Source organism: Leuciscus leuciscus (genome assembly GCF_965113295.1).
Source record: "Leuciscus leuciscus genome assembly, chromosome: 24".
NCBI lineage: Eukaryota > Metazoa > Chordata > Actinopteri > Cypriniformes > Leuciscidae > Leuciscus > Leuciscus leuciscus.
Window position 1 is genome coordinate 16,899,396 of NC_138723.1, and position 55,093 is coordinate 16,954,488.

At 36.9% G+C, this 55,093-nt stretch overlaps 4 protein-coding genes and 2 long non-coding RNA genes across 7 annotated transcripts in view; 3 read left to right on the forward strand and 3 right to left on the reverse strand.

Annotated features, from left to right (window-relative positions):
• The first annotated feature begins 11,560 nt into the window (after positions 1 to 11,560).
• LOC309488982 lies at positions 11,561 to 14,755 on the forward strand. The gene is made up of 2 exons (XR_014202312.1): positions 11,561 to 14,400; positions 14,433 to 14,755. It is a non-coding gene; the product is annotated as an uncharacterized lncRNA (long non-coding RNA).
• tmem135 (transmembrane protein 135) lies at positions 14,452 to 24,603 on the reverse strand. The gene is made up of 15 exons (XM_082157435.1): positions 24,416 to 24,603; positions 22,499 to 22,626; positions 22,000 to 22,092; positions 21,536 to 21,569; positions 21,257 to 21,322; positions 21,037 to 21,083; positions 20,208 to 20,249; positions 19,898 to 20,065; positions 17,465 to 17,534; positions 17,058 to 17,225; positions 16,837 to 16,900; positions 16,684 to 16,760; positions 16,063 to 16,161; positions 15,672 to 15,739; positions 14,452 to 15,593 (listed from the first exon to the last, which is right to left on the reverse strand). The coding sequence occupies exons 1-15, from the start codon at positions 24,554 to 24,556 to the stop codon at positions 15,461 to 15,463; spliced, it is 1,398 nt and encodes a 465-aa protein (XP_082013561.1). The 5' UTR covers positions 24,557 to 24,603; the 3' UTR covers positions 14,452 to 15,460.
• A 932-nt stretch (positions 24,604 to 25,535) lies between these two features.
• On the reverse strand, positions 25,536 to 35,495 carry cct8 (chaperonin containing TCP1, subunit 8 (theta)). Of its 2 annotated transcripts, XM_082157433.1 has the most exons (16): positions 35,336 to 35,495; positions 34,206 to 34,296; positions 34,026 to 34,105; positions 32,210 to 32,359; positions 29,407 to 29,587; positions 29,252 to 29,313; positions 29,013 to 29,150; positions 28,655 to 28,833; positions 28,470 to 28,536; positions 28,230 to 28,317; positions 27,851 to 27,966; positions 27,688 to 27,759; positions 27,446 to 27,610; positions 26,527 to 26,646; positions 26,268 to 26,399; positions 25,536 to 25,777 (listed from the first exon to the last, which is right to left on the reverse strand). In XM_082157433.1, exons 1-15 carry the CDS (start codon positions 35,393 to 35,395, stop codon positions 26,292 to 26,294), a joined length of 1,677 nt encoding a protein of 558 aa, XP_082013559.1. In that variant the 5' UTR covers positions 35,396 to 35,495; the 3' UTR covers positions 25,536 to 25,777; positions 26,268 to 26,291. The 2 variants fall into 2 exon arrangements, with proteins under 2 accessions (XP_082013559.1, XP_082013560.1); XM_082157434.1 differs by lacking the exon at positions 26,268 to 26,399.
• Positions 35,496 to 36,699: 1,204 nt separating this feature from the next.
• map3k7cl (map3k7 C-terminal like) lies at positions 36,700 to 45,656 on the forward strand. The gene is made up of 5 exons (XM_082157437.1): positions 36,700 to 36,983; positions 37,434 to 37,515; positions 39,437 to 39,495; positions 41,706 to 41,821; positions 44,491 to 45,656. The coding sequence occupies exons 2-5, from the start codon at positions 37,440 to 37,442 to the stop codon at positions 44,669 to 44,671; spliced, it is 432 nt and encodes a 143-aa protein (XP_082013563.1). The 5' UTR covers positions 36,700 to 36,983; positions 37,434 to 37,439; the 3' UTR covers positions 44,672 to 45,656.
• A 123-nt stretch (positions 45,657 to 45,779) lies between these two features.
• On the forward strand, positions 45,780 to 53,532 carry bach1b (BTB and CNC homology 1, basic leucine zipper transcription factor 1 b). Its single transcript, XM_082157432.1, has 5 exons — positions 45,780 to 45,910; positions 47,781 to 48,031; positions 48,204 to 49,295; positions 51,226 to 51,432; positions 52,370 to 53,532. The coding sequence occupies exons 2-5, from the start codon at positions 47,792 to 47,794 to the stop codon at positions 52,811 to 52,813; spliced, it is 1,983 nt and encodes a 660-aa protein (XP_082013558.1). The 5' UTR covers positions 45,780 to 45,910; positions 47,781 to 47,791; the 3' UTR covers positions 52,814 to 53,532.
• LOC309488983 overlaps positions 53,392 to 55,093 on the reverse strand; it is a 7,738-nt gene continuing 6,036 nt past the window's right edge. Inside the window, exon 2 of the long non-coding RNA XR_014202313.1 lies at positions 53,392 to 54,966. This is a non-coding gene — a long non-coding RNA (uncharacterized lncRNA). The remainder of the gene's footprint in view (positions 54,967 to 55,093) is intronic.

The window sequence follows — 55,093 nt, forward strand, 5'->3', positions numbered from 1 at the left end:
TGCGAGCACACTCTACGATGGGCATGGAAACGTTATGGGCATTCTCGTGCGGCTGCCAGTTGGGCTTCACCACACGTGGCACACATGGCCGGTTTACAGACTAGATGTCACTGTGGCAACTGTAGCTTAGTCCGAGCTCCCCGCAGGTACTTTTTACCACGGGCCGTCGTTCCCTTGAAAAGGGAAAAGGGGTATGTGGTTGTGCTGTTCCCTTATGTTTAGTTCAGCAACTTTGCGGGTAGGTAATATATGTCCCATGTCATGTGTTGTACCAAGTGAACCGACTGAATGAAAACGTTGAGTTTTGCATATAACTACTGTTCCCAGAAGGAGGGAAACGAGGTACAACACCTCTGAACCCTGCACAGTCGGAGGCTTGGTGAAGAGCTGGACTGAACAAAGGGAATGTCGCATGCGTCTGCATTTATATGCTGTGGACAGGTAACGTCGTCATTCGTCATTGGCCTTTAAGGCGTGAATAACGGTGTCTTCAGCAAATGGCTCATGAGCGTAATATCCCAAAGTCATGTGTTGTACCCCGTTTCCCTCCAGGAAACAGTATTTATATGCATAAATCAACATTCGTTGTTGCGTAAGTATGTGGGCAATGAGAGTGTGTCTTTTATGTGTAATGAACACAGAATGAGTCATTGAATCATTCGCTGAATGAATGACCATGCAGGCATTTTACACATTTACCATTTTTTTCACGTATCACCACTATTGGGAGTGTTGTCTCATGAGTGTTTATGTGATTATCAATTGTCTGCGAAAAAGAAAACACTTTGCTTTCCATAACATTTAGTAGTACATTTCTCCTAGAAAACAGATCAAATCAAATTAAATAATACAAAAGTGTAATAATTTGCATATAGCTCTTCTTAAGAAGATACTATTAAAGAAATCCTCATCTTCTAAACATGTAATTGTAATAATGATGGAACAATTTAAGTCATGGCAACATTTAAAAGGATAGTTCACCCAAAAATATCAGCATTTACTCACCCTCAAGTTATTGTTTTCATTATTTTAGCATGCTTATATTCTGCTGTTGAAAATGCAGTTTGCTTGGCTTTGTTTTTTGTTTTGTTTTGTATGGCTACTTAATTATTTTAAGTAGCCTACATGCCTTGAATGGACATAAAGATAAAGGTTAATATATTGTTGTTCCAAACCAAATTTCTTTCCTCTGCTAAACACAAAAGAATATATTTTGAAGAATAAGGCCCCATTGACTTCCATAGTATGGAGGGAAAAAATACCATGTAAGTCAATGGGGTTCATCAACTGTTTGGTCACTTACATTCTTCAAGATATCTTCTTTTGTGTTCAGCAGAAGAAAGAAATTCATACAGGTTTGGAACAACATGAGGGTGAATAAATGATGACAGAATTTACATTTTTGGGTGAACTATCCCTTTATCTTTATGTCCATTCAAGGCATGTAGGCTACTTAAAATAATTAAGTAGCCATACAAAACAAAACAAAAAACAAAGCCAAGCAAACTGCATTTTCAACAGCAGAATATAAGCATGCTAAAATAATTTATGCGCAGGAACTAGCTTTGGAGGCAGACTGCTCATAATAAGTCTCGAATTCCAGCGAGTGAGCGAGAGAGAACGAGTGAATGTGACGGAGAGAGTGAGGGTGTTACTCCTCTCTAACTGTGACAGATACCAGCTGCATCAGGAGCAAATTCCTCCTCAGCCCTTCATCAAAAAAAGTCTGATTAAACAGTCTTATTAATTTGCTGAAACATCCCCATGCCTTTGTCGTTTTCTGCAACTCTCGCAGATACGCAGAGATAAAGATGAAAGCAGAAAATTGAGTTGGAAGGGGAATTTTGCACATCCTGCGCAGGACGCCAGGAGGACGTTTTTAGATCCAACAAGATGCTTAATGACATAATTGCCGTTCAGGTGGTGCCATTGAAATAGAATAGAAGAGCCTTAAATGTGGCGTTTATGGGGGAGTGGACATTTGCATGGCTACCTATGTTTATTAAAAGCTCGATGCGCTTCTCTTGAGCTCTCCGAACACTTCACATTAGCTGTGCTGGAGAGAGCATCCCACACACAGACACCCACACAGCCTGACACACAGACACTAATTCTCTCTCTCATATAAAGACACACACACACATACACACACACAGAGTTACTCTCATATAGAGAGAGAGACACACACACACACACACACACACACACACACACACACACACACACACACACACACACACACACACACAGTTAGATGGAGATGAGCACACATAAACATCCTCCCACTCACATACTTTGCATTGTCCAGACTTATAGAGATAGAAATCGCTTTCTTATTTTCCTCATACTGTGGCAGTACCATGTACAGTACATGATGTACACTTCAAGGAATATGATGGTACTGCCATGATAAGTCCAAAAATATTGCACTGCTATGGTTTGTCCTAAAAAACATGGCATTGTGATGGCAAAACAAAACAACAACAACAGAAACCATGGCACTAGTGTTGTTGTTTGTGTTTTGCTTGTCTAATTTCTCTGCATTCAAATAGTATCACATAAGGAACAGTTTACTCTAGATCGAAGCAGATTACTGCATATTGGATCATACCAAATATCAGGGAAGATTAGCCATGTAGAAAATCATGAATTGCTTTAAAATGCAAGTTTTGTTTGTAAATAAATTAATATATATATAATAAATGAAATATCAAAAATGTCTCTCAATTCTTGAAAAAAATTTGATAAAACAATATTACTTATAATCAAATAATAAAAATGTGTACAAATATAGGAGAGATATCTAACATAATAATAATGATTTATCATTATTAAAAATATGTGGGAAATATACTGAAAATATATCTCAAATTTAAAAAAATTCTAAAATGTCTTTCTCACTTCTTGAGAGAAAAAAAATAACAACAACAATAATAAACATAATTGTTTTAATTTTTGTTAGTAGTATTAAACAATAAAATGTGTGTAAATATCCTAGAAATATCTTGCATATAATAATAATAATAATTATTATTATAATTATGTGTTCAAATATACTATGTGAGATATGTATTGCATATGAAAATGGCAATGTTCACAGACACTGCAGTTTCTAAAATGTCTTTCACGTCTTGAGGTACATTTATATCTGCAGTGCCGTACATCTGGTGGCCAGTAGTGCAATTTAAACCCTGATGCACACAGTCAGAGGAAATATTGTGACTGATGGAGAGATAATAATAATGTATACTGATTTGATAGATTCAAACTAACACGTATCCAGTAGTATACTGTATAACTATAGTTCATCTCGTGTCTTGATCTTATCAGTCAGTCACACCATATGTGAGAAAATGGCCAGTTTCACACTAAGTTTCATGGATAGAGATGTGTTTAGAATAGCATTCCATCACACTATTCATACTATTTTTGCAGCATGGAGTATGTACTATACAATAGGCAGTGTGTAGTATATACTGTCCAGTATGCAGTTCTCTTCTATTCTAAACACAATCAAGTTCTTAATAAGAAAATGATGATCACTGATGAACTTGCTGGATCTACTGGGTTTAAATCATAATAGACAGAAGAGCTCATTTACTTCTAATCAAATGCTTTTAGGATGTTTAAAAAGCCAGATATTGTCCATTATGATGTCCATTCCTTTCTTTTCTCAGACTGTTTCTCATGTAAGAGTGAATCACTTGACTGGTATTAGCAAGACAAAACACTGACCTAGTTAATGTGTGGATGTGAGCAGGGCTGATGCCTTGAAAATGCTGTTTTTTAATTCAGCTTGTCAGACTCCACTAATGTAAATACACTATCAGGGTCTATAACAGCATTTGTGATGATTAACATGATCAACATTATATTATAAATGTTATATTTTAAAATGTATTGTGTACTTGTTGTTGGGTAAAATAAAGATGATCTTCAAAAACTGATGACACATCGCTTTAAAATCTATATAAAAAAGAGTGGCGCCTTTAATGAGATTATTATTGCAAGATGCTTTTTTAAGCAATCAGACTAATGATTTTTGAACTGGCAGATGATCAAATGAAAAAAAATATTGAGACCAGAACCTCATCTTCTTGTACTTCATCTTGTTGTCAATAAGCAACAACCCTAGCAACCACATAGCAACCATTCAACTGGATAGCAATCCTAGCAACCACTCAGAACATCCTAGTTACCATATAGAAACCATAGCAACCACAAAGCAATCACTCAAAACACCCTAGCAACCACATAGCAAACCTAGCAACCATTCAAAACACCCTAGCAACTATCTTGTTGTCAATAAGCAACAACCCTAGCAACCACATAGCAACCATTCAACTGGATCGCAATCCTAGCAACCACATAGCAACCATTCAACTGGATAGCAATCCTAGCAACCTCTCTGAACACCCCAGCAAACGCATAGCAATCCTAGCATCCACTCAGAACATCCTAGTTACCATATAGAAACCATAGCAACCACAAAGCAATCACTCAAAACACCCTAGCAACCAGATAGCAAACCTAGCAACCATTCAAAACACCCTAGCAACTATCTTGTTGTCAATAAGCAACAACCCTAGCAACCACATAGCAACCATTCAACTGGATAGCAATCCTAGCAACCACTCTGAACACCCCAACAACCGCATGGCAATCCTAGCATCCACTCAGAACATCCTAGTAACCATATAGAAACCATAGCAACCACAAAGCAATCACTCAAAACACCCTAGCAACCACATAGCAAACCTAGCAACCGTTCAAAACACCCTAGCAACTGGATAGCAACCCAAGCATCCACCTAGAACATCCTAGCAACCATTCAAAACACCCTAGCAACTGCATAGCAACCCAAGCATCCACCTAGAACATCCTAGCAACCACCCAGAACACCTAGCAACTGCATAGCAACCCAAGCATCCACCTAGAACATCCTAGCAACCACCCAGAACACCTAGCAACTGCATAGCAACCCAAGCATCCACCTAGAACATCCTAGCAACCATTCAAAACACCCTAGCAACTGCATTGCAACCACTCAGAACATCCAAGGAACCGCATAGAAACCCTAGCAACTACTCAGAATACCCTAGCAACTGCAGAGCAACCCTAGCATCCACCCAGAACATCCTAACAACTCTAGCAACCACTTAAAACACCCAACTGCATTGTGACCCTAGCAACCACATAACCCTAGCAACCACTCAGAACACCCTAGCACTGCATTGCAACCCTAGCAACCACTCATAACACCCTAACAACCGCATAGCAACCCTAGCAACCATTCAAAACACCCTAGCAACAGTAGTAACCCTAGTAGCAACCACATTACAAGGTGCCCAAAAACACTCTCAAAACCTTAACAACCACATTGCATTTTCTTGGCAACCACCCACAACACCTTAGCATGTTGCAACAAGTTTTGCATGCATGGGCAAACGCTCTTCATAATTTCTTCAGAAAATGTCAAAATCTAGTCTTAAATGTACAATCTGCAAATGTGTCAATATTTTAAGGTTGGTGAGTCATCATATCTATTGTAGAAATTACAGTAGTTTAATTTCCTGTTTAAAGATGAGTAGAATGATGCTGATGGAGTCATGATGCTGAATATGCAAGTTCTCCCTGATATTGGATCAACTCTCAGGGCTATTTCAGGAATCAATAAACACATTTTGTCTCTTCTGTCTGAAGTGACAGATATTTGACAGCCTTCTAAATGTATGTCAGTCAAAACAGGCTGCGCTGGAGGAGGATGTGTGGTGACGACATCAGTCGAGCGCAAGACTGAATCTTTTACTGCTCAGGTGTGTGACGTACTTCTGTTTTCCTAAAACAGCCCTTCAAAATATGTTAGTCCAGTAATAAGACAGATTTGGTTTCGAAATGTTGCATTAATATTGTCATGTTTTGCATCCAATTGATCATTTTCAATTCACAAAGTTGCAGGGTTCATTGCATGCCATTTTGTTCAAATGACAGGTTTGTCATTGTCTTGAGGCAAGACTAGCTCACCTCCTTCCATCAATAAGTGGGACATTTGAAATAGACCCCGGAGTGGACTCTCAACGGACTAGAGTGAATCAAGAGCCGCCAGTGCTCAATATAGAATATAGATTCATGTTAAATGAGGTACAGACCATACAGTATATGCCTGCACATATCCCATCAGAGCTAGAGAGCACATCTGTCCAATACAGCTGCCTTTCAAGAATTACAACTGTACAGCTCTGAGGTCAGTTTGCTCTGCATTTAGTTCTAGAGTACGGTTAGAATATCAGGGGAGGAAATTATATATCTTGTCTCACATTGTTTTATAAAATGCAACCTGGAAGAATATAATTATATAGACCTCATGGCAGTGTTGTTTGATTAAAAAATCAGTAAAAATCATTTTCATTAGTTGAAATTAAGCTGGAATACGCTAAAAATGTAAATAACATTAAAAACTTAGAATAATTGAAAATGTAAATGTTGCCATGTGAAAGCTGAATATTTTATATTCTATATACTTTGACAAAGTTGGCAGTTAAAAGAGATACTAAAACTAAAAGCTTTTTTTACTGTTAGAAAAATGGACAAACTTAAATGTATGAATATCATTCATTTAAATAATAAAACATAAAACCAAGTGGCTAATTGTCATTTTAATCAAATGTTACAAGCAAGCAGACTTGAGAGTTGAAAATAGTAACAGATTAGTCTCTCTGTGTTTCTGAATGAATCAAGAATCTATGTTGTTGGACAAATCTTTTAATTGAACGAATAGCGCTTTTTTTTGCACTAGAGTCACGCATTTTGGAAAATATAAAAATAAAAGCCAATTCAAAATATTAATTAACACCACTTTTGATTAATACTATTGTACTTAAATAATACTAAAATAACACTGCCTGGAGAATCATTGGTCTATTCAGATAGCAGAAAAACTATTCTTAAATTAATTAAAAAATATATAAATATATATTGATTAGCTTATTTCAATCATTTTATTGTTATTTAATTTACATTTAATAGTGCTCACAAATCGATTAATTGCCATTAATCGCAGCAGATACAAACAATGGGTAAATTAATCAAATAAAATATTTTATATTGATTAGCTTATTTAAATCATTTTTTTTGTTTATTTATTATTATTTGTTATTTATATTAGATTTAATAGTGCTGTGAAATCGATTAATCACATCTAACATAAAAGTTTGTTAATATACACGCGTGTGTGTGTATGTGTGTATGTATGTATGTATTTATGTATGTATATGTATATATATATATATATATATATATATACACACACCGTGTACGTATACATGATGTATTTACAAACTTTTATGTAAGTTTAATATTTTTATACTTTGACAAAAAATTAAGCCACGTCCACAAAGTTTTTGTAAAAAACTGTAATGTTTGATATTTTTGGGATAACGTTTGTATGATTAAACAATTGTTGAACAGTGTTGAGTTGCCACTATTTAGTGTAAAATCTGCATCCTAAAGCAAAACCAGCCCAGGTCCACAATTGTGAAACAGAGACAGCGAGACTACAATCAGACCCAAGTGACCAAGAAAAAACCTGTTTTTCCCCATAAAACACAAGGACAGTGTCATGGCCGGAGATAATGTCCTATATCGGCTGGTCTAGTGACTCACTGGCTCCAGTAAGCTCATTTATGTCTGCCTTGGCCTCTCCATCCACTCTATGGCACCAGACAAAGTCAAAGGGGGTGACATTTTGTCCCAGATTTTATGGTTATGTTGCAGGTTTATGAGGACCACACAGCAGTAATGTGTAATGTTTAACTCCGTTTAGGTCGCAGAGGGATCAGAATACAGCTAAAAATGTCCTGACTCAGTCAGTCTGCTCCGCATCCAAACCATTATGAGAACAAAAACTGTCCACAGTTTGGTTTGCATTGCAGTGGATTCTGCAAATAGGCCATAGAGCAGAGGTGTATAATCAGCTCTTTCCTGTAATTAGACAGAGCACAAGTGAATGAGAGAGGACATAATGTGTCCCGTTCTGTTCTGTTTGGCACTCTTGGGCCTTGCCCTCCAGACATGTCTAATAGGAAGAGAGTTTAATTAAAAGAGAGAAAGAATGAATTTGGATGTCTCCATGATGAATGAGCTGTGGAGGGCGGTTCGAATATTTAGTGGTGATGAGGTGGGCAGCGATTGAAAGCTTTCGGCTTTTGATTCATTCACAATATTTTTCTCAGAGAAGGAAAAAGTTGTCAGTTTCTAATCGCATAAGAGAAACTAAAACCTAAGCTCAGGCTATAGTATAACCTAATAATCCTGACCAAATATTTTAGTTCACAATCACATTCTATGGAACTTGTCCACCCTGTTACATGACTTATTTACAATGCAGTGTAACAGGGTGGATGTTTTAAGCTAATAAAGGCCATTACTAGCTAAGAAAGACATGCTAGCAGAAGATTATCATTACAGAAGAATATATTTTCATGTCAAAAACATTTTCATGTCCAGTTTAATTTGACACAACAGGGTGGACATGTTATGTTTTAGGCTTGTTAAGGAAAAACTAAGCATATCGTTGCCGTGTAAACGATTCATCCCTCAATCTAATTAGAGCATAAGTGTTGGGACAATTGGGTTCGTTAAGGGTACGTTTACACGACAACGATATGCTTAAAACAGAGACGTTTTTCCATTGAGTTTTCCGCGCATAGACGACATCGTCAAAACGATCCCCATTCACACGGATCCGCAAAAACGACTAAAAAGGCTGTATTCTGCTGCCAGGCAATTAGATGGCAATGAAACACTATAGATTGAACACATAATACGCGTGTGCGTGACGTCATCGTCTTCAGAGATTCGTGTTTTCGTTGTTTACACAGAGACCGTTTTCAAAAACTTGCACTTTTAAAAACCCGTACCTTCATTTTCAGGTACCCAAATTGTCATTGCATGTAAATAAAACGGCCAAAACACGTAAAAAGTTGTACGTTTTTAGTTGAAAACGGTGTCATGTAAACTGCCCTGAAGTGATCAGCTGTGTCCTGTTGCATTAATTGTTCACATTAAACACAGGGAATAAGTAGTATCAGTTATATCCATTGCTTCTGCATTCTGAGTCTTGCGTTTGGGGACAAAACACATAAGCCAGGATGAAGATGAGGGAGCTGATTTGGATGCTAAAAGAAAAGAGGAACTCAATGAGAGATAGCCTATAGGACACACAATGGCCATAGCCAAATCAACAGTTTGGAATGTTCTGAAAAAGAAAGAAACCACTGGCATCTTCAGCAACCCACATCAACCAGGGGTGCATTTCCCAAAAGCAATGTTAGCCAACTTTCGTTGTATGTCCCATTGAACTCTATTGATAACGACGGAACTTTTGCAACCATGGTCATATTGGCTTTGGATAACACACCACAGGTCGGCTGAGGAAAAACAACAGCAGCTGATGACAGACAAATCATAAAAGCTGTGAAAAAGAACCCTAAAATAAGTGTCAGTAAAATCACCAATCTCCAGAAAGCTGAAATGGTCTCACAATCTACCGTTCACAGGAGACTTCGACAGAATAATTACAGAGGCTACACAGCAAGATACAAACCTCTGATCAGCACCGAACATAGAAAGGCCAGATTAGAGTTAGCAAGAAAGCACAGAGATGAGCCTGTAGAATTCTGGAACAGTTTAATGGACAGATGAGACAAAGACGAACTTTCATCAAAGTGATGGGAAAGCAAAAGTGTGGAGGAAAAAAAGGAACTGCAAATGATCTAAAGCCTCATCGGAGGTAGTGTCATGGCGTGGACATGCATGGCTGCCCTTGGAACAGGTTCACTCATCTTTATTGATGACTTAATAAATGATGACGGCAGCAGAATGAATTCAGAAGTGTACAAAACCATCTTGGCTACCAATGTTTAAGAAAATGCCACCAGACTCATTGGGAAGCTCTTTAATATTGCAAGAGGACAATGACCTAAAACACACTGCCAACTCAATCAAGGAGTTTAACAGGGGAAAGTAATGGAAGGTCTTACATTGGCCAAGTCAATCTCCAGATTTAAATCCTACCAAACATGCATTTCACCAGCTGAAGAGGAGACTAAAGGCAGAAACTCCCCCAAAAACAAGCACATGGCTGCATTATAGGCTTGGAAAAGCATTTCAGAGGATGAAACCAAGAGTCTGGTGATGTCTACGGGTCAAAGACTCACTGCTGTGATTGTTTGCAAGGGATTTGCAACTAAATACTAGCTTCTAACTTGTACATTTGCAATGGGTTGCAATACCCAATACTAAAATTTAAATAATATAATATAAAAATGAAATAATAATATAAAAATTTAACTAAAATGAGATAAAAGTCCTCTAAAAGGCTGTAATTGTTACTTGGTAAAACATGTATGTGTTGAAACAGCTAATAATGAAATGTGACATTCTGTACTTTTGACTCATATTCATGCTTTAATCATATTTAGAGATTTCTTGATTTCTTGACTTTCTAGTTCAACCAAAAATGAAAATTCTGTCATCATTTTCTCACCCTGATGTCGTTCCAAACCCATAAGACTTTTGTTCATCTTCGGAACACAAATGAAGATCTTTTTGATGAAATCTGAGATCTTTCTGTCCCTCGGTTGACACTTAGATGTTTCAAAAAGTAAATAAAGAGATTGTAAAACTAATCCATATGAATTGAGCGGTTTAGTCAAAATTTTCTGAAGAGACATGATCGCTTTATATGATGAACAGATTGAATTTAGGCTTTTATTCACAAATAAACATTCATCAACTCACACATCAGTTGTGGTAAACGAAAGCTCAAACATGTTCGCTTGACGTGTGAGAACCAATGAGGTTTGTTCTCGTGTTACGCAGCACATTTGAGCTTCAGCAAGAACCAATGAGGTTTGTTCTCGTGTTACGCAGCACGTTTGAGCTTCAGCAAGAACCAATGAGGTTTGTTCTCGTGTTACGCAGCACGTTTGAGCTTCAGCAAGAACCAATGAGGTTTGTTCTCGTGTTACGCAGCACGTTTGAGCTTCAGCAAGAACCAATGAGGTTTGTTCTCGTGTTACGCAGCACGTTTGAGCTTCAGCAAGAACCAATGAGGTTTGTTCTCGTGTTACGCAGCACATTTGAGCTTCAGCAAGAACCAATGAGGTTTGTTCTCGTGTTACGCAGCACGTTTGAGCTTCAGCAAGAACCAATGAGGTTTGTTCTCGTGTTACGCAGCACGTTTGAGCTTCAGCAAGAACCAATGAGGTTTGTTCTCGTGTTACGCAGCACATTTGAGCTTCAGCAAGAACCAATGAGGTTTGTTCTTGCACGTCAAGCATGTTCGGTTGAGCTTCTGTTTATGTTCACTGATCAATGTATATATATGTGAATAAAAGCCTAAATTCAATCTGTTCATCATATAAAGCGATCATGTCTCTTCAGAAAATTTGGACTAAACCATTCAATTTATATGGATGGATTCATATTGAAGGAAAAATTATTTGTCTTCTATTCTTCTGTGATCCGAAATGAAATCCTAATGGGTTTGGAACAACATGAGGGTGAGTAACCCTTTAACGTCCCAATACTTATGGAGGGCACTGTATAATAATCTCCAAATACTTCTATAATAACATTGGCTTTCCTCTGCCTGATTTTAAAATCAAATAAGCTGCCATGCAAAATGCCCCATTACTTTTTACAAAACAGACTTTCAATGAGGAGGGGATTATGAGTTAATGAATGTGGTGAGTAGTATTAATCTTCTCAGCAGTCTGCCTGGAGTATTCCTCACTCGATACCTGCCAGACTCATTAACATCCCGGGTCTCATTTAATAAATGTGTTAAAATAGGCTTAAGTAGATTAGATTTTATTATAGATTTTGTCTGCCGGTCCATATATTAAAATCCCTGCAGGTCAGCCAACCGCTCTTCTGCGACGGTTAAAGCTGGTAAAATATTCTCAAGCCAAATCAATCCAAAGTGTAGCGACGACACAAGACGACTTCTCTGACATCAATACAACAGCAAGCAGACATAACCGCATCACTTTGATCAGAGCATTTGTGTGGCCTCATTCTGCCATGGATCCTGACAACCTGGAGGCAGAGGCAAGAAAGGACATGCCATGATTAGGTGAGCATCTGAGGCTAACCACACACACACACACACACCTCTCGCCGGTTTCTAACAAACATGACAGCTTGACATTGCACCTGGGTTCGATTCATCTGGATCAGGTCCCAGACAAGTGTGAAGAAGAGAGACAGCACTGGAACTGAGACAAAGAGAGTTTGCAGCCCTCCTAGTAACCTTGTAGAAACGTTGCAGCTTTTGTACATTTTGAGGAATGCTCAGCTGCTGCATGTACAGTATATGGATGATGTTCAATAAATGCACACTCTGGCCGCACACATTCACACTCTCATCCTTCAGACTGTTTGATGAGATTCAGTTGCCATGGAGACAGCTGAAAGTGATTGATTGGCCAGCACCTGAAAAGTGCTCACCGAAACTTCTAGATCAACCAGTTATTTTTAAAGGGCCCTGTGGGAAATCTCAGCATGAAGGACGTGAATCAAGAGAAAGTTTGCTACATCTGTGCTGAAGGTCACTGCAAAAATACTGGCACAATTAAAGACGGCTCTCCCATTTGCGTCGCACATTAATGCGTAGATTTGCTCTAGAAGTTTGCGTTTGCATGGTTTTGAGACCACAGCATGGATATCTGTCCTTCAGCTCTTTCTCCGGTTAAGAAATAACCATGAAAATGAGAATCGTCACCAGAAATCGGAGAGCAAATTAATATTTCTCCTTGGAGACGCGGTAAGGACAGTCTTAAAAGCATCTCACATCCCTTTTCCATCAACAGAACGGAGATGAAAATGTTATTCATTTATCAAAAAAGAAGAATGCCATTTCATTTACATATAGTAGCATGACAACAGCAATGGCAAGGTCACTGGTTTGTACAGTGCATTCAGGGTGCACATTTTAACAGTGAGCTGCAGTATTGTCTGGCAAATATATAAATGTAGAAGTCAAATGTCTTTTTTGAGCGTTCTGAGTTTTCACTTATCCACCAGTTCAAATGGATCATTGTTCACGAACAGGCTTGAACCGATCCTCTCTCAGGACTAGACATGACTCTCACACTGGGCCACTCAGAGGGCCGGACACTGGACAGAAAGTCGAGAAGCATGGACACAAATGCTTGTCTGTAAATAAAGACAATGTGAAAGTGAGAGGACAAAACAAAGCAATTTGTAACCATTTCGAAGACAATTTCTGCTGCGTCAGGAGGATCATGTGAACTGAATACAAAGTGCAACACTGAGAAGATTCAGAGCCTCTCCTCGATGGACAAATACAGAATTTTGTCATCCAGGGCCATAATTTAAGATACAATGAAAATATATATTTTTTATAAGTCTATTTTGGATGCAAATAAACAAAGTTTCAGTATTAAGTTGGTCTACAACTAGAAATAAAAATACTACTATTATCATCTCTGTTTACAAATAAACACCTATGTTAGTCTTGCAAATGTTTTTAAATTAATGAGTGCGCTCATGGATTCAAATAGTGGATGATCTGCGATTTAAACGGAGTATAACATCGCCCTCCAGTGGACGTTTGAACAAATCGGTTATATATATATATTTTTTTTATGTATCACTCATCTAAATAGCATGTTAAACTATCAAACCAATCCAAATCAATCTCTAAGAAGACAACATTAAGAAAAAGTGATTATTAGTCATAATTATATATTTATTAGTCAGTCATATTGTGAAATAATATTACAATTTAAAAGAACTGATGTATATTTGAATACATTTTAAAATGTAATTTATTCCTGTGATCAAAGCTGAATTTTCAGCATCATTACTCCAGTCTTCAGTGTCACATGATCCTTCAGAAATCATTCGAATGTGCTGATTTGCTGCTCAAGAAACATTTATTATTATAAATGTTGAAAACAGTTCTTGTTCCTTAACATTTTTGTGGAAACAATGATACCATTCAAACATTTGTGATTAAATTACACAAAAAAAAGAGCGGGATTAATACTTTTAATTCATCAGGGATGCATTAAATTGATCAAAAGTGACAGTGAAGACATTTATAATGTCACAAAAGATTTTCTATTTTTTAATAAATGCAAAATTATTGTTATTCATTGAACTTTCTATTCATCAAAGAATCCTGAAAAAAGTATCACCATTTCCACAAAAATATATTCCACCGTTTCACAACCGTAAAAATATATTATTTTGAAATATTTCACTGTATTTTTGATTAAATAAAGCTGAGACTTTTCTGAAAACATAAAAAAAAAATTGTTGCCAAACTTTTGACAGGCACTGTGTGTGTGTGTGTGTGTGTGTGTGCATGTGCGTGGGTGCGCGTGTGTGTATATATATAGCTAAATAAAACACTAGACCTTATTTCATCTGAACATTTTTTAATATAAAAGCTTTTGCTTTTATACAAACATCAAAGACATAAGGCTTTCTTTTTTTCTTTTTACATAAATTACATTTCAAAAACACAGCAATACTGCGATTATATTGTCAGATTTTACACTATATTATTATTCATTCAAAAAAGAAAAGATTTGCTACTGAAAATGAAGGTGAAAGTCCATTAAGATGAGTTTTAATCTCCTTATCTCTCCTGAAAGAATATTTGCAAATAATAAATCTGCAATAAAAGGTGGGTAGTAAATGTGTAGTTCTGTACTAATAACATTCCATAAAAGCCTCTACTTACCAGAAGGTCTCAAATTATCTGTACAAGAATTAAGTGCACACTAAAGACAGAAGAGGTCATACACAACCCTGATGTCAGCAAGATCTTTTTTACATTGGCTGAACCCGCATTTCCTGACTATGGCAGACAGTTAATTACAGATTTGATCGTTTTTGGTAGGATTTGAAATGACAATGACCAAAAATAATCCAGCATCACCTTTTAAGATGGCCAACGTTGTGCTGTAAACAACAGTCTGAATTTTCCTAACTAAACAAAAAAATTAAAATCATTTTATATTCTCAAAGCCGATTAGTTAATGCTACAGACTAAAAAACACAGAGGTTGCAGGTCAAATCCCAAACAGTTCAGGAATTGCTGAGTTCGTGTGAACACATTCCTGGGCTGTCATTCTGCCCTTGAGAATCCAATAAGCCACCATTATCCTATAAACCTCAAATCATCTTCAAATGCTTATAATGTGCGTACAGAGAGGTCACATCTTGCCTGCGGTAATTACATTGCAAAATGTTTCAGATCCACATTAACGTAAACGTATAACTGCCTTTACACTTTCACTTCACATTTAATGAGCGCCAGGCCGAGAGAATGTAAGACAGAGAGATTGTGTGCAAGAGATTTCCGTGCCTTCGTGTCATTGTTGGTCTATGTGAAGACATCTCACAGGTATCCACGGGTCCGTCAGCCCAACTGCACGTCCGTGTCGATGGGACACAGCACGTATCTGGGGTCAAGTTTAGGCGTGTAGTCACCAAACTGTCTGGAAGCCTCGGTCCCGAAAACATCAAGCACTTTTCTGTTCATCAGAGCAAACCTGGACAAAGAAATCATAACTTTATGTGTTCAACAATTCATATGCATAAAATAAATCAGATTTTCCATTAATACTCACCTGCCCTTTGTCAACCGCAGTAGAAACTTCCAGTATGATGGTCTCAGATTTTGCACTTCCATGACCGCCTGATCAGATCCATCCAGGACATATCACACAAAATGATTTCAATATTAATCACATGAACTATGGGCATGTTTCCAGTAGGTTTTTGAAATTGTCTTGAATTTATTGCTTTGTAATTTAAAACCTGGCAAACCTATTTTTGCCTTACTTTAATTTAACACTTGGCGTGATTCTCATTCGGTTCATGACGGAGTCATCAATAAGTCACACGGGCACAAACAGCTTCTGCATTTTAATGTAGTTTGTATTTTCCCTTGGTGTAAAACTGTCCTTGGATATCCAGAAGGTCCTTTTAGGTAGATTTTAAAGAACATTTTAAACTCACCGCTTGAAAACAGATGGCGGTGGAGATGGCATAGATTATGGTGTCAGCTTCAGGGAAGTAAGGAAACCTGCCTGCCTCAATCCCTTTGAAATACAATGTCTAAAAAGACAGTGAACAGATTATTAACAATGTATACACACATACACTGAGTTATATTTTAAATAAAAATAATCATTTTAATAATTAAATTAAAAAATAAATACACTGAACAAAATTCTAAACGCCACTTTTGTTTTTGCCCCCATTTTTCATGAGCTGAACTCAAAGATCTATGACTTTATCTATGTACACAAAAGGCCTATTTCTCTCAAATATTGTTCACAAATCTGTTTAAATCTGTGTTAGTGAGCACTTCTCCTTTGCCGAGATAATCCATCCACCTCACAGGTGTGGTATATCAAGATGCGGATTATACAGCATGATTATTGCACAGGTGTGCCTTAGGCTGGCCACAATTCAAAAGTACACATAGATAAATCCTGTAGCAGATCTAGGCAGGTGGAGCTGGGGAGGTAGAGGGTTTCAGAAGAACTCTGACAAGCCAAAAGCAAACACTGAACCAGACACATCATTGAGAAGCCCTACTCATTTGAAACCACTAAAAAACAAGATAATTCTTACCTCCACTAGTTTAGAGAAGAGGTACATGGAGATAGTGGTGCTCTTGTAGAAGAACATTGACGTGCCGGCAAGAAAACCTGAAAAGATGGAGAAAAAGGTGAGCTGAGAATCTCTTGTGGCTGTGCAAAAGGAAAGGGCTTCAAAACAATTTACCTGCTATGAGAGCATGGAGCTCGTCGTCCAGGTTCCGCATCCATCTCAGTAAACAGCTTGTGCCCTTTCATAAAATGGAAATGAGATGAAGAGAGAGAAATATCACATCTGAAAAATACGTTACTAAGAAAGGTGAAGGAAACAAAACCCCCTACAAGTTGCAGAGAATCTTGCAGTCTCATAGGAAAGACAAGCACTGGATCTTAGTGGAGATGAAGTACCTTGTATATACTGACAAAAGATCCCAGGAAAGCTCCTAGCTGGAAGTTCTCTTTGTTGTAGAGCAGCCAGAGCAGACGAGAGGGTTTGGTGAAGACCTGTCTGAATGCTGATGGAACCTTCAAACAGCACTGAATGAGGTAACCCACGCTGAACATCCGGATGAAACCCTTTAAAAACACAAAGCAAACATCTCAGAAGCTGCTCTCCAGAAAACATCCAGCAACTTCACATCAGCTGCCAGTTAGTGAGCAAAGGGCACTGCTATTTCAACAGAGCCTTTCACCCAGATGAATGCTACACGTTTATGCATTCGCATTCGGTCTCTCTCCCATTTTAAACACATATGCTCAGAACAAACAGATGGATGGTTTGAAAGACAGCAGGTTTGGTGGTCTCAGACTCTTACTTTAACACAGTAGGAGATGCAGTTGTCCTGATAGTGTTTGCAACATCTATGCCTGGGTCCATGTTTGCATCTAAAGGGGACAACACACGCACAATGAATGCAAATGCACAATACCTTATGAAGCAGGGGAACATTCACACATGACAATGAAGCCGACTGCTGACTGAACAACCAGGAATAAAAATTAACTCACAAAGTGGCAAATGGAAGTAAAACCATTTTTTACCCATTATAAATGTATAAAACAGCACTGCATAAGGTAGTATATTTGTATTTGTGGTCAGTAGGGCTGTGCTCAGAATATCGATACAACGATACATCATCATGAACTCCTGACAATGCGCGTATCGATACCGTTGTGCTTTTGAATAGCCAATTCAGGGCTCGGGATTGCGGGTATTGTGCAAAAATTTCGGTCTTGGTGAGTATCCTCTAAACACAGTCGGTTATGTCTTAAAAAAAAGCATTAAACGCATGTGACAGTATAATGAAAACAGGATCCGTGCACTAGCTCTTAAAGTGACAGCAGCCATATGTGTCTGTCAGTAATTTTGTTGTCAAAACAACAAAAGATAGCTTTAATTTTAAGGAATCTGGATTTGTAACTTATGTATTTAATTTAGCCAGGACTAAAATACTACCCAGTGTTATTTTACATTTGATTACTTTATTCAGTTTCTGTAGTATTTCTGAATACTAGTGCTAGACTTTTCTCTTTATTGGTAGGCTATTTTTATTCTATTGTATTTATATGTGCTACTTTTTACAATTTATTTTAAAGATTGAAATCAATCTCAAAAGACAAGACTACAAATGCATTAATGCGTTTCATAAATTAGGATTTACAGCCACACAGCGTTGTCGAGAATAATAGCTTCAGACAATTGCTTCACGAGTGTGAGCCACGCTACACAACACGTCAGTTTTTAAAAGAAACGGTTGTATGATGAAGTTAAGCGAGACGTTCTTCTGTCACTCTCTTCTGCACAGAGAGTTTTTAACCCTGAGTATTGTCGAACAATTGTAGTTTCTGCATAAAAATGATTTCAACGTAATGTGAAGAAATGACTTTGTTTGGTGGACATTCCAACACTTAGGACCAAATTGTTAAATACTATGTGTTTAAAAGAGTTTGAGAAAACTAAGTTAAATTTAAGTTGTTACAGTTTTTGCTTTTATGGAATGTTTTAAGTTTTGTTTAGTCATTGAGCTTTGTTGACACGCTTCAGAGTCACTATAATTGACACTATGATTGTCATTTCAGTTATTGAGGCAGAGACTTTAAAACAATAAGGAAGAGCCATTCTAAGGTTTTTTGTGACAATTTTTGTATTTCATTTAACTAGTATTTTTGATGACAAAAACTAAATCGTTTTTCAGTTATCACAACTGTTATAACACCGGTTATTCAATAAACAGATATTACAGTTACTAAATTCTGCTCAAAAGAAATGTTAATTTCCAAATTGATCCATATCGTGATACGTATCGTATCGTGATGCTTATCGTATGGTGACATTGTTGGTGATACACAGCCCTAGTGGTCAGTAATAAAAAAAAAGATATAAAAAAAAGAAATTAATACTTGTATTGATAATGGATGCATTAAATTGATCAAAAGTGACAGCAAATGCATTTAGAAAAGTCTTATAATGTAAGAGATTTCCAATTCAAATAAATGCTGTTCTTTTGAACTTTCCATTCACCAAATAATCCTTTCAAAAAAGCCTCACGGTTTCCACAAAAATATTAGCAGCACAACTGTTTTTAACTTTGATAAGAAATTATTCTTGAGCATTAAATAAGCATTTTAGAATGATTTCTATAGGATCATGTGAAACTGAAGACTGGAGTAATGATGCTGAAATTTCAGCTTTGCATCACAGGAATAAATTACATTTTAAAATAGAAAACAGCTATTTCAAATTGTTATAAATATTTCACAATATTAGCGTTTCTAATGTATCTTTAATATCAATGCAGCCTTGGTGAGCACAAAAATCATATTGACACCAAACTTTTGAATGGTATTGTGTACGTGTAGTTTTTATGATATAAATTATTTTCTCAAATATACATGCAGATTTGGTTTAATTTGTATTTTATTACTGTGGTCAATAAAATAAACTGATCTCATAAATTCTAAAAGTCATTCAAAAGAAAAAGGAATAACACCACATTTGATAAAAGAGTAAACTTAGTTCACAATTAATTTATTTTACTTTGGCAGTTCTAAATAAGCCTTTTTCCCCATGAATTAAAAAGTCTAAGTAATTATGTCAAATAAAAAAAATAGTCTTAACTAAGTTTTAATGTTTAATTATATAATACTTTTGGCGGTATCGGATAGAATTAAATAAATTTTTCTGAAAAATATCGGCCTTGAATACACAAGTTTGAAATATATGTTTTCTAGGTGTGTATCTCACTCACATAGAGTCTAGGAGTTTGCGTGTAAATGCTGTGATGCAGTTCCCCCTGGAGGCAGGCGTGTGCTCTGGTCTCTCATCCGGTGGCTGCGCGTCTCTCTCTGAACCCTGTGTGTACGCTTGCTCAGCCAGGCAAGAGTGTGTCGGGATCTCCTCCTTCCCAACTATAAATCTGCCACAGCCAGACACATAATCTCCTTTAGCAGCCTGACATGACTTTAAACTCTGAACAGGGTGTTTCCTAGGGGGCCTTAGGATTAACAGAAAATCCTTGGGAATTTAAGTAGTATGTACAGAAGTCATGATAAACTTACTTTAAGGAAGAGAAAGCAAAGCCATTCAGTCCGTCTTTGCATCTGAAGATAAAACCAGAAATGGGAAGGGTCAAAGTTTGTAATCGAACAACTATATATGTGTTCTGAAGAGTGTGCTTGTCCGTCTTAAAGGGATAGTTGGCCCAAAAATGACAATACGGTCATCATTTACTCATGTTGATTGGGACCATTAACTGTTTGGTTACCAACATTCTTCAAAATATCTTTTGTGTTTAGCAGAAGAAAGAAATTCATACAGGTTTGTAACAACTTGAGGGCGAGTAAATGACAGAATTTTCATTTTTTGGTGAACTATCCCTTTAATGCTGGTCCTGGAGAACCTCAGCAAGTCTTGGAGCCTCTACTAATGAGAAGATGTGTTAAAGGGATAGTTCCCTTTGAAATTAAATTTTGGTATGTTTTAGCTACCTCAAGGGCATCCAAGATGTAGGTGTCTTTGTTTCCGCAGTAAAAACAACGATATAAATACTGTTCGTTTTCTCACACAAACCGCTCGTTTCGTGTCTTAGGCCATCAATTTGTACTTACGATGGGGAATTGTTTAATTTGGACTTTTCTGTGGATGCTCTTCGAGGTGGTGACCATAGACCTGCATTATATGACTGACAGACAAGAACGGTTTGACTTAAAAATATCAAAATTGAAACTACTGCGGAAACAAAGACACCTACATCTTGGATGCCCTTGAGGTAAGCTAAAACATACCAACATTTTTTTTCAAAGTGAACTATCCCTTTAAATAAATGAGTTAACCAGTGTCGGCATCTTCCAGAACCAGGGTTGAGAACCAATAAGCTGACCAACATACCTGAAGAAAAACATGTAGAGAGATGCAGTCAAGCAGAAGAGAAGAACCTAGGGGGAAACATTTTGAAAATATGAGATGGACATCAAACAAAACGCTGTGATCAGGTTAAAAACATTTATGTTGCTTTTAATCAGTTGAATGCATCTGTGCTGAATAAATGTATTAATTCAATTATAAAAAAATTAAAATAATCGTATTAACGGTAACATAACTAACGTACCTCTCCATGTTTCATAGGCTTAACGAGACCCCTCGTGACAGCCATCCGAAAAATCGTCTCCGTTGCCTGGAAATAACACAGAGCACTTTAGATCAAAATTAGCTAAGGGTTCCTTGAAACAGACAATTTTTAATCACAGCTTCCAGAAACAGTAACATAAGTGGCAGATAACAGATGCAATGTTGACAACTGCCAGGAAATGGTCAAGCAAGTATGAAAAAACTGTCAAGAAAACTTAACACAGTGGAACTGAAAAGAAGCGATGCTGAATCGTCTTACCAGGTTTGCCATGTAAATTGTAAGAAGTCCTCTCCTGCATAAGAACACAGACGATTACATAGGATCTCTAACCTTTTTGCGATGTTAAGGCCCAGTCACACAAAGGACGATAACAATAAAGTTTTAATATTCAATGAAGAACGATAAACAGAGCCTTTGCTTTTAAACAAAAGAAAAAGTTTTCTTCTAGCTTCATCCATTCTTTTATCAACAATTGAATGTGGGTTTCATAAAAAAGCAACATTTTGAACAAAAAGCTGAGAAAATCATGTGTTTTTCCCCCAAAGGCTATAACGTGCATAAGCACTGCTTTAATCACTTGTTTCTGCTCTTTTTTTGCCTGTGTTTTGATCCGGAGCTTCTCTACTTTTTCAGAAGTTGCGTAATAAATGTAGTTTAAACTTTGCATGAAATTTGTGCAAAAGGAAATCTGATCAGCATGAAAGGAAAACGTCAGGGCTAACCTGCTTTTCCGCTCTATTAGTATGGCGATGTATGAGGCCGGCAGTGCCGCCCCAAAGCCGGCCGACCAGGAATAGAAACGTCCCAAGAGCTTGCTGAATAACAGAAGAAAAAGAAAGGAAACAATGGAAAGGACAGTAGGTCTTTTATATTCATAAACTACACAACAGAGCTAACTGACGTGCTTTCAACCGAGGATAATGTATCGCTGCTGAATATTTGTCTCATTTAGAAGGGATTTCAATGTATTCACAAATTAAGTGCCCTTCATTCCATTGAACCGGTCATGCAGAATAACCAAAAGTTTATCTCAGTACATCATTTATTTGATGCGTCAATGGTCTTAACAATCCTATGTGGACGTATATGTGCGTAGACTCTGAACAGCTGATAAGGACATGGATTCAAAGGTTGCTTTACAGCTCTTGTTGCAGCAACAGTACACATGGGACAGCAAACATTTCCAAGTATTGCTTGTTAGCAGAATTCGGTTGAGATTACCGGAGAATGCAGAAAAACGCAATGTAGAGGCCTCCATTTGCGGTCAGGAAAGACGTGGATTGCAGGATCTCAGGAAGCAGCCTTTTCTTGTAATAATCCTTTTTCCTCCTTCTTAAAATGGCTGCAATCTGGAACACAGAAAAAAAATATATATATTGAATGTTGATGATATTTCCTGTTATTCAAATAAATAAAATTTTTATTTTACTCTGAGCTTTTAAAGCTCTTTTTTATGGAATATTGCAGTATTTATTATAAATGATTTATCCGTTCACATCATTTTATTAAATTCACGCGGCCTCGTAATCTTTGATCAAAATAATAACTTCTCCTCCCTCTTGCAGTGACATTTCTTCTCTGATGATGTGTTTACTGGTGCGAGGGCGGGACAACCTGTCACTCACATGATCAACCAATAGCAAACGACAATGATCCAACCATCCAATCAATTCCCCATGGACAAAATCAAGTCCCATCCTATATTTTTTCTTGTTTGAGAAGCTGGCAACTTCGGTTTCATGCCAACTTTAAAGGAAAAATAATGCACTGAGAGCTTATGTGGCACAATAGACTACAGTACAGTTTCAATATGACATTGGCTGTAACATTTGTTGTGTTATTACACAAACACATTGGTTTCTGTAGATGCTGACACTGTGGTTTGTCATCCAAATACCACTGACCTACTGTCTAATGATAGACTGACTGAGCCATAGTTTTTGCGAAACTGAATGGAATGCCAGCACTGCAACCCTACAGTTCAGGTGTTGCACCACTATTATGAACTGCTGTTTTGCAACGGAAGCAAATGACACATCCAAAGTTGATCCACAATGATGATCCCTCTATCAGATCTATAAAGACTGACAGCCAGCTATGCTAAGTCATCACAGGCACGTACATACAAGATAACATTCCCTGATTAATAAATATACTAATGTGATGTGGCATTTAGCCAATCAAAACTGACAATTCCTTTTTTATGGAATATTGCTGTATTTATTATAAATGATTTATCAGTGCACAGCATTATTAGGGCCAGAGAACCTATGGTTGCTAATTACCAGTTTATTTAATAAGTGAACAAATCGTTCAAGCAGGTGTGACATCAAAATCTGTCTCCCAATGAGATTATGACTCCCCTGCTTCTCTCTATGACAGTTAGGATTAGGATTAGGATTAGGTGTGAGCGTTATAGATAGGGACCAATAGGTAGGGGCACTGAATTAATCTATCAGAAACAAGTAATTTATGTCAAAGTTTGGCTAGAAAAATTCAACCGATTCATTGAAAAGATCCAAAACTCCAAAAACGATTCGTTCACGAATCTGATTGGTAAGTTTTAATGTGAGACAGTGAACATCCTGGCCAAATAAAACATCTGAACCTAACCTTGCTTTGGTAAACTAATAGTTCATCTTAAATCTGCAGTTTCAGTTTAATGAGAATGATTGTGCAAATCTAACAGACAAACCAGGCAGTTTATCATCAAATTAAATATGTCAAGCATCATTTCAATTCACAACATAATTCAAAGAAGACTGTAATGCGGAAACGTGAACATCAATCAATAAAACAATGAACAATGAAAGCGAAAGTGCCTAAGTTTTGCACAAAGTTACGCAAATGAGCATTTGACAGTTTGATCAGTATCATTCAGCAGCTCTCTCTCTCTCTTTCTCTGCTCATCTGATCATGTCATCAGTCTAACGACCTTTCCTGGACGATCTGAATGCTAGTAAATGTAAAACACGACGGGTTGAGACAGACTTTTGTGTTTTTATTACTAAATAACTTAGCAACTGTTACGGGCCCTCGCTCGCATCGTCCTGCAGGACTCTGATGTAACTTAGCTACCAGGCTAACTGCGCCCTTGCCAGGGTGAATTAACGTTTAGATCCGCGCAAATATACTCACCAGATACAGAGGAGCGTATATCTTGAACGAGACCTCCAGAGCACCGGCTGTCACCTGGAGGGTGGAATTCGTACATGAGGTACTCCATGTGTGTCCTATCTCATAGCAGCTATGCGGTATGGACTTACTGAGAGCAGCCATGATTAGTACCGCACGTCGGGAGCGCGCGTCCACTGTTTCTTGCAAGAGCGCTCCCGATGAACGCGCGCACCCTGGAAGGTCAGATAGGACAAAATGACCAGATACCATAACTGCCACGGTTATTGTTTCCACACAATAAAAATAATTTAATTGATTATGTAATAATTATTATTTGTTAGTTACAATATAAGTGAACAATTTTTAATGATATTAATAATTTACATTTAATAATTTAGCAGACAAAGCGCCTTACAAATAACTAGAACAGAAGCAATCAAACCAACAATATGGAAGTGCTGTGACTAGTCCCAGTTAGTAATTACAGAAAGATTCGGAACATTTCTCATAACTAAAGCAAAACTAAAGAACTAAAGCAAAACATTAACTGTGGTAACCATTTTTAGCTGGAGGGTGTGATATGTATAATCAATTTTTAATAATACTGTCTTTGAAATTACCTTTATGCATTCATTGCTATATGAATCTGATTTTTTTAAAGATTTCTAAATATTGGCACCCCGATAACAGTTAGCAAACACATATCTATAAATTACATACACATTTAATTTACTATAAATATAAAATAATTAGTGTGCGCCAACTTAACAATTAGCAAATCTGTCTATATCTGTAGACTTTGATATAACCAGACCTCCACTCACACTAGTGCTTTTTTTTTTTAAACAAACATTTATAAAAGCTACTTAAATGTCCTAATTGAACGAAGGCTTAATCCTGGCTTAATTTAAACCCTGTCTGAGAAACCTGGCCAATATTTTTTGGGGAAAGGATTGAATCAACTCAGCACAATAATAATCCAATCTGCACAAAAATAGTGCTGCAAAGACTCCCATTACTATATAGAGGCATAGTGTTAATTTAACTGGATGAATATAAACAATTTTCAAGAATATCAAACTGTTGCAATTACACTGCATTTTGTTATACACCAAGAATTATTTAAAAGAAAGGCCAAGGATGCTGACAGCTCAAGTGCCTTTATTGGGACAAGAAAAACAGCTCAGAGCCACTCATTGTTAATGTGGATGGCTTCTAAAAAAAAAAATACAAAAAGAATGGGGCAAGATATTAAATACATAACACTTGAAAAGCTAAGACGATGACAGAGAGACACACAGGCTAGTGACATCAGTCATCCTCATCCCAGTCCTTCTTTCCTTGTGGAGCTTTGGGTCCACCAGCCGGCTTGGCCATTATAATCTGTGGAGGAGAAGCAGACATAATCAGACACTTAAGAGACAGGCAATTGAGCACAGTGCAAACGTTAGCAGGGGAAAATCCTGAGGAAAAAGTGTTTTTAGTGCATGCGGCATGCAAGTAAACTGCACCAAAATCCCCAGATGACATTCAAAGTGTCACAGAGACTGAAGTTAGTGATGCTTGTGAAGTGCAAAACTAGATCTTAAACTGATAGTTATGAAACAACCATTATACTCAGTCCAATCATTATCTCTTGGTTTTCAGGATGAAATTATCCAATTAAAAAGTTCTAGGATAAAAACCATCTGAATTAATATTTATCAATGTGTTACAAATTAAAACAGCATAACTGTTATCTGTGATGTAAAGACTGCAGTCAGGCTAAACTTATTTCAACAACAAATTCAAGGTGAATTTCCACACAGTGCTCATGCAACCCGGTTCACTCCAGTGGGTTAATCACTCCAAACAGTGGCTTTAGTTTGTGCACCTTTGCTATTATTTTGATTTCTTATCAGTGATGTGTATCAAATTTTTCTGGTTGGTCTTCCCAATCGTCCTTGTCCCAGTGTCCTTGCTGTTTGGGGGCTCTGGGTCCCCCTGCTGGTTTTGCCATAATGATCTGGCATACACACATCACATTATAATCCCCCCAAAAAACAACAGGCTAACAAAGCACCTGAATTGATAAATATGGATGGAATAAGAAATTGAATGATATGCAAATAGTTGTAAAGCGAAGCACTAACCTGATCCACACGGAGGATGGTGATGGCTGCGTTTGTGGCCAACTTGATGCCCCAGTGCTTCACCAGGTATGGGTCGAGGATACCGGCCTCCAGCATGTCCTTCACCGCAGGCCCCTCTCCCTAAATGGTTTAAAAAGCACATAGAAATCAATAACACATTAACAGGATCTAAGCAGAGTTTTTAACATCTAATTGAAGGCTTAAGACCTTTTTTAAGATCTGCACAAATAAAATATTACCGTATGGGCAGGATAGAGCAACGTCTATGATAACATAATACAAGTTCAAATAAAAAGTTTTATAAAATGATAAAACCTTACATTTCAGCCTTTAAACCATTTTTATGAAAAGGGATGAGTTCAAAATGATACATTTATTCTAGATACATTTTTAGAAATGCGACGAGTTTGCAGGTATGATATAAACAATTACAAACACCTTAAGAAAAACACTGCCATAATTCATCAACAGTATATCATAAGCAATCGCCTCGCATAAAGGTGTGGAATTCATTAATTGCGAACCGCTGTGAAACTACAAGCCTGTAAAATGCATAACAGCGCCGCATTTTTACATTGAAACGACTCAGCGCTCAATTAAATCATCGCCTTTTGAAGTTTAATATTCAAATTAAACCATAAGGTGATTAGCATTTTTCTGTCCCCAAATTTAAGACCTCTTGAAATGATAATTAAAGACTATTCTTACACCATTTAAGATATTTAAGACTTTTTGTAGCCTTAAATTGTATAAAACCTGAACTCAAGACTGTGAAATGTATTATTTAAAATGCATGATTTAGGAACCTTCTTTATTTATTTCAGGATTGCTGCCTCTAAATTATAAATAGCTTCTCTTCTCCCATTGCTGTTTCTACTTGTAGCCCTTACAAAGCAAGCGTTTGTTGCGGGCCCCTCACCTCAATATCAAAGCCATAGTTCTTGTTGCCCTCATGGTGTGTGGCGTAGAGTTTGGAGATCAGCTCATTGCCCTTCACGCCAGAGTTTTCAGCCAGAGAACGGGGCACTGCTTCAAACGCCTCTGCAAACTTCTTGATGGCGTACTGCTCCAGGCCTGGGCAAGACTTTAGAGGCAGTTTCAAATTATTTACACTGTTTAAGGTGTGCCAGCAGAAAAGGGAAATTAGATTGATTTACTTACTTCTCCATAGGAGGTGAGGTGTTTCGCAAGCTCAATTTCAGTGGCACCGGCACCTGGACAAAGACGCGGATCCTGAGGGAACATAGTTCTGTTAGTGTCACATTTTTTTCATGATTCAGTTAGAAGTGGATTGGATTAGTGGTGGAATTTTAAACTAGCTCACCCTGACAAGGACTTTAAAGGTGTTAACACCATCATCGATGGCACGCTCAATGTCATCCATCAAGTTGTCTGTGGACCCACGAATTACTAAAGTAGAGATGGCTCCATCATCTTTATCTAGAAATGGGAGCGAGATGGCATGAGCTGTCTGGATACGTCACTCCCAGACCAAACAACAATACTTACAAAGCAAAATTTGCTAATCAAGCTACAGAGTGCCAAGAAAACAAGTCTCAGTGAGTGACTCATTTCACCCCAAGGCTGCATTTATTTGATCAGAAATACAGTAAACATTTTAAACAACTGTTCTCTATTTTAATATATGTTAAAATGTAATTTATTCCTGAGATGGTAAAGCAGAATTTTCAGTCTTTTCTTACCATGTTTGAAAACCACAACCTGCGTATCTCCAACCTCAGACAGGTAAACACTGTCACAGCGTCCCATCTCTTCTGGAGTCGGCGGAGTCTGTTTGTCCAGAGGAAAAATTAGCAACAGAGACACTGACACAGAACGAACATAATGATGCGGACTGGCTTATCACCAACTCACTGCTTTACACAAAGTGGCACTAGTGAAGAAGAGCTCTAATCCAGCCTGGAAAATCAAGATTAACTCACCAATCTGGGCAACGCAGTGGCTCCGACAGTTTTGCATAGTCTTCTGAGGTCCCATTTTGAATTCAGCCTTGGTGAAGAACGAACAGCGTTCATAAATATCAGACATATAGCTAAATTCTCATTTAAAAAGCCAAAAATGCTGAATCAAGCTGCACAAAAAAGGGAGGGATCTTCCTCTCTCTCACCTGACCACCATGAGCTTGTACTTGTTGGCGTAATGAAGGGCCATATCAGCAATTTTGCCTCCTGTCACAATCACATTGGCCCCTGAATCAGCAATAGTCTTCACCTGGAGCTCCATCAGGTCCTCCTCTCCTTTACTGAAATTCATGAGCTCCGCCGCGTTCTTTATAAGTACTGTGCCCTATGAAACATCAGAAAGAAATATTGAAGGAAGAAAGCCCGAACAGAAATAAATAAAAAAGGAGAATGTGATTTATTGCTCTTTTTTGAACATCACACAAAGAAAGTATTGTCCAGCCATAGAGACACAAGGTAGACAGTATAAAGACATTTAATCTAATTCAGTTAGCTTTTTTCTACCTTGGTTTCAGTAGTCATGCAGTCAAACGGACAGGAGAACACTGCTATCTTTGCGTCTTTCACTGATGTGAGGTCTCCTTCGGTCTCTTTCTTAAATACCATCCCATGAAGCATAGTAGAAGAGTTCAGTCCACAGCCCTACAAAAAATACAAAAAACAATGTAACTGACCCACAGGCACTCTAGGAATCATTTAGTTTAAAGCAATGGCCTAAATTTTATTTATTAAACTTTACTTACCAAAATCTTGCACACTCTTACATTATCAACATTGAAATTGCCAGACTCAGGGAATATAGACACTGTAAAATAAATAATAAAATTAAAATGACCCCTAAAATTATATCACAAAATTCACTTTTGAAATTCACTTTCCCAAAGAACTCATGCCTTACCACAGGCCTGTGCAATGAGGTTGGCCAGGAAGTCCTCGTTGCCGTACTGTTTGCTCATGACAGCTGAGCGGATCATGGCCGTGGCCTCTTCCAGATCGTGCAGGTTCTTAGCAGACGAGCAGACGCAATCAGGCAGAATTTCCAGAGCTTTCTTACATGCCATCTCATAGCCCTCAATCACCTGGGATAAATAATCAACATAATCATCAGCTCAGGCAAATAAACTATCTATAATGCAAATAAATGATACATTAGTTCACAACTTGGCATTAACTTCAACACATTATGAAAAAATGTAAAGTTCTAAAAAAAAATCATCGTTTTTATTGTGAGAACCAAACTTTGGGAATTTGCCAAGACTATCAAAATACACGATTTAATTTTTAAAAGATTTCTTAAACTAGTTTAAAAAATAATGAAAACCTCGATCCTGACAGTAGCTACGTTTACATACACCCAAATAATCATTTTATAATTGGATTGATGGCTCAATTGGACTGTAAAGCTTTCATGTAAACACCTAAACTGATCTGATTGAGCTGGATCCAAAAAATGTTGGATTGGATTTAAGGGGTGGTGTAGACCTGGAATGATCCAATCAGCAAGACAAAATGAATTATGTAAACGCTTAAAGGTGCAATGTGTAATATTTCTGAGGATCTATTGACAGAAATGCAATATAAGATCCATAACTATGTTTTCAGTGGTGTATAAAGACCTTAATTAATGAACCGTTATGTTTTTATTACCTTAGAATGAGTCATTTATATCTACATAACCACGGGCACCCCCCTTCTATGAAGGTCGACATATTGTGACGTCATGTTTCTACCGTAGGCGACAGCGAACAAACAGCGCGTTTCGTCACTAACTTGAATGAGAAGCAGCAGAAAAAGACGAAGCAGAATACTCAGGTTGTCCCTGACGCGGCAAACGTGGAGAAAAACATGCTGTCTGAACGACGCCTCGGACATCGTAACATTAGTTATTTCCCCTTACCTAGCTGCTTTGATGCTCTTATCTTATACTAACTAGCATGGAAACAAGCTATGGTAAAGTCAGTGAATAAAAGACTAACAGCTAACACAATGATGAACAAGTAAAAATAACAATCGCAATAACATGTGGTTTTACTGAATAATTAAGTAAATATAATTTAATATAAAATATAATATAAAAAAAAACTCATTGCTTGACTTGCTACTCTCTGCTGACTCAGACAACATCTTCCGATCCTACGTTGGCCACCGTAGCTTCTCCTTCGAGTTTGCATAGGGAGGGATAGGCAGTGAGTGACTAGCAGTTTGCAATTCGCAAATCTCACCACTAGATGCCGCTAAAAATTACACACTGTACCTTTAAATCTGACTATTTTCTCTATCAGATTCAAACATACCTTGAGCATATGTGCAACACCGTGATGTGTAAGATTACGTACATTTTAGGTCATATGAACATGTTTATTAGGTCAGTTTCAGTCTCATCCATTGATCAGTTCATATTTGCTAAATATTTGCTTACATTTTATATATATATACACTAGGGGTGGCACGGTTCACAAAACCCACGGTTCGGTTCGTATCACGGTTTTAGGGTCACGGTTTTCGGTTCTGTACGGTTCTTGTTGTTGTTTTTTCTTTTAATCTTTAACACTCCAAAAATTTACTTCAGCATATGATATATAGCTGAATTATCTAATTATTAATTTATTTATTTCATAAATGGGGTGTGTTTGCAAAACGCAGCTTCTCATTTCCCGTGGGCTGTGTCGGACAGTTATTTGTCACCACTTTTTGCCAGGGTTGATATTATGTCCCAGCACGGATGTACCAATACAAATAAATAAAACATTTCCAGTTAACTAGCAAAGTATTCGTTTCGTTCGTTTGTTAAATAAGAAGCAATCTAGCGCTGAAATGTGTTTTTTTTAATCAAGTGATCAAAGTGCTCGTTGCCGTTGCGATCAGTGGCGCTGATACAGTGTTCTCGTGGCTCGCGCACACACCGCAGCGGCCGCACATTCTTCACTCAGACGCGCGCTTCAGTCCGTTGAGGAGACTCTAGGCTACTCTATTCGTTCCGATGAAATCACAAAACAAAATTCATACAAATCTGTCCCTGCTTGATATACAACCGCTGATAAACATAATCGGTTTTGATGAAAAAGAAAAATATATACGAGTGCAGATTAGAACTCAGAACCTTTGACACGCTTGGCAAGTTCTGCCACTGGACCATTAAAGTACATACCGGTACGTGGAACAGTCGATCTATGTAGCCTATTTATTCACGTGAAAAAAACAACATATAGCCTAGTGGAGTTGATCTCATTAAATGTCTAAGTAAACCCAGTGTACTATTTAAATCGATTGCTGGACATTGTAATGTTATTCTACATTTGTCTGATTTATGATTTAGCATTGTATTAGCAGTAGCACGGGCACAAGGCTACATTGCGCATGCGTCGAACCGTGCGAACCGCGCGACGCACACACGCACCGAACCGAGACAAGCGAACCGAACGGTTCGGATGTTTTTTCATGTACCGTGCCACCCCTAATATACACACACACCATCATGTCAAAAACAACAATTATGCTCACATCATCTCTAGAGGCATTATCCCACAGACTTTAAACTGTGGATTTAAAAAAAAAATGTAATTCATGTAATGCAGATCGGATTGCAACGTTTAGGCTTCTTATAAACAGAACTTTCTGAATCTCAAATCAGATTGGATTTATTCTTATTAATGAAAATTAGTGCACAGTGACATACTGCATTAGATCTGTTGTTTACTGACCTCTGAAACGGACAGGCCCATCCTCAGCAGCTCCTCTGCGAGCTCCAGCAGAGCACCAGCAAACACCAACACAAAGTTTGTGCCATCACCTACTTCCTGCTCTTGCATGTGGGATGCCATCACGATCATTTTGGCTGCTGGGTGCTGAACCTTGGAGGAGGGAAAAATAGACACAATAAATGGAGATATTCTTCCAAATTATAAGCATTAAAGGTACAGTAAATGATTTCTGAGAAACACTATGACATTTGAAATCAACCCAAACAAACCCTTTCTTCATTGCTCCACCCCCAAAATGCATGAACATGCAATGCAAGAGTGGATGTCTCTTTATCATAGGTGCAGCAAAACAAAATAATGCTTTGCAAAAAAGCAAATAAGACAAAACGAACGACAAGGAAGAACTAAAAATAAACTGTACACAAGAGTATATTCAAGCAAGAGTTTGTTAGTCGCAAGCAGCACTCCAGCTCAGGACAACTGGCCTGTTACTATAGCTAACATTACAACAGCATATCTCTGTTCTGTGAAACAAACTGATGTTACTCACGTATGGTGCAAAAACAATGCAACTTCTGATCTACGTGTTTCATGGGGTGTCAGAAAAAAAAACTAACGCTGACTTTTTATTGACCAATGCATTACACACCAATTACGCACTAACCCAGCGCCGCCAATTAAGCAAAACAAAACGAATGGGCCGCCGATGTACGAGTTTTATGGGCCGTTAAGACAAAAAACGAAACAAAACAGTATGAGATGAATCGGCCCACCGGGAATCTCCCGGTAGTCCCGATGGCATTAGCCTACATGCCTGAACGTCACACAAAACAAAATCCTACCTGTAGCCCTTCACCATCCACTTATTTAGCTGCTGTCGCATCAGTTGACATGCCATCTCCTTTCCCCTCTTTCTTTTTCTATTTTTAGCCCCCGACAGCTTTTTTGCATTATCCATCTTTTTCAACGACAACTCACTGTTACTTGTTCCTGCTCGCTCAGCGCTCACGGCGCCCGCTCGCGATATTATCCCGCCCTCTTCTATGTCAAAATTAAAAATAATGACATTGGCAACATCACTGTCTGTATCTGACAGGACAGTTAACATTGTAAGCTAACTTACCTCAGGCTTGTCTTCCGACGTGCGGTTCTTTGTTCGGCAGTGTGTCATCAGACTCGCGGTGTTAAAGACTTTGAAAACAATTCTGCCCTACTCTGACTCGGATTGGCTGTCAGGTTTCGGCATTAGGAATGATGATTGGTTTTTTAAAGCTGCTAAGTTTATGGTAACTATAGAGATATAGCGGGTAAATGCTGGCCACGACCACGACCCCCCCTCCCACCCCATAAATATTTTCTCATCGGATCTGCACAAATCACGTAGGTGACCCATTTTGGTTTTAAAATGGCGAATTTCGCCGAAAGGTGAGGAGTTTTCATGCCTGCAAATTAAAGGGTGAAAAGCTTGTGAAGTGACACAAAGCGTCTCTGGAAATGAAGTTCATGTCCTCATATATTGAGACGGCAGATGCAGAAAACACTGGTGTGTGAGATTGTGTATCAGACAAAACCACGCCATTCATTCACACAGACATCATGTTGTCGCATTTATTTCTGCTGTGATGGGCTGTTAGATTAATCCATATCGAGTAAAAAAAATATCCAGAGCTTATCATCGTTATCAACGAATATCATCGATATGGTATTGTTTATCGCCCAGCCCTAGCTCTCAGTCCGATCCACTTTCAACAGCGTTTCTCAGAAATTACTTACTGCACCTTCAATTAATGAGTTTATCACAATTACTAATATTTACCTCCAGCTCTCTCAGAATAGTGGCAGCGTCATTTGTGACAAAGAGTTTCTCCAAGTGGTTGATGACCATTTTGTTCATACCTGTACAGAATTAAATAAACATGCACAGTCCAGTCAGAATCCAGTAGTTTCACATAAAAAAGGTCTAAGACATCACATTAAACAAACAAATTAGCCTCACCATTGGGTCCATATGCAGTTCTTGTGGTCTGTGCCAGTTCCTTGCATGCCTGGATGTTCCTGTAAACAGCCTCTTCAAGACCCGAATAGTGCTGATTGTGAAGAACAAACAAGACAAAAAGTAATTTCATATTTTGAAAATATAAAACATGTGGGGTGGGGTATGTTAGTGGTTTTAAAATACAAAATTGAGTAACACGCAACCCGATTTCCTTTTTTAAAAGTATTTAAATGTAAACACAAAATTAAATACTGGGCAGTGACAGATCAGCCATTCAAGTTGATATTTTCATAATGTATAGCATACAAAAATGGGGGCCAATTTTGCTTTCATTGTGCAGTAATGTTAAAGTTTAAGATTTCAAAAAAAATAAAAAATAAAAATTTGCACACCCTTACTATATCATTCAAAGACAACTAAATGGATGGATCAGAAAGAATAGTATTTTTGATATCTTTTGGATATACTAATGCTCATCAAAACTACATGTCAGAACTATAGGTGTGAAAACCTAAAATAAATAAATAATTAAATCTCAAACGCTAAATATTTCAAATCTAAATCTTTACAAAAGTTAATTAATTGCAAACACTGAATCGTTAAAAACAAGTTATTGTGCTAAATACAATAACTAAGTTAAATGATCTGCGTTAAATGATCAGCATATCAACAAACGAATACGCAGATAAATGAGGAACCGCACAAAACGGCATTTTTATAGAAGCGAAATAAAAATGTAGATTTTAAATAAATAGTGTTTTAATTCTGACGTTTAACAAAAGCATTTTCCTTGTCTAATACTGTATGATTACGAGACATTCGGATGAGTGATGGAAGTGTGAGGAGTGTCTGTCAGTGGCACATGTTTTCAGCTAACATGCTAACTTCATACATCCTTTACTTTCTAGCGGAACCCTTTCACTATCTAACCTTAGATAATTCATGAAGACCTAATGTTATTAACGACCTTGTACAAAACGTTAATATTTAGTTGAAGTCTCAAGCGTCTGCTAGTTTTACCGGTAGTTGGACGGCATGAGGCCCATGTTCTAGAAACATCTATGGGAAGTCACTGCGTGTGCTCTTAAAAACAACACAATACGAGCAAAACACGGTTTCAGCAGCCCTACCTTTGCACCATCCTTTAACATCTGGGCAAAGCCCGGGGCTTTGGGGACGTGAAGAGCCATTTGGACCAGATAAGGTGGATATTTGACTGATGCAGGGTGAGGCTGCAGCGCACTGGAAGCATGCAGCTAAGAAAGAACAGGCGCCGCAACAGAGGGCAGAAACACGGATTGCTGATCCAGATAGGCGAGATAGTGGAGCGTCGATAAAGTGCCCACCCAGAAGAAAATCTGGAAAAAGCAAGCTATTTAATATTCATTAATCATTAATGATTTCGCGATCAAAATAACTGATAATTTCCAGCAATTTGCGAAGCTTTTTATTTATTTATTAAAATACCACATTTACGATATTATGTAGCCTAGCCGCCTACATAACACAAAAGACAAACAAAATGCATAAATCTTGTTAGATAGCTTTTCTATTAGATATCATTAGATAGTTAGCTAGGCTAGTGGTGTACTATCTAGCTTTAAATGGAGCACCCAAAAATAAAAATGCCATAATTTACTCGCCCTCAAGTTGTTTCAACCTGTATGAATTTCTTTCTTCTGCTGCACACAAAATAATATATTTGAAAAATGTCAGTAACCAAACAGTTGATGGTCAATGAGGCCATACTTTTTAAAATATTCTTGTGTGCTCAGCAGAAGAAAGAAATGTATACAGGTTTAGAACAACTTGAGGGCGAGGAAATGATAACAGAATGTTCATTTTTGGGTGAACTATTCCTTTAAATAGTCTGCAATAAAATAAGTAAATAGGCTAGTAAACACTCAGTAATAATATAAGAACAGAAACAAATGACTACACACACACACACACACATATATATACATATCACTTTTAATATACACTTTTTATAATGTATATATATATGCCTATGTCTATATATATATATATATATATATATATATATATATATATATATATATATATATTTAGAATAATCACTTTTAATAATTAATAATCAAAAGATTAAGACATTTCTAAATAGTTTCCTGAGCCTTATTTACTCATTTAAAAATATATATTTATTTTTTTGTACTTATTTAGATAAATATCTTTATATTTTTAATATTTTCTCTCTGTGTGACTGTTATTTTAAACAATTTGATGTACACAACTGAATGATTGCACAGATGATTATTGTTTTGCAATAAAAAAGACTAAGCAAAAAGCAAAAAACGTAACCTATCAGTGCTCAAAAACACACCAAAAACTACAAATCACAAACCCTAACCATCTTCAAAGGACACAATTACAATGAAAATCAAACCTTTGCATTGTTCTTGTCAATGTGTGGGTCACTCAAAGCTGATTGGAGAGGTGGACATTGTTCTAGTGTAAAGTCACGCCATCTGAGCCATTTAATTGGTGTCCGTCAAACACACACACACAGAATCACAGTGCCACTCTGACAGCCTCCTGCTGAAGATCTGTCTTTCCTTTGGCTGTGTTTTGTGAACCTGCTTCTTGCTTCTCATTTTACACTACGAGGATTATGACTGATTTAATGTGACTTTTTATAAACAGTCAAGAAGATCTACAGGCTTCTCAATGGAGTGTCTTCAGCTCAGTGTCTTTTGCTGAGCGACTCTTTTAAGATTTGTATTAGAGAGTTTTCTGTAAATACGTTTCTGTTGTCAGGTAAGGGGTTTTATTGTCTCATATTATCATATGAAACAAATTCAACTTCTTGAGAATCTTCTTTTAATCTTAACAAAGTAAAGTTACTCAAGTTATGCTTGTAGCCTCTTTCACACTTTCATGACATTAACATTGGACTTGTGTCTTCCTTAATGTTCAGCCATAAAATACAGCATTAGCACATAGTAAATATGCATAAATATAGTATTACTATAAACATACACAAATATGATTTCATAAGAAACACTGTGCAACCAATTCAGAAGTATGATCTCATTTGCTGTTTGGAAGAGGATTTATCTTCAATTGTTTAATCCCTGATGCAACTTTGGGCACATGATGAAACCTTTTCACGACCCCCTGAAAGGCTGCTGATCTCATTCTTCTGAGATTAATAATATATAAGGTTTACATCCAGCCTTGTTTAATCCAAATCTGTTATTTTTCTAGGAATAAATGATCACCTCAACTCGACGAGTCTCTGCAGATAAACCTGAAGTACAAATCGCTTTCAGCCTCAACGAAAACTCAGGCAAGGCATCTAATAAGAATGTGAAAATGATTGTTTTAGATGTTTACATCATGTGTTTGACAAAGACACTGTGAATGAGAGACTAAAATAGAGTTGCGTCCCCTCGCTCTGCTCGGTCCGGGGCGATGCGTGACTTCTACCAAAATGGCAACAAGTAAAACCCACCTAAACCCTCTTATGTGGGATCAATTCAACTTTTGCCATCCTTTACAAAGAAACAGGTGGCCCTCTATTTTAGTTGATCTCTGGCATCTTAAAAACAAAATATCTACCTAGCCACAAAGTCAACAGTGCTGTCAAAGTGTTTTACAGCTATTCAGGCAAATGCTTTGATGGCAGCTGCTGCCTGGGCATTGCAGCGTCAGGTTTCTGTTTTAATACCTCACTGCTGCATGATTCACTCATTTGCTTTTAGAACACTGGCCTAAATTTAAAAGCATTTAATGCTTCACGCATCGCCGCTACTTTGCCCCGCGTCCTTTTCTTTCTTTCCCAAAAGTGGAACACAAATAGAACCCAACACATAAACACACTATATTTGTCTGCCTTTCCCATAATTCCATACAAACTTGTTTTGAAGCATGTAGACCAATCTTTTGTGTAATTGACAACAGTCACTTGTTAATGAAACCATAAAACAAAAACTAAAAAAAATTTGTTTCATTGAAGTATAAAATTTTTATAAAAATGAACATAACTGGGAAAATCAGAAGCTAAACTTAAAACTTAACTAAAAAGGAAACTTAGAATAATAGCTAAATAATAAATAATAATTTGATATATAAAATAATGATAATCTGGGAAAAACTGAAGCTAAAATAAATTACAATTAATTTTAATATCAATTTAAATCAAAATAAGATAAAATAAAATACATTTTCATGACTCCAAAACTAACAATAATATATAATACACACACACACACACACACACACACACACACACACACACACACACACACACACACACACACACACACACACACACACACACACACACACACACGCACACATTATACAACATGATGTATATCACTATAGCTTTGTGATTAATTTTAGCAACTATTTTTGTATTTATAGAAGAATGTGTGTATATATATTTAAATAACTTATAATTAAATTGAAGACTAAGTTGCTGCCTTACATTTTTAAGTACAATAACTTGGATGTTATAACTTGGAGTACTTGGATGGATATTTTTAACTTAAATTACATTAAACTGACTTAAAAAAAATTTTGATTAAAATTCCTTAACTTATTTAGAAGATTTAAAGCAATGTAAAAACATATGTTGTAAAAACTTACTGATCTTCTTTTTTTCTTAAAAAAAAAAAGAAAAAGAAAAAAAAGTTCATCCCCACCTGGCCACATTCTGCAGGAATAATGTGCATATCATGTTTCAGATAATACCCGTGCAAATTTCAATGTATATATATCATCTAATTGGCCGTTTGGCTGATGCATGACTGTAAACAGGCCTGTTTTTAGCAGGCTGCATCAGAGGATTCTCGCTTGGACATACTGTAGCTCATAGCTGGCATGGCGGGAATCAGTACAGACAAGCTGTCTGTCGGAGTGCTCGTTACAGACAAGTCATTGCAAAGAACATGGGAGATAGTTACTTTCAATCTGTCCGTTTAGGATTTAGACTCCATGGTCGAACAGGTGGTGTTCGAATTTGGCTTTTCGCACTGATCCGGAACCAGTTTCCAGGCGAATAACCATGTGAATGTTTACGCTAAGGAAACTGGACCTAGATCAGTGTAAACAGCTAACTGGACATGCTGTGGTGTCATGTGAACTGTGGTATGATTTCGCTGATTAGATGGATATAGATGTCACCACTAAGACCTTGGAGTAAAGATCTCAAACATTAGCATTCTCATACCAGACATGTTCATCTGGCTTTCTTTTCCTCTCAGAGTTGAAAGATGCAGAAGATCCCCTTCCAATATTCCCTGACCTTGAGCAACGCCTGCAGGTAAAGTTATTAATAATCTATTTTGCTGTATGCTTGGAATACAATTACAGAGTCTGCTGCATAGAGAATACAGCTAAAATAGATATTATGTATCTGACTCTATATCTCACACCTAAAGGTGTACTGTATATGATAATAATGGTTGGGGTCATATGGTGTGACTTTTGGCGTAGAAAAAAACTGCAGAAAAGGCTTAATCCACTGTACTAATATTAATGCTATAGTGTGTGTGTGTGTGTGTGTGTGTGTGTGTGTGTGTGTGTGTGTGTGTGTGTGTGTGTGTGTGTGTGTGTGTGTGTGTGTGTGTGTGTGTAAGTAAATGGTGGGTTTGTGAGGCAGGGTGCAATTGAAATGTTCCTGCATGTGATTCATGAGGAAAGAAGCTAAATCAGAGAGGAATAGTGTCACATCCACCCAGACAACATTATAAACAACATGAAAATAATATACTGCTGCCTTAAAGGGATAGTTCACCCGAAAATGAAAATGTACTTGCCCTCGTATTGTTTCAAACCTGTATGAATTTCTTTCCTCTGATGAACACAAAATCTATTTTGAAGAATGTCGGTAACCAAACAGTTGAAGGAAACCACTGACTTCCATAGTATATTTTTGCCTACTATGGAAGTCAATGGCGACCACAAACTGTTTAGTTACCCATATTCTTCAAAATATTTTGTGTTCAACAGAGGCAAGAAATTCATACAGGTTTGGAACATGACAGATGACAGAATTAACATTTACATTATTATTAATGTATTAACATTAACTATCCTTTTAAAAGCGTTCATTGATGTCTATTGGCTGAGGACATTTGTTCCTTCTTATTTTCACATATTGTTACACAACTTATTATTCGGTTAATTTCATGGATCAAACTTTCTTAAAGAGGGAATATTTTAGCAATGCTTCTGTAAGACCACAAGATGGCATCGGTTACTTTTAAAGTTATCAATATTTAAATCAATTGAACTTAATTACATTATTAAACGTAAGCATGTCATTTTTAATAGTAATAACACTAATTTTTATTTTTATTATTAATAAATAAAAATAATTGTGCCACTAAAGGGCCATGTGACACAGTTTTTATACCATTTTTGGTCTTATTTTGGACAATCTATGTATGAAAAATGAATTCTTGTTTCCATAATGTGATAACTTGCTTTTCTTTTTCGGGTGATGTCCTTCAACTTTTCAGAGTCCAATCATTCCCGATAGACAAAATGTCCAGGGCTGGCCTAACATTTTTTTCCACTATATGTATTGTTTTAGTCAAATATATTTTGAGAATGCTGTTTCATGCTGACATGAAGGGTTGGGTTTGACGTTGGGTTTGACATTTCCTCATAACTAGTACAAAAATGTCTCTGTCTCTAATATGAAATATTCACAGACAGGTTTTTTTCTTTCTGTGAAAGAAAGCTTTCTTAGAAAGAGAGCTTACATTATGAGGCATGAACCGCACTGAGTAGTGTGTAGATAATAAATCTGTAAGCGCTATCTATCAATCTATTGTTTATCAATCTATAAATATAAAAATTTTCATGACATTATTGTGTTTTCATTCAAATTTGGTTTGTCATATTGTTATGATATAGGCTATTAGGCTATATGATTATGGTTTATCAATGCCACGTGGTGTTTAGAATATCAGTGCCGCTCAATGTGACAAGGACTGTTTAAGGAAGATTCCCCATCTGAAACCTGAAATTGTCCTACCTGAAAAAACAACAAAAAAACACTGGGTTAACATATGCAAACACACAGATACACCCACACACACTTAAGGGGAAAACATGGGAGAAGTTGAAGCGCTTAGTCGTGTGGATGCTATTCTGTGGTACTGTGCCATGAGTCATTGCGAAAGAAGAAGTTCCTGACACAAAAGGAATAAAAAAAAAGTCAAGCGTCTCAATAATGTTTCCACATATTGTGTTTCATCTGTTGATTGAAACCTTCTTGTCAGGCTGTGTGACGATTTTGTGTATATTCCAGGATGTAGCAGACAATCCAAATATAACATCATAAAGAAAAAAAACCAAGTTCCTCAATTTATCTCCAGTCACTCTTGTAGCAAAAGTATACTGTATTTGTCAATTCACTCTTTAAAAAGAGCAATTATGGATTGTACTGAAGTATTAGGAAAAATAAAACGCTTACAGTTTTATTTACATGTAATAATGTCATCATGTTCCTACCTTTAACAGCCGGTGCTGCCGTGTCGGTCTCTAAAGGAGTCCATAGAAGTGTACAAAGACCACTGCAAGATGGCCAATGAGTTCAACCAGGTCAAACATGAAATCGCCTGGCTGGAAGACAGAAAGTAAGCTTTAAAAAACACATGCTCAATACATGCATTCATGATTTTACTGAGATTCAGAGCTGTTAACCACACTGTTAATGTGCTATTTTGTTTCTACAATCAATAAATATATTCTGATACAGTATGTAGCCTATACATATAAACACACACATCTTTGTAAGTATGAACAGACAGATCATTGATCAAAGCTGCATTTGTCTGGAGTTTCCTTAATAGTCATGCTCTGTGCCTGTGTAATCATGATAAGAGTTGACATATGTATTGTGGTATACAGGGCTTTTTGTTTTTTTAACATTCACATAGCAAAACCACACTTTGATGAAAATGAAAGTGCACTGTAAAGCCTAACATTTGTATATACTCCACATTTTAAGACTGCAAACAACACTTTTTTTTTTCTTTTCTTTTTTTTCAAACTACCTAGTATAGTAGTATCATTTTGTAAACATAACTACGATTATCTAATCAGCCGATCATATGGCAGCAAGTTAGGGCGATTCTAGGATTTTAGAATTGGGGGGATATAGCCCAATGAGGGCGCATATATATATATATATATATATATATATATATATATATATATATATATATATATATATATATATATATATATATAATATATTTTGTGTGTGTGTGTGTATGTGTGAATATAGGGTAGGAATAAACAAAACAGTAGGTTAGGTCATATACATATCAAGTCAATCCTTGAATATTGATTTAATTTCAAATCATTTACCAACTAATATTCATTAAGAATTTTTTTTTTTTGCTTTCTATTTATAAAAAAAATATAACAGCACATGAATCAATTTTCCACTTTTATAATTCAAAGTGACATCTAAAACCACAAATGGCTAATAAATGTCTTAAGTCACAATCACCTGCTGGGTCAATATTTAGTTGAATGAAATAACTCACATGATGTTTCTCTGTCTTTGTCATTTACTCTTATAAGTAGTTTAAATGCAGAGATGCAAACTCATCAGGGGTGAAAAAGGTAAAAAAATATATTTTTTAAACATGTAATATTTTAAACACTTTATAATTATTTTAACTCTACAGTTGTGCAGTAGAATTCACTTAAAAGAAGATCTACATTTCTCATTTTCATTCATGGAGATGACAAGGCAGACTAAAAGAGGAGGAGGAACCGAAGCCTGACACCTTTTTCATGGGGGTTTTAAAGGGGACTGAGGCGATCACAATTTCATACAGATTACAGAGTTAATCGGGCTGGACATTTAGGGGGGCAGAAGCCCTCAAAATAGGCCTAGTGATGATGCCTCTGGCAGCAACTCATCGCATTTAGGCATGTAGACATAGTCAAGAAGACGATCTGCTGAAGTTAAAACTGAGCATCAGAATAGGGAAGAAATGTGATTTAAGTGACTTTGAACGTGGCATGGCCTTTGGTATTTCTGAGTTTCTGAGTATTTCAGAAACTGCTGATCTATTGGGATTTCCACGCTCAACCATCTCTAGGGTTTACAGAGAATGGTTTGAAAAAGAGAAAATATCCCGTGAGTGGCAGTTCTGCCTTGTTTATGCCAGAGGAGAATGGCCAGACTTGTTCAAACTGATAGAAAGGCAACAGTAACTCAAATAACCACTGGTTATCTACAAACCATCTCAAACTGGTTTCTTGAGCATGACAATTAGTTCACTATACTCGAATGACCTCCACAGTCACCAGATCTCAGTCCAATTGAGCACCTTTAGTATAAGGTGGAACAGGAGATTCACATTACAACTACGTTATGCTTTCATGTCAATATGGACCAAAATCTCTGAGGAATGTTTCCAGAACATGGTTGAATCTATGCCATCATGAAAAATTAAGAGAGTTCTGAAGGCAAAAGGGAGTTCAACCCAGTACTAGCAAAGTGTACCTAATCAAGTGGTCATTATATATATATATATATATATTTTCCAGGATCCATGGATTGTTTATGGAGGGAAACACAAAAAATGTCATGACATCTAAACGCCACTGAAAATGTCCAGTATTTGTTCTCTTTCTCATTTGCTTTTTTTTCTTAAAGAGGAAAACACATGAACTTTTCCAGATACACTGAGTTCAGATAAAGTGCCAAACTCAGCTGTTCTTGAATATACTGTAAATCAATTCTGTACATTTTCTGCAGATTTATTACTCATAACCATTTGCTGACGTTCCCTAATGGTATATACAGTTTGTGTCTGATTCATCCTTGTGTGGTTATAGACACTTTTTTTTTTTTACATTTTAAACATACATATTAAACGTGCCTGTCACCACACTACAACCCTGCTCGAACCATTAACTTGGTCCAGAGGGCAAAGCAGAACGGATCACCCGCTGACTCAGTGTCACTGTGAGCTAGAGAAACATTACAAAGCACAGACAAGTCATCTAGACTTCTGCAGTTCTGTCTATAATAAAAATGTTTTGTTTGTTCCATGATTGAGATTGTTTCAACCCAGCTACCAAAAGCTATGGTGCCAATAGGTTCACTTCCTATAAAATAGTTTCGGGCACGGAACAGCCACCTGTAGTAATGTGTGTGACACCCAAGCCACATAATGTGTTATTTTGGCACACACCTTTCATATCATAATTACAGTCATTAAAAAAGTTATGTAATGAATGATTATGTATAACATTTATTATATATGTGTGCCATTCTCAGGAAAGAGCTCATGGCTGAGCTGCTAGAGGACGAAAAGGCTTCGATGGAGTTTGCGCAACTGGAGGAGGAATACAGGATACTTACGGAAGAGAACCGGAACCTGATAACAGCCCACAGCGAGCGAGCGCAGCAGCTCGAGACGCTCCGAGTGGTCAGTCAAAAGAGACAGGGCTCCTCGTGACCTTTGACACCAGTGCGAAAGATTTTTCTCTTCTGGGTCTTTACTACAGCTTATAAACATCTCAGCGTTCCTTCAGTGGTTATGTACTGAAGCGGAAAACTGATTTTGAATCAGTGTGCTTAGACTGAGACACTTAATCAATGTATATATCATATTTTAAGCTAATATGGGTCCTTTTCAGAGCAGATGGTCTTGTGGCCCAAAGATGAGGTGAGGGATCACCTCACTCATATATTTCTGAATTTGTATTCTGAATATATACTTCTTTGTGTGATTTAAGGGCGTGTTTGTGGATGCACTCGCCTATATTGTACAGTTGAAATTTTATCAGTGTTTTACCATGTAAACTGCCCTGCTGAAAAAGAGTAAATGTTACTCTGAGTAAAAGTTTTTACTGTTTTCTGTCTGTCTAAAAAAGGAATTGAGGATCTACATGTCTGTTGAGCTATTTGAGTTGAATCAAGGTGATAATAGACGTATGACTACACATTGTAGTCACTCAGCAATAGGGAACTTGAGTTTCGAAATGTGATCTGATCATTTTAGGATTGTGAAACCCTTCAAAAATATCAATGGCTGACACCTCCTACCCCATACAGCTAAAATACCAGCGGTGTTTGTCCACAAACCAGTTTAGCAGCATGAAATGGTTGCTTCCTCAAGATTCAGTGGTATTTTAGTTATGTCTACTCTAGACTTTTGTAGTGCCGGTTTCATTTTCTTTGTCTGACTGATGATAGACCATTTATTGTAAAAAAATGCCATTTTTGTTTTCACATTGGTGAAAATAAAGCAGAATATCAGATTTCATATAGGTCCGAATGCTCAATATACCAGACATATAATAATTAGCGTATTGCATTTTGCTATTTAAGTTGCCGTTTTCTCTCTTTGACAAAGATTGTTTATTTGTAAAGTTTCCCAACTCGGGACTGAGAAGGTTAAATTATGTATATATGTGTGTGTGTGGCGTGGGTGGTGAAAACCAAGAAGGTCTGGTGGCGATTTTTTTTTTTTTTTTAAGGAAGTCTTGATTGATTGACAGGACAGAGGGCCAATGAAAGGGGGCTGTGTTTGAGAAGGCGGGACAAAAACAATTTTGGGCTGAAGTCACACGACACCAGAGTGAAACACAAGCGCCGCCTTGTTTTCATAGTTACAAGTGATCGCTTTAAGCGACCCGAGTTAGTATGTAGTGTCAAATTCTTCTTTTACTCTCACTCTCCGGAGATATGACAGGTGAGTGTATATATACGAAAGCTAGTGGTTTTGTTAGTTTATGTATGTCGAAACTGAGAGACAGAAAGTCATGGAAAATGGAGATCGTTCAACTTTATAATTAAAAGTTTACAATATCTAATTTAAATGTTAATACTTATGAAATAAGTTAAGCTATTCTACTGTTTCACGACATATCGGTGGAAGTTTTTTTAATGATCACGATCGTGGAAGCGATAATATTCTTCTATACAGATGTATTTTTTTCGTCGGACGTAACTTAGGCTGTCTCAAAACATAATGAGCTTCCTACCTAGACAGCATATTTGGGCATCATATCCGCGCTTCGATGGTTCCATTCAAATATGTAAAGCACCTGAGATACCTTATACTGTCTATGTAACGTTAGGCTGCTCAAGAGGTTTTCTAGCACAATCGTAATGTTCGGTATTTATTACATAAAATGCGCGTCTGTTGTTTTTACTCGACACATTATTAGGAAAACGAGTTAAGATGTTTTCGTTTAACAACATAAGATACTCTAGCTGAACTGTATGAGGCAACTGGTCCCTAAGTTCTTTATAAAGTCGAGGAGTTTAGAGGAAAGGGACAGACGGAGAAAATGCTTGCTCATCCTTTATCAGCAAAACCGAATGAGTCAGCAGAGCGCGCACACTCTTGCGCCACACACGCGCGCGCGCGCATGCATACACACTCATGACTCGACTAGGTCAAATTATTATCAGTAGTATTATCAGTTGAGATAAAGAGTTCCCGTGGGTAAGGACACGTACGTATAGAGTGTTTCAAAAAGAATTTCTTCTCGAGGCACTTTTGTTGTCGACCGAGTGTGAGCCTTTTATTTTATTTTTTTTTAAGAAGGATTACGTGAGCATGAGCGCTGTTGTTCTGAAAATAAGGTCGGCTGTGATACCAATTTTCACCTTCAAGAAACGAAGCGCCGCAAGCTAGACACAAACTGGAACAGAGTCGTTAGTGTTACTCTAAGTTCCAGAAGTAAACCCCATTAATTTTCTTTTTAATTTATAACCTTTAGCTGACTTAGACCTATTGTGAGCTATGAGGTTAACCAATGGCAATGGCATAGGCTATATGCTTATGTTGAAGCCAACAGTCCATATTATTTCAACTTATTTTTCAATAATAGTTTTCAACAGTGGAATCCTGGTTCAAAAACTTCATTACCATGATTCTGCAAAAAATCTCCACCAATCACGTAATCGGAAAAAGCAAATACTCTAGCGCCCACCCACTTCCTATGCTCTCAAACTACTTAGCCTAAATATTTGTGTATAGATGCATATTTTGCAATAAACGTAAAATCTACTGATTCTGAATACACAGTTTAGATCAATAGTTTTATATTTATCCATACATTTTTTTAATTTGATTGTCATGGGTACATAGCCTTGTTCCTTTGTCTTTCTGTATGATTTTCAAATATATACATATATATATATATATACATATATATATATATATTTTTTTTTTCTTCAAATAAAGGTTTGTTATGTTGTGATTCAAACTCATAGCTGGTTGTTTTTGGATCATGGCTTATAACTCTTTAATGAAAATACTTCTGGAACCAAATTCGCAAAAATAGGTGTAAACACATAAGGTGTTTGATTTTAAAATCACAGGGGATTATGAAATTGTGTTCACAGCATGAAAATCTTCTCTATGGTGAATATATATATATATATATATATACATACATATATATGCAACATCCATACAATGCCTGATTTATATGCCAAATGAATGAGTTATCTTAGTCTATTTGTCATGTTGCGAATCATTTTAGTATACACTTGACAGTTTCCTTGAATTGAGCACATGAAAATCTATTGTTTATGTTTTTACCATACAGATTAACTCAACATGTCGATGGAAAGCTCAAAGTTGTTTAAGTTCACCTTCCAGTCATCAGTGCACAGTTCCTATGTTCTGCAATGTCTGAATGAGCAGAGGAAGAAGGATCTTCTGTGTGATGTGACTATTGTGGCGGAGACCCAGAGTTTCCGGGCCCACCGGGCAGTTCTGGCATCCTGCAGTGATTACTTCAGCGCTCGTGTGTCCAGTCATACACCTGAAGGGATTGTCATCAACCTTCCTGATGAGGTAACAACATAATCAATGGTCTGAATTGTTCAAGGAGGAAGTTCATGAGATCTTTGGCTCATTATTGTGGCAGAAATATTTAATTCTTCAGTGTTAATATGAGATGTGATGCAAAGAAAAGGCAGATTTTCATGCATTTGATTTCAAATCTATTGTTTTTTTCCATCTTAAGGTTACCTCAGAGGGGTTTGAACCCTTGCTGGATTTTGCCTACACCTCAAAACTCATCTTTACCAAAGAGAACGTGCTGGAAATCCGTAACTGTGCTTCAGTTCTTGGTTTCAAGAACTTGGACAAAGCCTGCTTTGACTTCCTTCTCCCCAAGTTCTTTGACAGCAGCAGAAGCACATCAAAAGTCCCAAAGAAGTGCTGTAAAACCAAATGCTGCAAATCACGAGGAGCTGAATTGAGCTCGATTAACAAGGACGGTGCTATTGATGAAGATCAATCATTACTTCAACCCTCACAGCCTCAGCTTAAAGCCAAAGAGCCATCTTGCCCTCCGTCGGTGGCCATTGAGGATGTCGCAAAAAGCTGTTACAGTGGGAAAGACACAGATTACTCCTTCCTGTGCCCGAAGTACCGCAAGTTTCAAATAGCTTGCGGGAAGGAGCGATCCTGTCCGGATGTCTGCGACTCGACACCCATGTCCCTTGACAAGACAGATGACGACTGTCCTTTAAACTACCTTCCTTGCTCAAGCAATGGAGACTGCAAGGAGAGATTTTCATGCAATAAAACAGATGAAGATGAAGATTCTCTTCTTCCTGAATTTTGTCCTCTGAATCCTGGTCCTTGCACAGGCCAGCCATCCTTTCCAACCTGCAACGAGTCGGCACATTCCATTTGTGACTCAGGAGACTTGTCTAAACGGGGAATGTCCCCTCGCTCAGGAATAGATGATGCTGAGAGAACGTACATGGAGCTCAGAGATGACCAAAGCAATGAACAGAGGAGCACAGAGGAAATCGAGGTGGCCAAGCAACTTACATCCTGGCCGGATTCTTTTCAGGCTTCTCCCTCTGGCCTGGGCTTGGTGGAGAAACCCTCAAATTGTCTGAAAAGCTGGTACCTGGATTCCAGAGCATTAGAGTGTCCATTTATGCAGAGCTGTGGCGCGGTGGGTGCTCAACTACACGATGGAGAGGGGGGATCCACGTCCCAGGGCAGTCCGTACTTACCCTCCAACCAATCAGGGGAGGACTCTGATAGTTTTGACACAGAGGGGGACAGTGAGTCTTACAGCAGTGAACGAGTGTGTGAGGTGAGGACTGGTTGTATTTATTAGATGTGCTTCATTGATCTGAACAAACCCTTATCTCAAAGTGTGCAGTTTGTTGAGGAGAGGTGTGTATTACATTAAGTGATCAAACTTCCAATAGTTTGACAACTTTCTAATGGCGCTTTTCCACTACACAGTACCAGCTCTGTTGGGCTCTGTTTGGTTTTCCAATGTGTAAAAGTTGTACCTGTACCTGCTTCCAGGTACTTTTTTTCGTACCACCTCCGGCGAGGTTCCAAGCGAGCTGAGGCGATACTAAAATGTGACGTGAAAACACGGCAGACTGCTGATTGGTCACAGAGAATCGTCACTATTCACTGCGTCATCATTGCACGCGCCAGACGGAGTATCCTGAATAAAAAACAGCAAAAACAAAAACAAAAACATCCAAAAACAGCATACACTCGATTTCCTCCATTGTCCTGTGTGTGTGGGTAGCGGGTGTGTCTCGCGCGTCTCCCGTAAAAGATTAAGTCACGGCAGTTTCCTGCGGCGTCGCTATGACGACCAGGTACTATTGTGGAGTTACTTCTGCAATGGAAAACGGAGCGAAAAGCGAGCCGAGCCGAGCTGAGTCGAGTCGAGTCGAGCTGGTACTGGTAATGGAAAAGCGCCATAATAGTCCTGATGGATAATAAAATGGGCAATAAATAAATAAAACGTCAGACTTACTTTATAGATGGAACATGAATAGAGATTGATATATTGCTTTATTAAAACTGATATGATGAAGATTATGAATATTTTATGCAAATACAATTATATATTTAAATTAATAATAATAATTAATAATTTGTTGTTGTTATTAACATTATTAGATAATAATGATTCATATTTATATAATTAATTAATACAATTAAATGAATTGCATTAATATAAATATAGTATTACAATAATAATAATTATTATTATTATTATTAATATCATTAAATTTATCCAAAGTTGTTTTAAAATCAAAATGGTTGCAAATTTTTAGATTTTTTTTTTTGCATTTCTTAATTAAGTATGAGTTGCTGTTATTATTATTATTATTATTTTAGTTGAATAATTAGCCAGCCATACATATCATTAGTTACTTCACTTGTTAATAGCATTGTTGGGTGATTTTCTTTGGAGACCCTCCAAATGGTGCCATTTGTCAGCATACCTGCTATTAAGTCAATATTAGAAAAAATATTGGTCAAGCGAATAATAATAATAAAAAAATACAGTTGGTGGTGGAGCAGTAAGCTTGTTTCCACCACAGAATAATAAGTTTACATCTAGCAATTCTGACTTTTTTCTCGCAATTGCGAGTTTATATCTCGCAATTCTGACTTTTTTCTCACAATTTCTCACAACTCTCCATTGAGAGTTATAAAGTCAGAATTGCGTGATATAAAGTCACAATTTCGAGACAAAAAGTCAGAACTTTATAACTTGCAATTTCGAGTTTATATCACACAATTCTGAGAAAAAAGTTGGAATTGCGAGATGCAAACTCGTATATGCGAGAAAAAAAGTCATAATTGTGAGATAAAAAGTCACAAATACCCTTTTTTTATTCTGTCTGAAACAAGCATCCATAGTAAGCAAAAACCTGGCACCTGTGGTACGAGTTTTTCTATTTGTTAATGCATGTTGGACTTTGCCCTGTTCAGTGCCTTTTGAGCAGGCTGGAATGTACCTACTTTGCACACCTGATAATGACTAGTCAGACTTACAGTAAAGTCAAAAGTCCACAAACGTCCTGAATGAGGACTTAATGAAATCATTAACCCATTAATCTTTTACTCTTTAAATACCAATCAAAGTTAACATTACAGTGTTTAAAATATAAACAGACCTGATGCCATGACTAAGCAGGAGGAATATGACATATATGTTTAGTTGATGATAGACATGTTGACCCATTTCCGTTCTTTCACTCCAGATGGCGCTGCCGCTCTCTGTGGATCAGATCGTGTCTCTGAGCAGGAACGACTTCCAGCAGATGCTGAAGCAGCAGTGCTTCACACGGGAGCAGCTCGAAGTTGTGCATGACATCCGCAGACGGAGCAAAAACCGGATTGCAGCCCGTCGCTGCCGCAAGCGGAAACTTGACTGCATACACAACCTGGAGTGTGAAATCGAGAAACTGGTGAGTATCCGAAGTAATCCCTAAAGGCTCAAAGGCCATAACTGTACACAAGCACCTCAAATGCCTCATTCAGGATGAAAGTTTTGATCTACAGCTGCTATTTCAGTGAATTTCACAAAAATGTGATCACATTTCACCCCAAAATCAATGAAGAAAAATGTGAGATTTTATTGTTATTAAAGAAAATACAGAACTATTTTAAGGATTTAAATAAAATAAAAATTAACAGGATTTTATAAGATAAAATATTGGTTTAAATTGTGGGTTTCATTAGTTAAAAATACAAAATAAAATAAAGCAATACAATGATAATGTAGAATTTTTTTTAATAGTATTTTATTTATTATTTATGGAAATGATAATTTAGGGGGGAAAGGTGCTGAAATATAATTAATTAATATATATATATATATTATTTTCTTTAAGAAAAATCAGATTTGTTATTATTTGATTTGTGGGTGAAATATGACCTAGGCAGGTTTTTGTGAGATTATACAGATCCACCTAAAAATATTTGTGTCAAATTATAAAAATAAATACAATTATCTGAATAAATGTAATTGTTTTCAAATGTTTTTATGCTGATTCTAAGACATATTTGAATGAATGTTTTTTGAATATATGACTATTTAATTAAGATCAAATAGATGCAAATATGTATGAGGTAATCGATTTGAAAGCTCTAATATAAATATATATATTTCAAGTTAAAATGTAATAAGGGCTCATATTACATAAGTATGCGTATATATATATATATATATATATATATTACAGCTTTCAAATTGATATATAGTAAATTATGTAAAGTAACCTGTTTCATTTATATATGACTGACAAATATGCATCACAATATTAAAATGTTTTTGTTCATGTTAAAATTGTGCAATCCAGTGAAATTGTATATGCAATACAAATGCATAAATCTCCTCTGCAGAGGAGCGAGCGTGAGAAGCTGACAGTAGAACGGATAAAGCTGAATCAGATGAAGTTGAAGACCTGGCAGAGTTACTCAGGCCTGTACGAGAGGGTCTGTGCTGAAGCCGCCCTCAAACCTGAGCAGCTACAGGTGCTGGCCAAATATTCCTCTCCGGACTGCCCTCTGTCTGCTTTCCTGTGCTCCTTCCCAGACTCACACCCGGCCCAGGCTTCAGACCTTTCCACGCACACCTGTTGCTCTGGAGCCAAACCACCAGTTCATTCCTCAATGGAAAACACCGTAGCACAATCAAGCTCGCAGAACCTGTTACCTCTGGGGGTCGTAGAAGCTCAGTCACATACCTGTCCACCTGACGCCTCGGCTTTTGAGAAAAGCGAGTGTCGTTCAATGGTGAAACTCAGCACAGATCTTCTCAGCAGCAACCATGAAACAAACAAATAGCAAAATTAGATGTGTTGGTTGAAGGAAGGACCACAGAAAATCACGGAAGGATTTTTTACATCTTAAACTGGCTCACTGAAGATGCATTTAACAAACGTGACATCACTACTGTCCTCGTCTGATTGTAGGTTGTACGTCTTGTGTGTGTGTGTGTGTATATATATACACCTTTTTTTTTTTTTTACTCCAAACCTTTAAGCATTAGCATTTAGTTTGTATTGGTCAGTGTTCAATGAAGTATTCCTTTACCTAACACATGTCCCTGAACATCCTCATAGAATCAATCAGCCAGGATCATTTTTGGACTCACAACACAACAAACCTCATCTCGCAGCTCAATAAAACCTTTTCTTCTTCTCAGGGGACATAACGCTATTGGACTATTATTGTGCTGTAGTCTGTTTTTGCTGAAACTGTGCCACTCATTTAAGTCTGGAAACTTTATAAAAGAGACTAGTGAATCTGGGATCAAACTCTCAGGTGTTCAGAACTGCACTTACTGTAGTCACTAATGCTGATTTTATGTAATTGAACTTTTTTCTAAAATCTAACGGTCATTTGTAAGCAAAAAAAAAATATTATCTGATCATTTTTCTTTTTAAATTTAATGTGATTCTATTTTGATTATTGTGCTCTAACTTCTTGCTTGGGACCAAATTATTCTCTCTTAAGAAACTGAAAGCTTAATAAATTATGAAAATGTGTATATTTGAAACAGACTTGGTTTCCTGATTAGTTTGTTTAATTGATTTTTATTTTTATTTTTTATGCTTCACAGTATCTAAAGGATGAGCTACTGTACATCAGGGTTTCCCAAACTGGGGTTCGGGAGTTAATAAAAACCAAAAATGTAATAATTTAAACCAGTGTTTTTATTGTTAACTAAAACTATTATAAAAATATTACAAATAATTTGTAAAAATCTAATATATATATATATATATTAGATGAATAATGTAAACTACATAAATGAAAATTAGAAATGTTGAAACTACTGAAATACTAAAATGACAAAAAAACACATGTAAGCTAAATATAAAAAAAAAATTTTAAAACAGAAACTAATAAAAATGACAAAAGAACAGCACAAAACGTCAACTAAAATTAAAACTATTTCAAAATAAGTACTATAATTGCATATAAATACTAAGATAACACATTAAATCATATACAAACAAAACACAATGTTTTATTAAATATTGTATATGAATAAATACCTATTAATATAAAAGTACATTAAATATTTTATTGTTTACCTGCATGTCATATGACCATAAACTGACATCAGAGAACCGTGATCATGCAAATTTGCGGTATAATTTTTCAAATATTAACTTTACAAATGTACAGATACTTCAAGTTAATTTTTTAGGTTAAAGGAATACTCCACTTTAAAATGAAAATTCTGTCATCATATACTCACCCTCATGTTGTTTCAATTTTTTATGAATTTCTTTCTTCTGCTGGACAGAAAGGAAGATATTTTGAAGAATATACCAGACAGTTTCTGGTCTCATTGACTTCCATAGTATATTTTTTTCCTACTATGGAAGTCAATGAGACCAAAACTGTCTGGTTACTGACATTCTTCTAAATATCTTCCTTTCTGTTAAGCAGAAGAAAGAAATTCATACAGGTTTGAAACAACATGAGGGTGAGTATATGATGACAGAATTTTCATTATAAAGTGGAGTATCCCTTTAAATGGGTTTGGCTGAGACAAAAGTTTGGGAATCCTCGAGTTTACATGACGGTTTTCATTATTTGCAGTTATACATTTGTACCAACAGATGGCAGAAGCCAACCAGACAAAGTTTCATATTTGCATCCCTTCATGCTTGATAAACTATCATAATTACAGCACTGTAGTTGCGTCTGTAATATGTAAACACGCTCCAGTCTAAACAAGGACAGCTTGAAGATAAATTCGTGAAATTATTTCATGAAACAATGTGTGTTCTCGCAGAACTAAGAATGGGCGCGGGAAAATGACAGGCTGTGAGGCATTTTTCATAATTTCAATCACTTTGATGGATATTCTTACCGACTGTCAGCCACAGAACAGTATGTTCGTGTTTGTGTGTCTGTTCCCTTGGGTTAATCTCCCATGATCATCACTTTCTGCACCCAGACAGCCATCGGATATAATTGATCTTCAAATGACAAAGGAAAGGACCATCAGAAAACGGATTCTTTTTTTGGTATTTCACTATTCAAACACAGTAGCCTATTCATTGTTCAATAGCATATTAATTGTCACATTATAGTCAGAAAAGCAAC

Coding starts and splice junctions, on each gene's coding strand:
- tmem135 (XM_082157435.1), bottom strand. CDS start 24,556: ATGGCTGCTCTCAGTAAGTCCATACCGCATAGCTGCTATGAGATAGGA. Junction 22,627..24,415: donor TATACGCTCCTCTGTATCTG/GTGAGTATATTT, acceptor TCTGTGTTCCAG/ATTGCAGCCATTTTAAGAAG. Junction 16,901..17,057: donor CTTTTGTCAGTATATACAAG/GTACTTCATCTC, acceptor ATTTTATGAAAG/GGCACAAGCTGTTTACTGAG.
- cct8 (XM_082157433.1), bottom strand. CDS start 35,395: ATGGCTCTTCACGTCCCCAAAGCCCCGGGCTTTGCCCAGATGTTAAAG. Junction 27,611..27,687: donor ACCTCACCTCCTATGGAGAA/GTAAGTAAATCA, acceptor CTGCCTCTAAAG/TCTTGCCCAGGCCTGGAGCA. Junction 26,647..27,445: donor ACTATGGCTTTGATATTGAG/GTGAGGGGCCCG, acceptor TAAACCATTTAG/GGAGAGGGGCCTGCGGTGAA.
- map3k7cl (XM_082157437.1), top strand. CDS start 37,440: ATGATCACCTCAACTCGACGAGTCTCTGCAGATAAACCTGAAGTACAA. Junction 37,516..39,436: donor CAGCCTCAACGAAAACTCAG/GCAAGGCATCTA, acceptor TTTTCCTCTCAG/AGTTGAAAGATGCAGAAGAT. Junction 39,496..41,705: donor ACCTTGAGCAACGCCTGCAG/GTAAAGTTATTA, acceptor TACCTTTAACAG/CCGGTGCTGCCGTGTCGGTC.
- bach1b (XM_082157432.1), top strand. CDS start 47,792: ATGTCGATGGAAAGCTCAAAGTTGTTTAAGTTCACCTTCCAGTCATCA. Junction 48,032..48,203: donor TCATCAACCTTCCTGATGAG/GTAACAACATAA, acceptor TTCCATCTTAAG/GTTACCTCAGAGGGGTTTGA. Junction 51,433..52,369: donor AGTGTGAAATCGAGAAACTG/GTGAGTATCCGA, acceptor TCTCCTCTGCAG/AGGAGCGAGCGTGAGAAGCT.